Consider the following 72,089-nt stretch of genomic DNA (forward strand, 5'->3'; position numbering starts at 1 on the left):
CTACTGTAATCCTGAAGGTTACTTGCTTAATTTGTGATTTAAGACGTAGTGAAAATGAGACACGGAGACAGGAATTTCATTCAACTCTCTTTGTTGATCAAAAGCATTCCCTCCATTTGAGTCTACACGTCACAACTGGTGTCACCTCCTCAAAGGTCAGACTATATTCCAAAACCACAATATATGTTCCCCTTATCCCTTACAGTGTGAGGTAATGCCCAAATCATTCCCATTATTACCCAAACCTCCAACAAAGATAAATCACGTTACATTACTTCCCCCTCTCCAATAGAAATGTCCTCATTTCAACAAAATTACTACAAGAAAAAACATCAACAACAATTCAAAAGAATGGCAATGGAAATTCAAGAAATGCAATCAAAAATGTTATATCCAAAACCACAATATATGTTCCCCTTATCCCTTACAGTGTGAGGTAATGCCCAAATCATTCCCATTATTACCCAAACCTCCAACAAAGATAAATCCCCTTTGATAAATCCCCCCACCGAGCCTGGTGTAGAATAGCCCCCCTCATCAGTCGGAGAATAAATTCAAAAACGACTATTCGCACATCTGAACAAAGCTGCCATGTTTTTCATTTTCCAATCATGTTGCATTCATTGAAATGCATTCATCTCATCTGTAACAACTGCACGGCCTGTTTTCACGAAGCTGGTTGGTAAAGTTAATGCGACCACTGCAGCCTCCCATTGTGTGTGTGTGTGTGTGTGTGTGTGTGTGTGTGTGTGTGTGTGTGTGTGTGTGTGTGTGTGTGTGTGTGTGTGTGTGTGTGTGTGTGTGTGTGTGTGTGTGGCCAATTTCGGGATGGTGATACATTAAAGGAACTATTGCTTCTGAAGCAATAGTCCAACCACGCAGGATATCAACGTTTAGATGACACGCAGTGGCTGATGAATTAGCTGAATTTACAGCTGCAAGGTGAATGGATTATGTTTTGTACTGTACAGGTACAGTACAAAATGCTGTATCTGTACAGATACTGTATCTGTATTTGTGTACAGTCAGATATAGTACAAAATGCTGTATCTGGAACGATCTGTGTGGGAGCCCCCCGCAAAACCTCAGGTCCAACCCATTAGATGTGTCCTGCATCCGCCTTAGAGCGATGGTTCTCAACCTTTTCAGGCCGCGACCCCCCAAAATAATTGTAGGAGTTGAGGTATTCAATTTGTTTGACTCGGTTCCACAGATAAATATTGTGAAAATAGCAGATCTACAAGCTCACAACGCCTCGCAATGCGAGGTGTTGTGAGCTATTCTTTTTAAATTGCCTCTTTTTTATATACCTATTATTTGATAATTTGGCCAATATTTAACCAGTTTTTATAGTATAGTTTGTTGATTACTTTTGATGCAGTAATGGTCTTTTTTAATTTAATTTCTTGTATTTTTTTCGGTATTAAAAAGGTCTTAAAAGTCCTTAAATTGTCGAATCGCCTCAGAGGGCATTGCCTACTCTCACGGACAGAACGTGCTGGCCGCAGACGGTGACGGTGACCGTGTCGATTTTCATCAGAGCTCTCTTCAGTTTGGCGCGTGTGCTTTTGGGGTCGTCCACCACGGCGTCTCCCAGCAGCTCTCTGATGTGGCAGTCCTCCAACTCCAGGAAGCTCGCGACGCCTTTGACGTGCAGCTGTCCCGTGAACGCTCTCCTCAACGCCCTGGGTTTGTAGGTCATACGAGGAACACAGCTCCCGCAATCATACGCTGCGGCTCCCCTCTTTTTCTCCAGCAGTACGTGGCCCTTATCGCACATGAGCTTTTCAGGGTTCAGGTTGACCCCGTCCATTTCTCCGGTGAACGTTCTTGGTCGCGAGACTTCATCGGGTGGCGCGACAGAGTCCCAGGAACGCGCGACGGGCGCGAGAGCGGAGTCCGCCGTTGTCTGGAGGGCCGACTCGACGAAGGGTACCGGCGTGAGGTTGGAGATGCAGTGACAGGTCTGGTCTGCCAGGGTTTGAGCGTTCCAGACAGTCAGAGAGGAGGACGCGGTGTGGTCAGCGACCAGGTACTCTGTAAACGGACGATATGTCTTATCTCTGTTCAGCCGGTGACCCACTCTCAACCTCCAAAGGACCTCCAGTCGAGGGACTGTCACCTGAAAGTAGAGGGAAAACATTAAAAGGCAAGGCAAGTTTATTTGTATTGTACATGTCAACACAAAGTGCTTCACACAAAACATTAAGCATTAAGACATCAAGGTGGCAAAATAAAACATAAACAAACATAATGAAAGGACATTATGAATAAATATAATAAAAAATAAGACAGACGGACAAAACATTCTGCAATTTATAGATAGGTACTGATAAGGCTTTTGATCTCCACTTCCAATCAGTTTATAGTTACTATGCTGAACTTTTCATTTATTTAAGCCGGCCTGTTTCCTTCTGTATGAATGGTTTGACAGAATATATTAAAGCAAATCAGACAGACTATACACTTGAAAAGGATGTAACATTTAAAAGGGATATTTCATCATAATTCGTCATTTTATCGTCTACTCAGGCTTTTGGGAGCACCCCGGACCGTTTTTAAGTTGCTTGATTCAGTATTTAGACATTTGATATTCATTTTTATCAGACACGCCCCCTTCCTACAAACCCATTGTAACTTCAAACTCCATTTTAAACATGTTAGATTAATCAGAAACACCCGTCCTTGGTTCTGGTGACTGATTTTGTCCTTCTAATTTGATTGTTTGATTTTTATTGTTTATTTATTTCAAACACTGTTAAAAGACAAAAGAAATACATAAAATAAACATAATACACTTAAAAATAAGACATATAAAAATAGGAAAACAAATACAACACCAGAACCAAGGACGGGTGTTTACGATGAATCTATCATGGTTAAAATGGAGTTTGAAGTTACAATGGGTTTGTATAGGAAGGGGGCGTGTCTGATAAAATGAATATCAAATAAATACTGAATCAAGCAACTGTCTGGGGGGCTGACAAAAGCCTGAGTAGATGACAAAATGATCATCTTTTTAAGTGAAAATATCCCTTCAAGTAGAACATGTACCGTATGTTCCACAAACTCACCTTTTTGTTTTGATAGTTCTCTTTGTTCGTCTGCAGTTCAGCCAGGGTGACACGTTTGACCTCGTGACTGGGTTCAAAGGGGAAGGGGAGGTCCTCTTGGAGGATTTGGAGCTTAGATGATTCATTAAAGTTTATGTTCTCTCCCTTTTCAAACGTCTTAACGTTATGTAACGTCACCGGGGACCTGAATGACAAAAACAAACGATACAATGTGGCATAGTATGCATGGTACGGTATGTGCCCCCCCCCCCCCCCCCTCAGAAGAGAAGATTTGTGTTAAAAAAAAAAGTCAAAACTATTCAAAATAATTTACACACTTTCAACATTAAAAAATAGCAATGTAAAAGCAGTCATGAACAGTAATATAGAAAATTGAAATGCGTCGTAGAAACAAATGGAATCAATACAATAACAGGTGAATCATGACTTAATCAAATTGTGAGTTTAAAATTCACACCTCTACTCACATTTTGGTGGAGTGACAATCTGATTAACTCTTTTACCGAGTATATACATCAATAATAATCTCAGTCTCAGTCATATCTTAGTCATCTTAAATGTTTTAGTTTTTGTCTAGTTTTAGTCGACGAAATATCATAAGATTTTAGTCGACTAAATATACAGATGATTTAGTCGACTAAAATGTATGTTGGCGGTGTCGTAATGGCTGATTTTACACTCGGTTGCATGCTGAAAATAGCCGATCTACAAGCTCGAGCTTGTAGATCGGCTATTTTCCGAGTGCAACACTCGAGCGCAACCAAACATAAAATGGCTCGTCTTTTAGTTCTACTGGATCTCTTCTCCACTAGATCCCTCACTAACATTTTAGTCTAGTTTTTATTTGTTGACGAAATTGTCAATATATTGATCGAAATTGTCAATATTAGTTTTAGTCATCGTAGCTTAGTTTTTATTTAGTTTTTGTCAGTGAAAAACGTTTTCGTCATAGTTTTAGTCGACGAAATCAACACTGTGCCACTGCTGCTGTACCCTACTGGCTCACCTGCCAGAGAGGACGCCCCCACAAGACTCCACTAGTGGTGGCGCGCAGGCCGTACTTTACCCCTGCGCCACCCAAGTGCCCACCAGGGTCTTACGAGTATTTTAATTTAACTCACTTGTCCTTCATAGCAGACAGGAAACGATCCCTCTGATTGGTCGGGAAGACGGTCACTAGCCTGGTCTGGTTTCTTTCCTGGAAGTTGACCTGGAAGTACTGCTTATTTTTCTTCCTCAGTGCGGACACGGAGAGGACGTAACCTTCCAAATCCAAACGGGCCTTCTGACCACCATTTTGATCCGGCACAGAAACGCCTTTCAAAAACACATACAGTAGTATTAACCATGAGTCACGTACGCTGCTGCTGCTCGTTAGGGCTGGTAAATTAATATTCAAATTTCGAATATTCCTCGAATATGGGGAAAATATGTATATTCAAATACGAAAATTAATATTCGAATAAAAAATTAAGTTTTAGGGACAGGTCGATTTTTAAAGAAGGGTACCCCTGGAGAAAATGTATGTGCCCTGATCTAAAATGCCATGACCCTCCATTTGACTGGGGAAAAAGATCAATGAACCTCCCCAAGTGATACGAGAAAAAAAGGTATAACCCTCCCTAGGAGTGTCACGATATATTGTCCCACGATATAGCCTATTGTGATATCAAAATGTGACGATAGGTATTGTCTTGATGTCATACTGTATCGTAATATAAAATATATATATATATATATTATTTAAAAATAATAAAGTTATAGGAGTTCTTACTGTATGGTGTATGCTATGAAATGTAAGCTTATCACTGCTAGCACTGTCTTGTCCTGTCTTGCATTGTTGTAAACTGCGCTCCACTGCATCAAACCAAATTCCTAACATGTCTCCATGTCATGGCAATAAAGTCTTCTGATTCTGATTCATAATCACAGTAATTATTAATCATGTCTTCCATATTGGTACAAACTTGTATCATGCCAAACAGGGAGTGAAAATAGCTGATTTACAAGGTTTTTCTGATTGGTCGATATTTGACAGTTCCTATATTTTTGCCATAACTTTTGAACTGTTTGTCTTACAGAGTCATGAGTCGACTCACTGGATGCGGTTGAGTCATTGTCCTTCATTGGTGTTGCTTAGCTCCTTTTCTTATTGGTCGATATTTGATTGTCCCTATTTTGTTGCTATAACTTTTGAACGGTTTGTTGTACAGACTTATTCACATCACTTGATTTGAATTGAGTCATTGTCCTTAATTGGAGCTACTTAGCCCCACCCCCTATTCTGATTGGTCGATATTTCATATTATCTGTCTTTTGCGACATTTTTTTATCTGTCTTTACAAAAAACTAAGGATAACATATCGCAATAAATAAGATGTCTCAAGATAGTAAGTTGAAAGAAAAATGTGTATATATGGAATTATGGATATCTTGTGAAGAGTGGGTCTGTACCTGGAACAGAAAGGCTGTTTGTGATCTTTGGTTCAGGTGGTCCTGTGGAAGAAAGAAGTGAAAGCCTTTATTGCAGTGCCTCACTTTCATTTTCTTAAGGTCTGTGCGTAATGTTGCAAGGTGCAGCTCTGACCAAATAAGATGGCAATTTCATGACTGAGAGACATAATATCTAAACTTTTCATACTTTCAATGAATTATGCAGTCAAACAAAGTAGACATTACACCCACCCGGCACAAAGAATCAGCCTTTTTCCTTTCTTTTTTTTTTACCTGGCAACGCAAAAGAAGAATTCCATTCCTTGAGTTGTGGATACGTGTCGAGAATCTCTGTTTTTTTTAGAAGTTTAAGGAGCTGAGAGGAAGTTCCCTCTCCTCTATTGATCACTGTATCAAGAAGTGTAATACAAGCTTCTTCTGGCTGTACTGTATTCATCAGTTGTTTATAAAGTCTTCCATCAATAATTCCATCAGAACGTGCATGCTGTAGAATGTGGAGATCTGAGCTGAGCCACTCGACAAGCTTCACCTTGTTGGCGACCAATATGTTCACAGACGAGCCCTATAGAAATGAAAAGCAGGTATTTTTTGTTTTCAGTGTGCAACAATTGTAACAATGACACCTTTTGAGTTACTATTTGCCAGTAAACCTACCTGTAGAGTATCTACGTGAGTGGAAGGCATGATCTTCTCTGGATGAGGCACAGCTGACAAGCAAAGAAGAAATTAAATCTTTCATTGAAAAGGGGAGATACTTGTAAGCGCCACTTACAAACTTTCAACATTGAAGCCCCACAATATGGGTTCACCTACATGTATGGAAATTGGTACACACCTGTATCATGTCCAGACTTACAAAAAGGTCTCTTGGAGCCATGACCTAAACCCAGCAGGAAGTCAGCCATTTTGAATTTATTGTGGCGTTTAGCGTTTTTTGGCCATTTTCACGGGTCGTACTTTACTCTAACAAACAAAGATCATTTGAAATAGAGAGGGGTCATTGACCACTGTTCTGCTGTACTAAAAAGGTATATAAAAAACGGACAATTTTATTAATTCGAATTTGCATGACCCTCCATGGATTCAAAGTCAAATTAGCTGACCCTCCCTTGGACTAAAATTAGAAAGGCATGACCCACCCCTATTTTCCTCCAGGGACCCCCTTCTGTAAATCGTGACCAGTCCCTTAAAAGAATATATATATATATATATATATATATTTGACAGGAACCATACAAAAAACAATGTATCAAGTTATAAAAACAAACAAAATATATGTTTTATTGGATCCGAGCACTTGATACATTGTTTTTTTTGTATTGTCCCTGTCAAATAAACATAAAATTAAAGAATAAAAACATTTTCTTTTATAATAATATTCGAATATATTCAAATATCTGCCAATTTTTAAGACCAATATTTGAATATCATTTCTGAGGAAAGTTACCAGGCCTACTGCTTGTCCAAGTTTAATATTGTACAATACATCAATATTGTTGTGCTACAGTCTATCATATGTGGACACACCATCAGAGCGATCTTAGTGGATCGCAGAAAGAATTCTATCAGTAACGATGATAAACTTCAGACATTAATACACAGCTCAAATTTTTTATTTGATTCCGTAATTCTTTTTAGCAGTTTTTGTTAGCAGTATGTACACAGTTCATGAAAACTCATAATAATGAAGGGATCAAAGTGTTCCCTGCATTTCTTTGAGCAGTATAGTTTAATACTCGACATGGATGGATCTAAAAGCCTATCAAACAGCAGGCAGCTGTATTTTTTTTTGGCTTGGTTTACTTTAATAATGATTGATTATACTGTACCTGTGGCACTCAGGCTGCGTCTCACTTCAGACCCTCTTCTAGAACCAGAGGGTGTGACCCACTGGTTCTGGGTCAGTTCTGACAATGCTCCAGAACCAGAGGGTGTGTCCAACTGGTCCCAGTTCAGCTCTTTCAGTCTTTGAAATGTCTCCGTCATGTGTTTGTCGTTTCTGAGCAGAAACACAAAACGCTCACAAGTCTCCTCTCCTTTCTTCAGCAGCAAGTCCAGCACGCCAACTCTCTTCTCGCTATCTATGTTGAGGGATTTCTGCCAAGAGGACACAGAACACAGACCAATCAAATGTTGTTTTGTTTGTTCATTCTTTCACATGAAATGTGAACAAATCAACATCAATGAAATTAACTGAAAAGTACAGACATACTATAGATTCCATCACTCATTAAGGGATAGTTCACCCAAAAGAAAACAAAAAAAAATCTATCGATTATTCAGAGACTTCAATTCATGGATATTATTTCGTTTTTGTCGCATTCCTAAGCCAATAATCTAGATCTACAAGCTCGAAGCTTGTAGATGTGCTACTTTTAATGATTTTGTGTGACACTGTATTATGATCAAGTAGGGTATTAATTTACAAAAAAACCACAAAACAATTAAATATGGAGCTAAGAGGTTTCTGCTTGACAGCAACAATATATTGCTGGTACAGTATTCTTTTCTTTTACAGAATAAAATGTAATGATTTACCAGGTCTTCATATTCACTATCGCTGATCAACTCGTGAACTTTGTTTAAAGTGAGATTGACATTATACATAGCTTCCATCAGTTCAGTTTTGTGGCTTCTAATGAACTCCCGATATTTCTCCAGTGGACGGGAGATCTTGACCAAAGGCTGTCCCTCATTGGATGGAGGAGTGATCCGTTTCATGATGATGATGATGATGATTATTATTGATGGTCAGGTAGAAGTGAACCTATGAGAGAAAGAGGAAGGGTGGGGGGGGAACACATTGATTAACCCATTAAGACCTGAAGCAGATTCTACAATGGACTTCTAAATCCCCCAAAATGATATGTATTTGGCCGCGGACCCCCATCTCAAAAATATTTTGTTCCAGGGACCCCCCAGAAGCAAAGATATGAGTTAAAAATGTTTGCTTTAAAAATATACATATTCAACGTGTAACAGTGGCGTTTCCAGGAATTACGTTTAGGGCAGGCGAGATTCCCCACCCTCGGGGGGACTCAGGGGGAAATCGCGGGGTAAACGAGTTAACAACAACACTACACTGACTACAAAACAGAAAAACGCTAATAAAAACAATATGCTAAGTATAATCAATGTATGTATTACGCTGGTCCTGGTGCCGCCAATGTCTTGGCAGCAGTGGTGGCAACAGGTGATGGCCCAGCCAGGCCCCAGGCCCCAGGCCCCAGACCCCCCCACCCCTGGCACCCCATGAAGACATTTGCATCACTATAGGCTCTGCTGAATGGATAGTGTATTGGCTGTCTGGGCGGGCAAATGGCCCGACGGCCAGTTTATATGCAGATATACAAGCTATGAGCTTGTATATCTGCTATTTTTTGTATAGCCAACCAATGTGTTGATTTTAGCTATATTTAAAGCAAAATAAAATCTCAAGACATAAAAAGGATCCCCCCCCCCCACGGCCCACACTAGCACAATCATGTAGAATTGTGATGTTTAGTAATGAAAGTAACCCATGACTATCTATCAAAACAACCATTAACCACTTCAGCCCTATTTAAACTTCGGTTAGCCGATCTACAAGCTCACAACGCCATGCGACATGTTGTGAGCTTGTAGATCTGCTATATTCTAAATGTTTTTTTTTTTTTTAAATGAATTTTAGACATGTGATAACTTGTGAGACGGGACATTCTGCATAATGAGTACTTTTTACTTTTGGTAAAGGTACATTTTGTTGCCAATACTTTTGTACTTATACTCAAGTACATTTTGATTACCGGAATTTTACTTGTAACAGAGTGTTTCTACATTGCAGTATTGATACTTTTACTTGAGTAAAAATGTTACCACCACTGGATATCACAGATACGAAAACAGATACGAAAACATACATCTATGATGCACATGTGCTAGCCTTGTTTGCCCTGGAATGTCATCAGAAAAGCCCGTATTTCTCCAAACATGTACAAATGCAAGATATAAGCTGCTTACCCGCTTGCCCCAAATGTTATCTCGGTGTCCGGCGTGTTTGTGTAATGTATTAGTCCATATTCTTCAATAAAGAAGTGTTTTAATCCCTTCTGTGGCCGATTCTGTCAGAAGTTCCCAATGGGCAGTAGCAATGGAGCGCATCCGGTGAAAGGCGGAATTACACTCAATGTAAACAGGAAGTAAACGAGGGGGGGGAATGGCGTTCGGTCACAGACTGGATTAAAACACTTATTTATTAGAAAATATGGACTAATACATTGCACAAACTCACCGGACACCGACTTAACAGTTGGGGCAAGCGGGTAAGCACCTAATATTTTGCATTTGTACATGTTTGGAGAAATACGGGCTTTACTGGTGACATTCCAGGGCAAACTGGGAGGGGGAGAGGGGGAGGGGGGTTGCTAAGACTCTCGTAGATAAAAAAAAAAAAAGTCTTGATCTAAGGTAGCTGTAGAATACAACTCTCGTAGACGTATTTATGATTCTGACGTTTAGATTGAAACCGTCAGAATCATAAATACGTCTACGAGGGTTGTATTCTACAGCTAGGACGGTGCCATGCATGTTTAAAACGCCATCTGTGTGAACGGCAATATTCGCGAATTCGATCACTATTTAATAGCAACTCAACTCAACTCACCCGAATCTTTTTCAAGCGAGTATCATCAAATATTCCATTTCATGTCCTTATCTATTCATTCATGATTTTATTTATCTCTCGTCTCTTTGCTTCAGCTCCGCCTTCCCGGGACTTTGTTTAAAAAACTGTCGCTCTGTGATGACTTTCTGCTTCTTCTCAGTGTTGCCATGTTTTTGATAGAGACAAACAAGCAACTAGGTATATGAAAACAAGCCCAAAAGAAGCGACACTTTGAACGTTAAGATATTTGAAAATAGCAGATCTACAAGCTCACAACGCGTCGCATTGCGTAGATCTACTATTTTCAAAGAAAATGTCATGTTTTTGAAACAATTTAAAAAACACAAATCGAGTATGGGGGTCCCTAGCTGGCACAACATATTTTTCAGATATGTGGCCAAATACAAGTTAATTTTGGGGGGTCCCCCTTGACGTGAAAATGTTTGAGAACCACTGGTGTAAACAACATTATGAACAAACTAATCCAAATAAGCAACTACACTTAGGAACAAGGCCAAAAAAACGCAACCTGCCGCAACAAACAATATTTACAAGCAACTTCACAGAAAAATAAGCTCAAAGTCGCTTATAATAAGCAGACATGGCAACACTGGTTCTGCTTCTTCTTCTTGTTTGGTCTTATGGAGGGTTACAACCTCTATGGGGTGTATACCGCCACCTACTGTATAAAGTGTTTCTGCTGTATTATACCAGCATATTGTCTGTGTAAAGTAAACTTAACTATGTACAGTATCCACCCAAAATATTCCATTAATGATACATACTGTGTACTGTCACGGCTGTGATACATTTCATGTATTCCAGATATGTCCTTTTTCTCTGCAAACTTCTAAATAAAGTATTCAATTCAATTCAATAGACACACGGGTAGCAGAGTCGTTTAAAGTTATATGGCGCTGCATGTGTACACACCCAATAATACATTTCTGCGACTTGGAGTCAGATATTGTCCTCTAGTTTCATATCCATTTGAAAGTTCTAGCGGAAAACGTGTGTTTAATAAAATATCTCCACTTTTCCCACAATGCTGCACACAGCATTCTCTGGCCGCGACAGGGCCCGAAATGATTGCTGGACTGAACATACGAAGCGGCACACCATTGCTTCAATCGTCACCAAACATGGCACTAATGCTGCATGACAATAGTCACACCAAAAAAAAAACCTTGTTGACCATGTTTGAAATAGGGCTTAAGTGGTTGATTTATAGTGTACCTTTTCCCTTCCTATAAATGTAGTGGAGTCAAAAGTACAATATTTGACTTTGAAATGTAGTTTCCCAAAAATACAAATACTCAAATAAAGTAGCCTACACATACCAAAACATTGTTACTTAAGTACAGTATACTCAATTAAGTAAATGTAGCCCACTTCATTACTGTCCACCACTGCTGGCATACATTAAAGAAGGTATAATGGCTATTTGTTTGGGATTCTTCTTTCTTGAACAGATTTCTGCTGCTTTTTACATGCCATAACAAGCATTCAAGAGTCAAATTACTGGGTTTCGGTCCCTCGACATTGTAGCAACAGGACTCAAATGTAATAAAATAACAGTAGCACTCTGGAGTGACTCTGCATGAGCATGAGTCAAACCATGTGTTTCTGAGGTGAAACTCTGCATGTCATTATTGTGCCCACTAGGTGGCAGTATTAAACAAATACAAATACAAATAGCAACCTGTTGCATTATGAGTAGATTGGGGTTAAAATACTCATTTGGTGTTCTGCAAGCCTTTGATTTCTAACGTGGTTACGATCCTTCCTAGTAAACTGTGACATTTTTAGTGCAGCCAATTATCTTAATGTAAGGGTGGTGTGGGTTGTATTTTACGTTGTGACTATTATGTAAAAAAAAAAAAATTAAAAGTGTAACTAGATACAAAATGTATCCAATTTAAATAATGTAATTACATTTTGTCCTTTCATGGACAGAAAACATAACATGTGTTTTTGTATATAATTTAGAGTGGAAGGATGATATTAACCCCACTTTCAGATTTTTTTGTAGTAGAGCAGTGGTTCTCAACCTGGCGGTCGGGTCCGGACCACATACATTTGGGGGAGGGGGGGGGGGGGTCTGTAATGCCTACAATTCCACATGCTTGACAGGGGGGGGGGGTCCCCAGTTAAAATATGATTATGGTCCCCAGTTAAAATGATTATTTTTGTCGGGTCGCGGCCTGAAAAGGTTGAGAACCACTGCAGTAGAGTCATATTCAAATTGTACTTAAAGTACCAAATGTAAAAGTCCTAAAATGTTTGAAAATAGCAGATCTACAAGCTCACAACTTGTCGCGATGCGACACATTGTGAGCTTGTAGATCGGCTATTTTCAAATAACCTATGTAAAAACGAAGACCCAAAAGGGTTTCGTAACCAGATCCCCGAAATGATTGCTTTCCTAGACCCTTTTGGGTCTAGGGATGGATTGGTAACATGATATTTGGCTGTTGAGCATAAGAGGTGCAAATAAGGGAGACCACACAAGGTTTTTGAGCAAAAAGGTGCAATGTGCTTTTACTCTTAAAGGGGAATTTTGGACTAAAGTTTTCTTACCTTTTCTATGACGTTATGATATCTTAGGATGAATGGTACAGTAGAAAATTTTCATAACTCCACCCCTGAGCCGCCACAGCTTAAAAGGTGCGCGGATAGGCCTTAGGTTAGATCACATATTTTAATAGCTTTTTTTTTCTTTTTTTTTGGTGAGATCTGACGTTCATAGTGACAGAACACTGTCCCAAAAAAAAAAAAAAAAAAAAAAAAAACCAGAAGTCTCGCTAGACGAGATTGAAATCTCGAGATTTCAATCTCGTCTAGCGAGACTTCTTTTTTTTATTTATTTTTTATTTTTGGTTGCATAGTGTTCTGTCACTATGAACGTCAGATCTCACCAAAAAAATTATTAAAAAAAACTATTAAAATATGTGATCTAACCTAAGGCCTATCCGCGCACCTTTTAAGCTGTGGCGGCTCAGGGGTGGAGTTATGAAAATTTTCTACTGTACCATTCATCCTAAGATATCATAACGTCATAGAAAAGGTAAGAAAACTTTAGTCCAAAATTCTCCTTTAAGCAAGATGTTATTTACAATATTTACATTTCCTCAAAAACAGGTATGCACAGGGCATAAGGTAAACCAAAAGAAAGCAAGCCATTACCAGGGGACACGGGTGTTGCCAAAACAAACAAAGCAGCTAGGGAAACAAAAGACAGACTAACTAACTAACTAAGTCAGGGGTCTTCAATGTAATTTCAGCCCAAGGACCCCCTAGTTGAAAGAGAGATTAAGCAGGGACCCCCTCTATGTAGTAGTATTACATTTAGTTTCAGATTATACTTTTTTTGTTTACTTGGTCTGCTCTTTTTTCCCTCTACACCTACACCTCTTTGCCATAAATAGCAGATCTACAAGCTCAGCGAGCTTGTAGATCAGCTATTTTTGGCTAAAGTTCTCTTCAGAATAGGGATGCTATAGGGTTCAAGTGGTTAATGTAAAAAATATATATATATATATCACAAAGATTTTGGTGGACCCCTGTAGTAACTCTGAGGACCCCCTAGGGGTCCCGGACCCCCTGTTGAAGACCCCTGAACTAAGTAGTATACTGTAGTGAAAACAAAAGCCTGCCTACCTAACTACTCTAACCGAACCAATGTTAAAAAATACATAAGCGGCAACCACCCCTTACCTAGTGTGCTTAACAAAGGTTCTGCCTACGTAGTGTCTATGTATAGAGGCCTCTGTCTTTCCTGTCCCAAAAGGCAGCAGCATATACAAGACAAGAAGAACAGATACCTAAAGTTTGCTCTGGGAACATAAATGAGGGCTACAAAACAAGGCTACACAGACAGGGCTACAAACAGGTGAAATGGTTGAGAAAGACTGAGCTGATGGGCTGAGCCTCTTATAGACAGCAGATGGTGGTGATTGGATGAAGGTGGGGCCAGCTAACAGGTTGGTTGACAGCTGATGAATTGGTGACTTCAGACCTGTAGTGAGTGACACAGGGAAGGAGCGATAGACAAGACAAAACCCCAGTAGCGAACGCAATGGAACGTAACACTGCTGTATTGAACTGATCGGGTGACAAGCAAGCGTCATCATCGTCACGTTTGTTCTGGGAGACAGGCAGGAATGTTGTCACTTGTTGTATAGGTGTCGGGGAACATTAATTAGCATCATAATGATGATGACGATCTCAGTGGAGGTAGGCTACTGTGGTGCTGTTAATTTTGTGGACTATGACGAAAAATGTTCGTCGACTACCCTTTTTCACTGACGAAAACTAAATAAAAACTAAGCTACGATGGCTGAAACTAAGACTAAATTATTTGACAATTTCGTCAACGAATAAAAACTAGACTAAAATGTTAGTAAGGGACTAGAGAAGAGATCCAGTAGAACTAAAAGACAAGGCATTTTATGTTTGGTTGCGCTCGAGTGTTGCGCTCTGAAAATAGCCGATCTACAAGCTCACAACGCGTCGCGCTGCGACGTGTTGTGAGCTTGTAGATCGGCTATTTTCAGCATGCAACCAAGTGTCAAATCAGCCATTACGACAGCATCAAGGCACCGCCAAAATACATTTTAATCGACTAAATAAACTGTAGATTTAGTCGACAAAAATGTTGATATTTAGTCGACTAAAACTGGAAAAAAACTAAAACATTTCAGGTGACTAAAATATGACTATTAACTAAATGGAATTTGATTCAAAAGACTATTGTAGCGGCCCCCACCGAAAGATAGTCAAGACTTGAACTGATGATCATGAATTTATTAAGATCCAAAGAACACCGTAAGAACTGACAAGACAGTACAAAAACACAAACAAAACACTCTGTTAGTTTCACATATTTTGTGCAAGAACAACAGGTGCTACCATAACATTAGCTCACTTAAACTTCAACTGTAAACAATGGCACATTCAAAACTGTGCTGGAAGTGCTTTTTAACATGGCTTTGATCATAGGTCAGCATTACTGTAATTAGTTTTACAATGAATTCAGGCACATGACTTCCACATCATCACTTATTCTAATGAACTTGTTATCCCTTTTTTAGAAGTTGTTTTTAACTCAATATGACATAATGAAATAACCTTTTTAACCCTTTTCAAGTGCTTATAATGACATGAAATGAATGAAAAATTATGATTTTTTTAACCATAATGTATGAAATACAGTCATAACAAATAACTTCCTTTTCGATGCACAATTCAAACCTTTCAATGTCATCACATTTTACAGAAGGAGTAGCAAACTAAACTCTGGTTGAGTTGGTTCTTATTATCCATAGCATCATATGCCTTTGTTGCAGAAATACATTTATTTCATTCAAAGTCCTTCAATATACCTTATGCTGAACAGCATGTAAACAAATCAAGCAATGCATTTTTAGCAAAGTCCTGTCCTTTTATAACCAAAAACCCTGTGTTGTTTTGTATGCAGTAAAGCACAGTCCATGGCTACTAACCTTATGCCTCTTCGGGGGGTGCTAAAACTATAATTGATCAACTCAAAAGATAAACAATATGCGATCTTTTTGCAGCAAAGAACAAACAGCACATGTGTCTCCACACTGCTGTTGTGTCATACTGTCTCTCTGTGTGTTGTGCAGATAGTCACGTCATCCAAAACTCTTTTCAAAATAAAAGCATTTGGCTCAAAACACAAAATAAAAGGATATCAACTTAAAGCATTGTCTGTTCACCCAGGATATATAATATTTTAGTGCAAAACGTATTTGGGTTCTTTACACTATGACTAAAACTAAACCAGAATTTGCTGTCAAAATCAACACTGCTGTGGTGTCGTGTAAATGAAGGACTTGCCTTTCCCGACGATTAAACGAAAATGGCATATCTAGCTCACAACGAGGTGTGACGTGCTGTGAGCTTGTAGATCTAGGCTATTTCTGGAGTGCGACACCATCGTGCAACGAAGTATAAATGTGTTTTTTAAAGTGACAGTACATACACTGAATTGTCGACTACAAGAACTTCTGTTTAGATAGGCCATCATAATGTTTGACATTTGCCAGATTTGCCATCAACAACTATCAATAATAGAAAAGGATCGATAGTGGGATCGATAAGGGAGGATTGATAAGGGGATCAAAATGGATTAAAAATTGCTATCCCTATCCACACTGTGATGTATTTTATTGTGTTTTTGCATGCCATACATGTAAAATGTATGGCATAGGTGATTTGTATTGTTTTTAACCCTTATGGTGACAAAATGTACCCGAAATCTGAATAATTGGTGTCATTGAGTGCTTTTTTTTGTTGGTCTTAAATTCCATTTAAAATGACATTAAGTCTTAAATCAGACTTGCCTAAACCCGCTTAGGGCCCCCAGATGGACAGGGCCCTGGTCTCCATCAAAGTCCTTCAAAAGTGAGACGAAGTTGGAACCACTGATGAAGCCAATTCCTCCCCTTTCTCCCTGCCTCTCTGAATCACTCTCACCGATCAAGCACTCTCCCTCTCCTTCTCATTCTCTCTCTCTCTCTCTCTCTCTCTCTCTCTCTCTCTCTCTCTCTCTCTCTCTCTCTCTCTCTCTCTCTCTCTCTCTCTCTCTCTCTCTCTCTGATCAAGCTAGTAACAGTGCTGACATCAACCTTTGCAGACGACAGTGAGCATCATGTCCATATTTGGAATCCAGGTGCACAAGCAAACACTGCCACTGCCATATTCAAATGTACTGTGGCTCTATCTCCATATAGGGCCAAATAAATGGGTGGATATTGCAAGTGGACCCCAATATAATTAACCAAACAAAAAAATATTTATTTGAACACTTGCGTGTCAAATGGTCAGGCGAGTGGGCCATTAATGCTTTCGAGATTGTCAAGTGGGCCCTGATCCTGAAAAGGTTGGGAACCACTACCATGTACATATATGGTGATTATGTGCCGACCTCACCTGTGATTGGCTGAGAGGCGTAGTCGATGTCACACCTCCGTGGACAAGACCAGGTGTTTAAACTCAGACCGCTCAAACTGTTGTCATTTCTGTTTATTTTCCTATTGGACAGTTAGCGTAGAAAGGTCTTATTGCTAAAGTGGTCACTGTGCTACATTGCTTTGTACATGAGAGATGAGACTCCGAAATGGCACCTTCCTAGTAGTCTTATTCTTGGCTCTTTGTGGACTCATCTCTCTCTCCTGGTACACCGCATTCAGTAGCTCTGAAGATGATGAGGTAGACGCCTACCGGAGGAAGATTCTGGCCCTGAGAGAGCATCTCCGGTCTGCTGAGCAGAAGAGTCTAAAGCGTTCCAAGGAGCTCAACCTGATGCTGTTTGAGATCAAGAGGGCCGTCACAGAGATGCGGGCCCCAGGGAAGACTCAGCAGCTGCAGGCCGACAGTGAGGATCAGCAGCCGCAGGCCCACAGTAAGGATCAGCTGCTGCCCAGTATCATCGCCCACCACTTGCCCCATCTCCTGGCCAAGGAGAACAGCCTGCAGCCCATCGTCCACGCGGGCCAGGGACGTACCGGGGTCTCTCTAGTTCTGGGGGTACCCAGTGTGAAGAGAGCGGTCCGCTCCTACCTGACCGACACGCTCAGCTCCCTGATATCAGAGCTCAGCCCTGCAGAGAAAGACGACTGCGTCATTGTGGTCTTCGTTGCAGAGACGGACCAGCGGTTCGTCAGCGGTGTGGCAGACGACCTGAAGTCCCTCTTCCCAGTGGAGATCGAGTCAGGTCTCTTAGAGGTCGTCTCTCCGTCTGTCCATTTCTACCCAGACTTGTCCAACCTCAAACAGAATTTTGGAGACTCACAGGAGAGGGTCAGATGGCGGACCAAACAGAACCTTGACTACTCTTTCCTAATGATGTACGCCCAATCCAAGGGGACCTACTATGTACAGCTGGAGGACGATATTGTGGCTCGCCCAAACTACTTCTCCACCATGAAGAACTTTGCCCTGCAGCAGCCATCGGATGACTGGATGATTCTGGAGTTCTCGAAGTTGGGCTTTATTGGTAAGATGTTCAAAACTTCAGATTTGTCCCTCTTTGTGGAATTTATGCTTATGTTCCACAAAGACAAGCCATGTGATTGGCTGCTTCGCGACATTATTTCAACGAAGGGGTGCAGTCCAGAAGCAAAACACTGCGACCTACACATTCATTTCAAGCCGTCTCTGTTCCAGCATAAGGGCACACACTCATCTCTGGACGGAAAGACGCAGTTACTCAAGGACTTTTGACCTCTCTACACTAGGCCATCAGCCAGCGGTCATCACCAGCTGGCTGAAAATCAGGCTGATGAACAGGCTGAAGACATACCAGCACATCACCTGAGACGAGAGAAAGCCTGTACATGAGAGGAATTCTACTTTTCAAGATTCAAGATATTCACGGCATGGCTCTGAAAGAGGCCAGCATTCTGTTAGAGGTCTGTGTGTCTGTGCAGGGCTGATCTCATAATCGCTTGACCGATCAGAGCCACATTTTAAGTAATAACTTCTCTAAAGGCACATTTTAAAGAATGAGAAATGATCTGCCATAATCAATGTCAATTAAATGGTTTTAGAATCTGAATAGGGTCTGAAACAAGACCCCAGGACCAGGAGTTTTCTTTTTTCTTTTTTCTTTTTTAAGTACAAGTTGACAAGTGGACAACTCCGGTACTGGCAGGTATGACCTCCATGGTCTGACCAATGGGCAGGGACTCGCTCATAGAGGTAGTTTGTGACGTATAACCTCAGTGATGTGATGAATACCTGGAAGGAGGGTGTCCCTAGGCTAGAGTATTCGATGGGTGCAGTTAGCTTAATATACGTACTATATGTACTCATTCTCTCTCATTGAGAAATGTTTATTTTATTTTATTTATTGGTTTATTTATTTGTGTGTTTGTTTTTGTTTTTGATTTATGTATCTGTTTCGTCCATACATGGGCAGGGGCAATTTGTCCTCCGGCCCCAGCCAAAAAAGTCTGTCCCCCTTTCGTCCATACATGGGTAAAAAAAAAAAAAAAAAGTTTGTGACGTCCCCTTTCGTCACGAACTATTCATGACATCATGAACTTCAGTTATAAAGTGGTTTGTAGGTGTGTTACATACTAGGACTTCATTTTGGGTCTGGCAGAACCAGGTCTCCTTGTCTTGTTTTAAAGGACTGCTATGGGGTAATGGTTATTGTCTCCGCCGGAGGCAGAGAGTATGTTTTCGCTTCGTCCCGCTGTGTGCCCCCCCCCCCCCCCCCCCCTAGCCAAGCTAACATTGGTCAAGCTCCACGTGACACGTGACAATATGTTGACACCAATGCTTTTGATTGGCTAGAGGGACGCATGACGAAATAAAATCCTATAAATAGGTGTGTCACTTCAAAAAGCCATTTATGTTTTTTGAAGTGAGGTAAGACAGCCCAAGTGAAAAAATAATGTATTTTTTTTGTGCTGAAGTATACTTTTAGCACAATAAGTATGATAATTGTCAATTTGAACTTTTGTCAAAGCATACTAACAGTGCATGTTTTGCCAAAATATATTTAGCAAATATAATCAGAGTGCATTCAAAAGTATATTTCTACAATGCACTTAAATGTCAACATGAATTAATTGGTCATTTAGCACATTTGTTAAAAGTGTACTAAACAAAAAAAAAAATTAATTAAATAAAAATGCACTTTTCAAAAGTCTATTCATATAATGTTTAATTTTTGTTTAACTTAAGTACATTTAATGTTAAATATATTTTAAATTATTATATTTTAAGTGCTTTTATAGTATATTCATAGCAAATTATCCTCAATATGCACTTAATTTAAGATATACTATAATATGCTTATTAAAAGTATACTTTTCACAAAAACCATTTAAAACATGTTAAAGTATATATTTTTGTAAGTATGTTAATGCCTATTTTATTGAAGTTTCACTTAAGTACTACTTCGTAAAAGTACAATTTTCATCAGTGTATTTATAGTATAAGGCTAAAAAAATATACTGAAAAAGGCATTATACTTAAAGTTTGCTTTAGTATACTTTATAGGTATACTATTTATGAATGATGCTATTAGTAATATACTTCTTAACATTATACTTGTAATATACTTGTTTTAAAGTGCATTCAATATATATTTATACAAAGCACATTAAATACTAACATAAATTAATTTGTAATTTAGCATTTAAAAAAAAAAGTTTACTAATGTGCTTTGTAAAAAATACATTTTGAATGCACTTTAAAACAAGTATATTACAAGTATAATTTTAAGAAGTACATTACTCCTGGATGCTATTAGTAATATACTTCTTAACATTATACTTGTAATATACTTGTTTTAAAGTGCATTTAATATATATTTCTACAAAGCACATTAGTAAACTTAAAAATAAATGTGCTAAATTACAAATTAATTTATGTTAGTATTTAATGTGCTTTGTAGAAATATATATTGAATGCACTTTAAAACAAGTATATTACAAGTATAATATTAAGAAGTATATTACTAATAGCATCCAGGAACATATTCAAAATAGTATACTTAAAAAGTATACTAAAGCAAACTTTAAGTATAATGCTTTTTCGGTATATTTTTTCAGCCTTATACTCTAAATGCACTGAAGAAAAGTGTACTTTTAGGAAGTAGTACTTAAGTGAAACTTCAATAAAATAGACATTAACATACTTACAAAAATATATACTTGAACATATTTTAAATAGTTTTTGTGAAAAGTATACTTTTAATAAGCATATTATAGTATATCTTAAAATAAATGCATATTGAGGATAATCTACTATAAATATACTGTAAAAGCACATATACTATAATCATTTAAAATATATTTAACATTAAATGTACTTAAGTTAAACAAAAATTAAACATTATATGAATACACTTTTGAAAAGCACATTTTTATTTAATCAAATATACATATATATATACTTTAATTACAATACTTACAGTATCTGAAGTACACTTTTGCTGATGTCATTAAAGTATACTATCATTACATTTATGGTGGCTAGAGGAAGTCCATTTCCCAGCATGCGCCCCAGTGCATGCTGGGAAATGTGTGTTATTGTTCCTATTTGTGTTATTATTTGAATATGGGAATGCGTAGTGGGGTTATGCTATGGGTCATTGAGTTTAGTGTTTTGTTGTGGTGCTATTTGGTGATTTATGGTATTTTATGTAATTTGTCTGTTAGTAAATGAGTGTAAATGTCTGTTTGTTTAGTCAGTCTCTCTCCCCTTTTCCCATCCTTGCATATAACGTGAGTGTGTTGTTGATGGTTGCACCAACCGAGAGTTGTCATGGCTCTTACAGACAACTAAACCTCAAGCCTCCACGTTACATTGCTCTTCCATTCGTGTAGGTTAATTTTGAAAAAATATTAAATTTCATTTCTCAGAAGTATATTGAATATACTCATTTGTACTTTTTATAAAATTCAATTTAAATGATGTTGTTTGGAAACATTTAAGTTGTACTTAATATACTAAAAGTTGCACTAAAGATATGCTAAAACATATCATTAATATACTTTTATGTACTTTTGCCCCCCAAAAAATACAATTTAATTACAAATATACTTATAGTATCTGAAGTACAGTTTTGCTGATGTCATTAAAGTGTACTATCATTCAATTTATAGTGTATTACCAATACATATCAAGTACTAAATAAATAAAAATAGAGTACATAGCAATTATGCTTAAAATATACTTTCAATGTAATAATAGTATATTCTTAATTAACTAACTGTGTACATTTAGTTAAATTAAGTTGTAGTTGAAATACATTATTATTACATTGAAAGTATATTTTAGCACATTTGGATTGTAGTTTAATTACTTTATTATTACATTGATAGTATACTTGAAACTATTAAAAGTATACTTTACATTCATTTATTTTATACTATATACTATATATATATATACTTATATTTGTAATACATTGATTGTATATTTTAAGCATAATTGCTATATACTCTATATATATTTATTTAGTACTTGATATGTATTTGTAATGCACTATAAATGTAATGATAGTATACTTCAGCAATTGTACTTCAGATAAGTACATTTGCAGTTAAATTGTATTTGTTTTGGGGGGGAAGTACATAAAAGTATATTAAAGATATGTTTTAGCATATCTTTAGTTCAACTTTTAATATACTAAGTACTAAGTAATACTTTCCAAAATAAGACAATTTAAATGTAATTTATAAAAAGTACAAAAATAGTATATTAAGTATACTTCTGAAAAATATATTTAGTATATTTCTTTTTCACTTGGGAGGATCAATCAGTCTTGATTGGAACAGTACCTTCCAGTACAAGTCACCCGTCCGTGCGTGTGTGTGTCCCTCTGAGAACACCTAACATTGGTCAGTTTCACGTGACATCACAATATGTAATATAAATATATAAATAGCTTAGACAGGAGAGGCTGAGATCACACAATGCAACTAACTACTAACCAACTACCACCAGTCATGGCAAAACAAGTATTCGATACCCCCTCTGATGCCTATGTCAGAGTACATGGTTCATTGTGGAAAGAAAACGTCCAACTATTTGAACTAACAGAAACGATGCGCCAGAAAGATGACCAACCCTTTGCAGAGCTGCTTATGAGAGTTCGTACAAACACATGCTTTGCAGAAGACATTGCACTGCTACACACCAGAATCGTTGCATGTCTTCTGAACAAATGCAACAGTCGAAACCATCCTGGTCAACTTTGACAGTGATCGTGTAGGAAAAGCAGCCAAAACGGCCAGTCAGTACAAAGAACACTTTCCTGAAGCGGTACCCATACAAAGGCACACTGCGCAATTCTACACCGGTACCAAAAACTTTCCTTTTTTCAGGGGTACATAAATTACTTTAACATTCACCTTTTAACAAAAAACTTTTTGTTTAACTAAAAGATATATCTTTTACCCTACCTTTAAGTTTTAGAAATCATTTTTAGAAATCATTTTTAGATTCAGCCTCAGAAAACATTCCCAGAAAACTATGGTTAAAGATAGGGTAAGTGATTTCATTTGATTAAAATAGCATGGGTCTGCTGGCGATGATTTTCTAGTTTTTAATACATCCAGGGCAGGGTTAAAACAGCAGACATGCAGAAGGAGAAAAATCACATCAAGTCTGAAGTAAGCTGTGCCTTTGAGTTTAGTTTGCTCCCTTATTACTGCCATATTTTAATCATCTGAAATGTTTTACTGTTAGTCTAGTTTTATTAGACTAAATATCGTACAATTATAGTCGACTAAATCTACAGTTTAGTCGACTAAAATTTATTTTGGCGGTGCCTTGATGGCGTCGTAATGGCGGATTTTACATTTGGTTGCGCTCTTGTAGCCAATCTACAAGCTTGTAAATCTCCTATTTTCAGAGCGCAACACCCGAGCGCAACCAAAGATAAAATGACTTGTCTTATAGTTCTACTGGATCTCTTCTCCACTAGTCCCTCACTAACATTTTTGTCTAGTTTTTATTTGTTGACGAAATTGGCAATATATTTAGTCTTAGTTTTAGTCATCATAGCTTAGTTTTTATTTAGTTTTCGTCAGTGAAAAAAGTTAGACGACGAACATTTTTCTCATATTTTTAGTCGACGAAATCAACACTAGTCCAGGGTAGCCCCAAGGGTTCTTGATCAGCCTGTTCAGGTTGCTCGTGTCCTCGACATTAATGTGACTCCCCCAGCAGGCAATTGCAAAGAAGAGGGCACTTACAGACTGATAGAACACCTGCAGCGATATCCTGTTACACACCCCGAAGGCCTACTCAGAAAGAACAATCTACTCCGGCCCTTGCCGAGGGCAACAGAGTTGTCAGTCCAGTCCAATTGCTTGTTCAGGTGGACTCCCAGGAACGTAGTTATCCACGATCTCCACTACCTCTCTGTGAATGACGCAAGGGATCTGTTGAACCCTCTTGCTTGTACCGCAGTCCTGTACTGCAGTTGTAAGACCGGCGTATTTATGTATTTGACCGCGTCTATATGTATTTGACCGTGGCCAAATACATATTTTTTTGGGGGGTTCTTGACATGGAAAAGTTGGAGCACCATTGATGTAGCATCAACATACTGTTAGGATTTAGAAAACATTTTTAGGTATGTATTTGGCCCACGGACCCCCATCTCAAAAGGTTTTGTTCCATGGACCACCCCCAGAAGCAAAGATTTTAGTTTAAAATGTTCGCTTTAAAAAAATATATATTCAAAGATTTGCACACATTTTCAAGATAAAAAAAAAAAAATGCAGATCTACAAGCTCATAACGCGGCACTCTGTGCCACACTATTTTTTAATAGCCAAAGAAATGACTTAAAATGACACAGATGTTCTTAATGGATTTTGAACTGCAAACGTTATGGCTGGTATAAATAAAAGTTTCCCCTCACTTTTACCTGTAACTGTGTTGTGACAATACATGTTGATTGATTGATTGATTGATCGATAGAGAAGGTTGCGCTCTAAACTCAAGGCTTACTAGGGCTGAACTCAGGTGCGAGAGGCCTGTTCCCATGACTGTACTGGCGGGCCAAAAATAATACATTTTAGGAAGGAAGCTGGGGGCCATATTATATGTGCCTTTGGACATGCCTGATGTAGACAATAGTTAAAATAGCCGATCTACAAGCTCACGTGCTCTTGTGAGCTTGTAGATCTGCTATTGTCACTATAGCAAAAAAAATGACATTTGGAAAAAGCCTGAAAAAGTTTGAAATAATGATATAAAATTTGCCGACAAAAGGGCAGGGTTAATGTGGTTAACATACATGTTTAATTACATTTAGTTTAATTGGGATATTATCAAACATAAATATCACACATATCGTCTTATGTCCAAAACTGTAACCTTTCAGTATTCAAATTCAAAAATAGCAAAAGTAGCAGTTTAAATACGGAGATGAGAGATTTCTGCCCGACAGCAACAATATCAGACGCAAATGCATGTACTTAATTCAGTCTGACCACCAGCCATAAAGATCCAACACAGCCTTCAACCAAACAATACCTATCTTACACGTTTTAACCGCATCTGTGACAAAATCCTTCGCCGGATAATCTTCGCAATAGTCCTCCGTATCTCCCTGGTCCTCATCCCGTAGACGATCGGATGCAGCAACGGCGGCAGAAATATGATCTGCGCCGTTTGGAGAACGGCGCAGATCATATCTGGGAATGGTGCTGTACCTGTTATAAACCACAGACAACAGAATGCACAGGGAGAAATTGACGAAGACGATCAGATGCGGGGCGCACGTGCCCAAGGCTTTCCTCCGCGACGCCGCAGAGGCCCTCAGACTCACGCGTAATATCTGAACGTACGACGCGGCGACCAGGCAGAAAGGGCACGCGACGAGGCCGACGACGACGAAGACGCCGTAGAGGTCGGCCAGCGCGCTGCGGACGCACGCCAGCTTAACCACCGACAGGTTGTCGCAGAACAGCTTGTTGATGGCGAAGCGGCACAGGGGCAGCCGCGCGGTCAAGTACAACCCGACGGCCACGAGGGCTACGGGGACGGCGTACGCCACGGCCAACAGCAGTCTGACCTTGCCGGGAGTCATGATGGTGTGGTACTGCAGCGGCTTGCAGATGGACACGTACCTGTCGTAGCCCATCGCCGCCGGGATGGCGTACGTGCACATGACGTAGACGGCGGCGAGCAGCACCTGCAGCAGACAGCCCCCGTAAGAGATGCTCTGCTGCGCGTCGTCCGACAGGAGGTTGCTCATGATCGCCGGGCACACGGCCGTGCATCCGATCACGCCGTTCACCGCCAGGTTCAGCAAGAACACGTACATGGGTTTGTGCAGGCCGGGGTCCACGCAGATCACGGCTATGAGAGCGAGGTTCACCAGCACGGTGACGACGTACATGACAAAGGCCAGAAAGAAGTAGACGTGGTTTGCCGGGCCGCGCGGCCCGAAGGCCTGGAGCAGCACGGCAGTGTTTATGAGGCTCTGATTCATGTTTGCAGATGATTATCAGATTAAGTTGGGTAAAAAATGGTAAATTTGTAATTTAATCATTTAGCAGATGTTCCTATCAAGAGGACCTTAACCCAGTAAGACAAATCGTGTCTGTCGGGTGGAAACCTTCAAAACTATTACTTTTCGGGATTCAAATTCAAAAACAGCAAAAGTAGCAGATAATACGAGCTCAAAACTTCAGCTTTTGTTGCTTTTCTGTGACCGTGTAGTATGTTCAAGTAGGGCGTTAAATTATGAAAAAACACAAACAGTTAGAATATGGAATCAAGAGGTTTCTTCTAAACAAAATGCCTTATAAATCCTGAAAAAGTATGTTGCTGCATATATAGACTGTATATAGCTCCAATCTAAAAGGACAGATGCATTCCCGGTTTGTGTTAAGAGTGCAAAATCAGAGTAAGCATGATCCCCAGTCAACAAACAACAGTCACATACTTAAGAGTGCAGAGAAAACAACCTGGTGCCTCAAAGAAACTCTGTCTAAATAACTGTGATAAAATAACTAACATGTGAACAAGTAACCAACACGTGCTGTATCAGCATGGTAAACTATCATCTGTCAAAAGAGTACTAGGGGTCGAGGTGGAGTCTGAAGAGGAGAGTCTCCAGCAGAGAATGGGGAGTGAGTCAGATGGAGTCTGTCTGACTCAAGACACACTGATGAAGTCAATGTGTTTTTATACACTATACAGCTCTGTCAGCTGCCTGCTGTCTGCACAGTCCCACTGTGAACGCACGCACGCACGCACGCACGCACGCACGCACGCACGCACGCACGCACGCACGCACGCACGCACGCACGCACGCACGCACGCACGCACGCACGCACGCACGCACGCACGCACGCACGCACGCACGCACACACACACACACACACACACACACACACACACACACACACACACACACACACACACACACACTGTGGCGTAAAGTAAGTACTCTAAAAGTAACTATTGCAGGCCTGGAATTTCGTCATTTAAGGGGCAATGCCACTTGTTCTTTGGTGTTGTCCATTTTTTGAGGGCACAAAGGCCAAATGCCAGGGCAGGAAGGCCATCAAATAAAACTTTTTGTCCATTTAAATAATCAATTGAATTTAAGGGTTAAGGATGATTTTAAATGTAATATGTCTAGACTATCTGCAGTGAAATAAATAAATGATGGTATTTACAATCTGAACCATGCTCGATCATCCCTGCACCAATCAAAGTCACTGGATTGGTTTAAAGATGGGTACTCAGGGGAGTTAAGAATTCAGAATCTCAACAAAAGACACTGGTGTCTACGTGACAAGAAAGAGACACTGGTGTCTACATGACAAGAAAGAGACACTGGTGTCTACATGACAAGAAAGAGACACTGGTGTCTACATGACAAGAAAGAGACACTGGTTTCTATAGATCGACAAGAAAGAGACAGAAGAGAAAGTCAGCTGGGGCATTAAGGCCACTGTGGCCTCAGGGCATGACGTTTTTTTGAGGGGCACAAGGCCAAACTGAGGGGCAACGACGGCCATGGCCTTCGTGGCCTCCTTGAAATTCCTGCCCAGTACTGTAGGCCTACTTAACTCTCTCAGTGCCACGCCCCGAGATATCCCGAGTTTTTCCCGAGTACCCTCAGTGCCAGCACGAGAAATCCCGAGTTTTTACTTTTGACTGTGGTCGCGCTATTCTGTTTATTTTTCATGATCACTTTCGCTTCCTGACTCCTTCAGACTCATTGGGTTCCGGTTTCATGACGCAGATTCCGTTTCCGGTTCTCATTTTTTTCCCGCGGTCATTTTCGGCCAGAATAGGGAAAGTCACGGTTTTTCACACGGTATAAAAAACAAACAGAGAGGTCCACGTCTACTCTCTTTGGTCTGGGTGACGATCAGTCATCGTAGTCGTGTATCACATCGTAATTTAGCCCGATCAACGATTGTCAAAAATGTCAACATCCGGTTATGACCGGATGTGACGTGAGCCTGTTTGGGAGGGGGCGAGTGAGCCAGCGAGATCATCAATGTGTCGATTTGTTGCTCTCTACTGGTAGAACTGTATTATGGGTTTAAAAACCCAATCAGATCATTTATTTGAATGAAAAATTACAAAAATTACAAAAAAAAAAAAAAAAACCAAATTGCTGGCACTGGGGGAGTACTTTATGAAAATACTCTTGGCACTGAGAGAGTTAAGTACAATTTTGAGGTATTTTTTACTTTCTTCAGTATTTACAATTGTCAATACTTTAACTTCTACCTCACTACATCTCACTATTCTCTACATTAGACACAGAAATCACGCATCCTAATCAATCAGTTAAGACACACAGTACTGTAGGGCTGGGCGATATGGACACAATGAAACATCACTGTATTTTTCACCAAATACCTCAGTATCAATATTTTTACCGATTTCCTTTTTTTCAATAACAGATCTGATGTCTAGTCTCATATCACAATATCGATATACAGTAATATCAATATATTGCCTATAGCTCTACATTAGGGGTTTTCAACAGATTTTTGACCCAGGGCCCACCATCCTGACTAAGAGCAATCTAGGGACCACCGCTATTGTGCGTGGTGGGTCCACCATAGACCCACCCCACACAATAGTGGTGGGGGGGTTTCATGCACCACTGGGAGCTTTTTGCAAGTTAAAAAATAAATCAGTGCATTGCCAGGGACCACCTGCAATACCTCCAGTGGTCCGCGAACCACCGGCTGAAACCCCCTGTCTTTGCCATTCCACGGCACTAACACCACGCCTATGATCCAACACGGCCATCAGAAGTACAGACACTGAAGTATTTCATTGTAAACTCACACATCTGGCTTAACCCTTTAAGACCTGGAACGCATCTGTTTCATTTTTAGATTTCTTTGGCTGTTCAAAAATAGCAGATATACAAGCTCATAGTGCGGCACCGAGTGCCGCACTATGAGCTTGTAGATCTGCTATTTTTGAAAAATCGTGAAAGTGTGTGCAAATCTTTGAATATATATATTTTTTAAAGCGATTTGTTTTTTACTCAAATCTTTGCGTCTGGGGGTCCCTGGAACAACATATTTTGAGATGGGGGTCCGCGGTCAAATATATAATTGTGGGGTCCTTGACATGAAAAAGTTTGAAAACCACTGATATTATTGCAACACACGTTTTTTTCTTAGGATTTTTGTTAGGATTTAGAAGACATTTGTAGAATTCCCTGAAGCAAAGATTTGAGTTAAAAAAAATTGCTTTCAATTTTTTTTTTAAAACATTCCATGATAAAAAATAAAAAAAATAGCAGATCTACAAGTATTGTAGATCTGCTATTTATCTGCTATTCTAAATAGAGCCTGTCTGCTTGCTCAGGGGATACATTGAATCTTGACCATCAGGTCAAAATTCGTGTCAGATCCTGTGTCTAGGTGAGACATGACCTTTGACCTTTGACGTCAATGGTTCTCAAACTTTTTTCATGTCAAGGACCACCCAAAATGATATGCATTTGGCCAAGGAACCCCCCCCCCCCCCCCCCAGAAGCAAAGATTTGAGTAAAAATGTATACATGCATTCAAAGATTTGCACACATTTTCACGATTTATTTCTTCAAAAATAGCAGATCTACAAGCTCATAGCGTGGCACTCGGTGCCACGCTATGAGCTTGTAGATCTGCTGTACGGTATATAATATCTGCTGTACGCTATATAATAAAGAATTGACTATAAATGCACTTTCACTGTTCTGTCTTGCTGTACAGTATGTCATGCTTGCCATGTTATCTTGTTTTGATAAATGCTGGATGCAACTTTTAATGTATTTATTTATATATATATACACCATATACGCTGCTCAGTTTTAATTCACTGCACTTTAGGATTGTTATTATTTATTTTTTATTTTATTCTATTGATAGTTGTTTTATTGTACACTGCTGGTCCTGAGTATGATTTTCATTGCATGTGCGAAGCATGTAAACGACAAATAAATTAACCTTGACCTTGAATCAAACAAACAAACAAACAAACAACAGTCACTCAGACCCCAGTGACCCCTGGCTATACTGCTTTTAATTGGCCTCTGGGTGGGGCTGTAGAGTCTCCTGTGTGTCCACTTGTCCGACACGCTGCTCTCCGAGGCTCTCAAGTAAACAAACAAAGTGCGTCCACACAGCTCTCTGGGCGCTCATTAACCGATTCAGACCGGGAATACATCTGTGTAACCACTTAAACCATTATGTTTTACTTTGGCCATTATTTTTTTTTGCAGATATGCAAGCTCATAGCGCGTCACTCGCTTGTAGATCTGCTATTTTGAAAAAAAGTGAACATTTTCGCAAATCTTTGAATAGATTTATTCTTCTTTTTTTTTTTAAGCGATTTTTTTTTACTCAAATCTTTGCTTCTGGGGGGTCCCTGGAACAACATATTTTGAGATGGGGGTCCGTGGACAAATACTGGATATCATTTTGGGGGTCCTTGACATGAAAAAGTTTGAGAACCACTGATATTATAGCAACATAAAAAAAAATCTAAAAACTGTTAGTATTTAGAAGACATTTGTAGAATCCCCCAGAAGCAAAGATTTGAGTTACAAATGTTCGCTTTAAAAAATATCTATATATTCAAATATTTGCATTATTTTTCCAAAAAAATAGCAGATCTGCAGGCTCCCAGCGTGGCACTCGGTCCCGCGTTATGAGCTTGTAGATCTGCTATTTTTGAATAGACAAAGTATAAGAAAGTGCCACTGTTAAAGTGGTTAAAACCTAAAGTGACACAGACGCCTTCCCGGTCTTAATGGGTTAAGGTACGGAAACAACACCGTTCCCTGCTGCACGCGCACCGTAGTCTGACAACGTCGTGGCACAATATGATTGACCCCGTAATAATCTGTGTCCCATCACATACCAGTGTCCCTTAATGAGTTTCAATGTTTTGTTTTTCGTTCAACACAGACATGTTTGTATACAGTTATACATTTTTCATCAACATGTTCGGTGCTTCAAAACCAGTGGCTCCAAAACAGTGAGACAGGTGTGACAACCACACATCTTACTACTATCTTATCTTACTATCTTACTATCTTACTATCTCACTACTATATCATTCTTACTATTCTTACTATTCTTATTCTTACTATTCTTACTATTCTTACTATACTATATAATTGACAAAAGCTCCGAAAGTTCGTGCGGGGTAAGCAAGCACAGGATCACTCCATTTGCCCCGAAACTTGCCACAGACTGTTGATCAGAGCTATGGCTATGTTTTAGGCATCTTACCCCACCTCGATCAGTGATCGGACTCTCGGTTTGATTGATTCTCTGATTTGCCTATCAGACCCTCAGCCTGATCTGGCAGGTTGCCATAGCAACCAGATACAGGAAGTCTGACCTCTTTATCACATGACCGAGGTTGGGGAGGATGGGACTAGAGGTTAGGGCCGCAAAGCAAAGCGTGGAGGGAGGAGAGGGGGAGGAGAGTGTGGGAGAAGAGGGGGGAGGAGAGGGGGAGGAGAGGGGGGGAGGAGAGGGGCAGAGAGGAGAGGCCCGAGAGGCCGGACTTCGCATGACGTGTGTGCAGAGCTATAATTAGGCCAGGTCGCCGTCATGGTTCAGAAATATCTCTTACAGAGGAAATTGACTATTTAGAAGGGATAACAGTCGATGTTTAGGAACGATGAGGATGTGAATCTGTTACACACACCGCTAAAGCATGAGGAGGAATTTGACTATTTAGAAGGAGGAAATGTTTGGAGAGTTTGACATCTGATGAGTCTTGGACTCTGTCTGGACCAACCTCGGATCGGGCCTAGATGTGAGGGCCTCGAACATCTAGTTATTATTATTACAATATAAAGAAAAACCTCACATGGAAGCAACTGGGACGTATCATCAGTGTAGCCTGGGGTCGACGGGTGTTTCGGGTCTCGCAACATACACCCTCCTCACCCAAGTGACCCAGCCGGGGTTGTTCAAGCCCCCGACTTACGTCCCAGTACCTACCCACGGTCAGTCCTCTTAGGGAAAGACAGGGCCACTCAGTCCGCTTTTCCGGAACTACTCTGCCAGGACCGGGGGAGAGGAGAGGCTCTGGCACGTGGAGGGACTAGGCTCTGTGGGTGGCCTCCTGGCCGGGCTCCTCCTTGGTCTCATCGGGTCCAGGACCTGAGCGCTGCACCAGACTCCCCCCGTTCCAAACATTTCATTCTGGCGTGATGGTTTCTTGGGCCGTGGTGGTACTGCAGGCTCCACTTGCAGCTTACTTGAATGGCCCTCCTTAAAGGCCTCACCGTGGATTTGTTGGGCTTCTTTCTCATGGAAGACATAGGCTGGGGCTCCAACCCATACTGCTCCCGGATGCCGTCTACATTCCGGCTGTAGTATACTTGTATACAACTATACAAAAAGTGCAGATTATTTGTAAGTAGAATATATCAGTACTGATCATTTCCCGGTACAGACAAAAATTCTAAATCCTAAACTGGCGTCACTATTTTGGGAATATCATTATACAGTAGGTGAAAATAATGGGTTTTATCCCCACATTTTCAAAAAATAACCATAATAATTTCGGTATTTAAAAAACAGAAATGTGTGAAAAATAGCCTCTAGCTACTGAGCTCGACGGCGGGTTCGCTCTACACAAGAGCCACTATAGTGTTCTTAGAATCTACTGTAGGTGTCTTATCGAGTGGCTCCGTCCTCAAACTACTCCTGAATCAAGAACGTGTTTTATTATTTATTATTATGCATTTAGCCGCTCCAGTTATCCTGATGATGCCATAGCGAATCAATCATATCCCTAAGGAGATCATTCTGCATAATGAGTTCTTTATACTTTTGGAAAGTTTTGGTACTTGCGTGCGTGCGTGTGCGTGCTGAGGCCCAGAAAGACAAAGAGGCCAGAGTCCTAGCTCCTTCCCTGAGGCCTCTCTCTCTCTCTCTCTCTCTCTCGCTCTCTCTCTCTCTCTCTCTTCCCCTGTCAAAGTCTTAACCTACCCCCCCCCCTCCTCGAAATGTCTATTGTACATATTTCTTGTTTTTCATACCAGTAACCTGTAAGCTGACTGTATGACGTTCTGCATAGTAGTGTATATATGTCTGTTTTCTTAAATGTCATCATGATTTGACTGTGTGGGGATCTCATTTTAAATAAGCCATTGTGCTTTTATGAGCGCTCCAGTTTAGAGGGCCTTGTATTGTAAATTGTACTTCCATGCACTGTTTCCATGTCTTTTCTAAATAAAGTATTCAATCAATCAAAATCTCTCTCTCTCTCTCTCTCTCTCTCTCTCTCTCTCTCTCTCTCTCTCTCTCTCTCTCTCTCTCTCTCTCTCTCTCTATATATATGACTATTATGACTAAATACTATGACACGTTTTTATAATCTTCTGGTTTTAAATGCCTCATTTTACTTTTCTCCCTCAATCCAAGCCCCTTATGTACATTATCTGTCATTAAGTCTAACTGCCTGATACCACTGCAAGTTTTTCCACCAGACACCTTATATGTATGTAATGCACCGTATGTATATTTATTATGTATGTTTTTTTTCTGTTTCTTCCTTTCCATATCTCTTTACAGCTTTCTTAAAACTGCAATGATGGGGTTTGTGCAACAAGTAATTTCACCCACTTGTAACATCTGTAACCCTGTGATGTGACGATACATAGGGCTACAAATTATAGACCACATAGCCTACAACTTACCATTTTAAACTTTCAGCAATGTAGACATTTATTTTTGTATTCTTTTTTTTTTTACTGAACACGCCAGATTCTAACCCACAACTGGGATCTTTCAGTGAGCTAGGGTTGATGGGTGGATGTACTCAGATTCTCCCTCAGATGTCTCTGCTACAACAGGGAATGACGACACTCTATAGATATTGTTATTGTCACTCACTGATAGTATTGCTGTTCTGATGTGGTTCTAGATATTAAACATGGCAAATATGTATATTCATTATATGATATTAAGTAAAACCTTATTACAATAAACTAAAAATCATTCCCACAATAGGAATGAAGTAGCTGTATACTATTGACCCTGTGCCCGTGGTGTAAAGTAACTAAGTACATGTACTCAAGTACTGTGCTTAAGTACACTTTTTTACTTTACTGGAGTATTTCCCATTTTCAGTACTTTTACTTCTACTCCACTACATCTCAGAGGCAAATATTGTACTTTTACTCCACTACAATTATTTGAAAACTTTAGTTACTAGTTACTTTGCAGATATAAATTATTACATTATAAAACATACATTAACCACTTTAGTACTATTTTATACATACTGTAGGCTATTTGAAAATAGCCGATCTACAAGCTCACAACGCGTCGCATCGTTGTGAGCTTGTAGATCTGCTATTTTCAAATATTTTAGTACTTTTACTTTTGGTACATTAAGTACATTTTGACACCAATACTTTTGTACTTTTACTCAAGTAAATTTTGAATCCCGGACTTTTACTTGTAACTGAGTACTTCTACATTGTAATATACTTTTACTCGAGTAAAATATTTGAGTACTTTTTCCACCACTGCCCTGTGCATATTTGTAACAGCAAGTTTATTCTGTAAAGGAGTCTCTCTATAAAACATACACTCTATACCTTTAAGTAAAGCATTACAACATACACTTTGCTTTGTCTTTGCATGCATCTCTTTATTCATGACGATGTTTACAACATCTTGGATTATGTATTCATTTAAAAGCCCTGACAGGTCACCACTGTAATAATATGTGATACAATACAGATATCTACTGTATGAGTTTAGGATTAAACAGAGTCCCAAAGAGAGGAAAAAAACAAATTAAAACCATGAAAAATAGTAAATATTGCATCATGCCTTTTATACCACGGCTGTGCTTTTCTAAAATACATGCATGCGAACCTAAACATGTTTAAGGAACACGTCTGATCTTCATCGCTACAGCCTTCAGGGAGTAAAAATAACCCTTCCAGTTGTACCAGATTACACCTGAGTGGGCGTGAGGCGTCTTTCCCCAAAGGTAAGCACCGTTGGGATTAGCATGGGTACAGCCCTTGTACCAAAATGCACCGTAACGATCAATTGCACAGTTCCTGGCAACCGTGTCCTGATCTTTGTCAAAGGTTGAGAATTTCCATCCATTGCTATAGGTCAGTGCGTCTCCTGCTCCTCCATCCTGGAAGTCAGCAACCTGCAGCTTGTAGCCATCAGCCTCAGAACCCACAGAGAAAGAGGAGTAAGAGGCAAACGCTGTGTTTCCCTCAAAGTCCTCCATGTCCACCCTCAGCTGATACGTTGTGTTCTTGGTAAGGAGATGCATGTTCTCCAGTCCCAGCCAGTACTCGCCTGATGCGTCTCCAAACCCAGCTTGGTACTGAGCCCAGGGTCTGTAGAAGTTCAGAGTGCCGTCCACTCTTCTCTGGATGACTGTCCACTTCCCTCCATCTGTGTCCATGTCACAGTAGACCTTGACAGGAGCAGTAGTGGGGTAGATGGTGTACACACCACTCGCTGTGGAGACATCGTTGTAGATTTCGTCACAGTCCAGAACCAGGTCGAGATCACAACGAGGAGCAGAGTGGACTGTTACAGCCAGAAACAGAACTGCAACGACAAGTATCATCTTGAAGGCTTTAAGTCGCACCTTGTAGTTCAGATCAAATGACTTCTGAGTGTGTTGAGTGTATGTTCAGCTCCAGTAGAAGGTCAATGCAGTCTGAGGTTGAGAGAACCCTCTTTTATAGTTAAGAATGAGGACGTATTGAAACTAAAGATAATCATCAAGTGTGTGTGTGTGTGTGTGTAAATAATATCGGCAGCCACAATGGTGGCAGATCACTTTTAACTATTATACAACATTATTGTGTAATGCGCGTGTGTGTTATACAATATTATTGTATAATAGTTAAAAGTGATCTGCCACCATTGTGGCCGCCGATAGTATTTACACACACACACACACACACACACACACACACACACACACACACACACACACACACACACACGCACACGCACTCACACACACATGCCACGCACGCACGCACGCACGCACGCACGCACGCACGCACGCACGCACGCACGCACGCACGCACGCACGCACGCACGCACGCACGCACGCACGCACGCACGCACGCACGCACGCACACACACACACACACACACACACACACACACACACACACACACACACACACACACACACACACAATGGTAGAACCTTTTTTAACAAATCAATGAATTATTTTCGTATTATTCTATAAAAATTGATGAATTGAATTGTCCTATTATTCTAGCTTATAAGTCCTAGCTGTACATCTCTGTCATTGACTGTATGGTGAGTCCATCACTGATTTCTGTGTCCAACTGGTTTTTCTCTAGACGGTCAACACCACATTTAAAACCTGTTGAAAATCACTGGTCAAGATTCAAACTAAGAACACTGACCAGTGTATCCCTGCATATCAGTATTACGATGCATAATGAGTGCATGTGATGTGCATGTGTTGTATATGTGTTGTGCACGTGAGTGTTGTATGTCTATCCACCCCAGCTAGACAGGGTTTCTACAACAGCATGAGAGATGCACGACTAACAGCTAATAGCAAAACAACAATTATAAATAATAAATATATACAAATGATGTGCATAGTCATAGTGTATTCAGGTGTGTGTGTGCGTGTGTGTGCGTGCGTGTGTGCGTGCGTGCGTGTATGTGTGTGTGTGCGTTGGTATGTAAATATGATCTAAATATGATCTATAAATAAAGTTTGATTTGATTTGATTTGAACTGCTTCCTCCGGCGGGATGAGAAAAAGGTCACCAAAAAAGAAACAAAAACAAAACAAAGAAACATTGAAGACACCTTCTCTACGTCTACGGCACTGTTTCTCAACCAGTGGGTCGGCACCCAAAAGCAGGCAAAGGGCCGTAATATATTGGGCCTTGACTTCTTGGTCAACACCAAAAATGTGGGTCCATTTAAAACCTGTTGAGAATCACTATTCAAGACTGAAAGAACACGGACCAATGTAACAATGTAAATCAGTGCTGCTATGGTGCTTGTGTGCACATGAGTGTCTAATTAATTATCTATCCTAAACTAGATATTTCCAATTGTAATATGGACGGGCCGGCCACCTCTATGAAAAGGTTATTGAAACGTTGATGGTTTACTTTAGGAGATTGAGTTTATTTCCATCTTTCCATCCAGTAAATAGCAGCTCATATTGTAGCTGATCCTGCAGGTTGACATGGAACATTTCTCTGCTTCATCAGTGTGAATCCATCTGAAATGATTCACCTTGTTTACTTACTACACACACACACACACACACACACACACACACACACACACACACACACACACACACACACACACACACACACACACACACACACACACACACACACACACACACACACACTTCCGATGGTAGAATGCATTTTCTAACAAATCAATTCATTATTTTCCTATTATTTTCATAATTGATCAATTATTTTCCTATTATTCTAGCGTATCAGTCCTAGCTGTAGGCTACATCTCTATCATTGACTGTATGGCGAGTCCATCACTGATTGCTGTGTCAAGATTTAAACTAAGAACACTGACCAGTGTATCCCTCAGTATTGTGCTGCTTATGAGTGCACGTGTTGTGCATGTGATGTGCACGTGTTGTGCACAGGGCCGGATACAGAAATTATTAACTGGGGGGGCATTAATAAATGTTTGGGGGGCGGCTTCCTCAGCGCCGCGCGAAAAAAAAATTGGGGGGGCCCAAAACCATTTGGGGGGTTTTCGGGGGCCCCAAACCCCCCAAATGCGTAGGAAAATATGCATAGGAAAATATGCATTTTGGCACAGTTAGACCTATAAAAAAGAAATATCCTTTTTTTCGGCTGTTTGTGTATTACTGCTTCCTATTGTTCTTTTGGGCTTGTTTTCCTAGGCTTCTTTCTCTCGCAATATCTGGCAACACTGCCCATGGAAAATCAGGGCAGAGGATTATTTGAATTGTGCAATGATACATGATGGAATATGATTAAGGATTATTTTGATTATGGTAAGCTCACATTTCATATCATGACATAAATGTAACTTTCAAAAAAAGGGGGGGCAGTCAGGGCATTTGGGGGGGCATTGCCCCCCCTTGCCCATGCCTAGATCCGGCCCTGGTTGTGCATGTGTTGTGCACGTGAGTGTTGTATGTCTTTCCAACCCAGCTAGACAGGGTTTCTACAACAACGTGGCGTTATCAACCTACAATGAGAGCATGAACGCCCAGACTAGATATTCAGGACGGAGGTTGGGAGATTTTTTTTTTTTGGGGGGGTTTACAATTTCCTTTTGTCAAACCTCCACCAGTGTTGTATATGTATCAGTTTTCTTCCTCATACCTTCAATACTCCTTCAATTATCCTTCCACATGGGTGTAACTTATTTATTGGTGCCAGTTTCCCTGGATTCATTCAAAAACGGATTCATGGACTGCATGGGGTGTGGTCAGACAATGAAACAATTAAAATCAACCGCATGCACAGTGAAAAACTGGGGCAGGAAAATAGAAAAAACAGAAGGCATGTCATCTGTTCAGGAGCTATTTGCGACCAAGGCAAAGGAACTGGACAAGTAAAGCTGGTTGTCGTTAGTTGAGAGACAGTGTTTCAAAGTGTCCACTAATGACAATAACAACTATAATAACATACTCCACAATCATAATCCATGGAAACCCTCCATCCACAGCCTGGGTCCTTCTCCAACCTAAAAGTTATCTCACCTCTGATCAAAGTTAGGTGCCTTCACATTAAACTATTGTGACACTGCATTTATAAAAAAATCCTGGCATGCCCTTCATTAATCACTCATCATGTCTATTGTCTTTTTTGTCTCTCAAGTTTCCTTGTTCCAGTGTTCCATTGGCATTTTATCCTTGACGTTTCTGTGAGAAGCATTTAACATGTAATTATTACGTTTATAAATCAAAACAAATCAAGTATACTGTAGCTTGTAGTGTGTGTCTTTTTTCCATTGTTACATGTGCAAGCCTTGGACCTTCTCATCAACAGAGAATACCTGACAGAACCGGCGCCACGGGGGGGCCTGAGGGGGCCTGGCACCCTCAGTTTCAAATTGTGCCCCCTCAGTTTATTTTAGAGAAAAGAAAAAAAATGCACACAACATAAGCCTAACCTAACCCTAACCCTAAAACCGAAATAAAGTAACAAAAAAACTCCCAAAAACGTCCACAATCCGCTCAAAAAAAATAATATATATATATATATATATATATATATATATATATATATATATTTAGGTGATTAAGTGACTCAGTAGTTAATGCAGACATACTATTGTTTTAAAATGTGCAGCACATTGGAATACATCCTATGACACATTAGGCGTCCGTAGGTATAATTTAGGGCTAGGCCAATGTGTTTTTGGTAAAATTATTATTTTGCATGTCCGTGGCAAAAATGAAATATTGATGAAAATGTCCATCAGGAGCTGCCATGGTGAAGACCCCTGATGTACTGTACATAGAATAGGAAATAGAACAGGAAATACAAAAAAGTATGAACATGATTACATGCAAAAATGAGTGTGCATGCAATCAGAACTTTGGCTAGTTAGCTAACGTATAGAAAACAAGGGTATAGGCTATTATGATCTGAGAATGCATCCGTTATAGGCTAGATCTATAGTGCTTGCCAACGTGTCGTCACCACGGGGGGCGTGGCATAGTAGCTGCGGACATACTGGTGGGGGGGCAATGATAAGTCAACCTGTTTATACCCCACCAAGATGTCCTCCGCTACCAAATGACACTTGTTGACGCCCCCTTCAGGATTGTTGGCACGCACTATAGGCTATAAGCAAGAAAATCTTAACTTATACATAGTGAAGGCTGTGTACTGTGTGTACGCAAATAAGTTGTTTTATTGTAACAGCAAAGTCATTCAGTGTTTTTAATAAAAGCTATGTATTTTGAAAATTCAGTAAACAATAACACTGTGACTGAAACAATAATATTGTGATGCCTATAGATTGCTTACATATTGTTATAAATGTCCTTTAAGCCCCAATGGGCACAAGGAATAATGCATAACACTTTAACCACTTTAACCCCGGTGTCCTGGTGTCCTGGTCATTATTCGGTTCTTAAGTCTGACGTCGTTTTGTAGTCCGACGTCACGTCCGGGTCCAAAAGGCACCAGCGCCGTCCACTCTTCATTGTAAACAAACATGTTGGAACCCGTAAATCTTTTTACAATAACCTCCTTTTTCAGAAATGAACCATTGAGGGTTAATAAGGGTCTTAATGCTAATATCATAGACAGTAAAAAGTAGGCTAATATATATATTTATATTTGTATTTATTTATTATTATTATTAACATTATAATATATATTTATTTATATATATATATTTATATATAGTATATAAAACAACGATTTCATCTTCTTTTTGTGGTTGCCAGGAAAGCGGTAGAATGACACTTTAGTCGTTATTTTAGTCTCAGATCTGTTAAAACAGCGAGGGACACAACACTGCGCATATTGGGAAAATACACACTTGGACCCGGAAATTATTCTAGCGGGGCGCAATGTCACGTCTTAAGAACCGAATTGGTAGAAATGTTCATTTTTTGCTATAATAGAAGATCTACAAGGACACAACAATTGCAATTATACTGTGTGACTTGGATAGGATAGTATACGATTATTATTATTGCCATACTTTAGATAACTAGACATTGTTGCAACACACCAAACAGTTGCAGTTTAACGTTCTTCAGATAGCTAAGCAACCAACTCTTTTGTGATAGAAAGCATGTTTTACTTTGATTGGCAGCCTACATTCGCAACGTGATGCGATCATGCGTCGCTAGTTTGTGCTTGAAAAGTTATCCATGCTTAATGATGTTGAATAAGGCATACAGACTTTCTGTTGTGCTTGCTTACCACATCACCTCCTTCCTTCACATGGTAAACTGTCCTCTCTACAAGTCTGCCACCCCGTTTACTGTACTGTAACTGAAAACTGAATTTCTCCCACGGGATCAAATAGGTCTAATTATTATTGAAGGTGATGGAAGACGGTCTCAGCCAAGTGCAGTCTGTAGCTCAGCATTGGTAAGACAGTGTCGGCGGCTGCCAGGAGGATGAAGAGCGAGAAAGGAGGTGGTTGGTTTGGGGGGTCCCTGAACCTCACATTGAGGACCAGTGCAGTAATACAGTGCTAGAGGGGTGCTGATTTCATGTTTTGATCCTCAGATCAGCCCAAAAGGCCTTCCAACCTAATCACCAATGACTCAGCTCAGATCGGTGAGAGCGGCACAATACACAAACATTCTGGACATAACTGGAACGACTAGAATGAAAAGTGAGGGGGCAAAATATCTCGCCACAACCCCCATTCCGGTGCCAGAGTTGGGATGCCGTCAAACCCCAAAAAGTGGGCCCTTGAGGGGGGTCCCCAGCAAAACGTGTTAATATAGCATCACAGTCAGTTTAACCACTTTAACCCAATATACATCGGCTATTTGAAAATAGCTGATCTACAAGCTCATGACGGTCACGATGCGCGTTTGTGAGCTTGTGGATCTGCTATTAAATTTTTTTTTTAAACTTTTGTAAATATTTTAACATGCATATCTAGCATGGGGGTCCCTGGCACAAAATATTTTCAAATCTGCCAATACTAATTTGGGGGTCCTTGATTTGAAAACGTGTGAGAACCACTGGCATACACAGCACTCAGTTGAGTGGTTTTGGTGTGGCAGCACTTCGGCAAGCAACACTGAATGAGTGATGGTGGTGGATGCAGCTGCAGCACACTTCTATTGACCCAGCCCTATCTATCTAAAGCAGACCGTAGACATTGTCTGCCTTCATATCTACCTCAGGTAAAGCTAATCTGACCCGCTATCTAGGTGTCTTCATCACCCGCCGGCAGTCCTAATTCCTAGACGACACCCTACCGTCCCCAAAAGGGCAGTTACACAAACACAAGACACTTTTATCTTCTCAGCTGCTTTAACACAGGTGTTGTTTGATTATGAAACACACCTGTTGTCAATTAGTCGATCACAGAGTCCACGCTCACCCTCCACCCAATTGAGTCCCCAAACTCCATCCACACACACACACACACACACACACACACACACACACACACACACACACACACACACACACACACACACACACACACACACACACACACAGAGATCACACTGTAGTCTAACTACAAGTCTCTACATAAAATAAAATGAAACCAAGGCTACCGTTCCAGACCTATACAGGCTATATATATATATATATATATATATATATAATATATATATATATATATATATATATATATATATATATATATATATATATATATATATATATATATATATATATATATATATATATATATATATATATATATATATATATATATATATATATATATATATATATATATATATATATATATATACATATATAAAATTTGAAAAAGTAACAGTTGACCGCAAACAGGCTGTCTGCTTAGCCTACTGCTGCACAATGCTTCCGCCTGGTGGACAGAGGAAGTCATTGTCATTGTGCGTTTCTACTATGTCCACAGATACAGTATAAACACTTAAGAATTCTATAAACTGCTGAGTGTTGACCTGCTGGCCACTACTGAGCACCCTGTCCTGATCTCAGGCTAATATGCACATCACATGCACATCACATGCACATCACATGCACGACACAAGCACTCATAAGCTACATACACTGGTCAGTGTTCTGTCAGTCTTGACCATTTTCTACATGTGGTGTTGACCGTCTAGTGAGAAACCAGTTGGACACAGCAATGAGTGATGGACTCACCATCACTGATTTTTATAATCTGCCACTTTTAATTTAGTGTTTTTCCTTAAAACCATGCACCTTACATTATCTGTCTAACTGCCTGATACCACTGCAATTTTTCCACCACACACCTTATATGTATGTAATGCACCGTATATTTATTATGTATGTTTTTCTGTTTCTTCCTTTCCATATCTCTTTATACCTTTCTTAAAACTGCAATGATGGGGTTTGTGCAACAAGTAATTTCACCCACTTGTACCATCGGTAAACCTGTGATGTGACGATATTTGAGTTGAACTGGGCTACACATTAGACCAAATAGACTACGAAATGTTACATATATTTTCCATTTACTGAACACGGGCCAATTATATTCGTACTGGGATCTTTAAGTGAGCTAGGGTTGATTTGTGGATGTACAGATTCTCCCTCAGATGTCTTTAGATATTGTCACTCACTGATAGTATTGCTGTTCTGATGTGGTTCTAGAAATTAAACATGGCAAATATGTATATTCATTATATGACATTAAGTAAAACATTATTACAATAAACTAAAGATCATTCCCACAATAGGAATGAAGTAGCTGTATACTACTGTCCCTGTGCCCGTGGTGTAAAGTAACTAAGTACATGTACTCAAGTACTGTGCTTAAGTACACTTTTGAGGATTTTTTACTTAACTGGAGTATTTCCCACTTTCAGTACTTTTACTTCTACTCCACTACATCTCAGAGGCAAATATTGTACTTACTCCACTACAATTGTTTGAAAAATTTTGTTACTAGTTACTTTGCAGATATAAATGATTACATTATAAAACATACATTAACCACTTTAGCCCTATTTTATACATAGGCTATTTGAAAATAGCAGATCTACAAGCTCACAACGCATCGCATCGCGACACGTTGTCAGCTTGTAGATCTGCTATTTTCAAATATTTGAGTACTTTTACTTAAGATCAAAAGTAAAAGTACTAAAATATTTGAAAATACGGATCTGCAAGCTGACAACGCGTCGCGATAACACGCTTTGTGAGCTTGTAGATCGGCTATTTTCAAATATTTTAGTACTTTTACTTTTTGACACCAATACAAATACACCAATGGTACTTTTACTCAAGTAAACTTTGAATCCCGGACTTTTACTTGTAACTGAGTACTTCCACATTGCAGTATACTTTTACTAAAACATTTGAGTACTTTTTCCACTGCCCTGTGCATATTTGTAACAGCAAGCTTATCTTGTAAAGGATTCTCTCTGCATACAGTAACATAGACTCTAAACACTTAGACCCTCTATATACTTATAAAACAAGCTACAATACAAAAGTATGGTAGTTATAATGTGCTGTTATAATGTGCATAATAATGTAATTTGAGCAAAACTGAAAATACTTCATAATTCATAAACCTTGTTATAAGTTGTTATGTATCGTTATGAACATGTATAACGAGTGTTATGAAGCCTTATAATGCATTGTAAATGTCATTATAATGAATTATAAACCCGACCTTTAAGTAAAGCATTACAACATACACCTTGCTTTGTCTTTGCATGCATCTCTTTATTCATGACGATGTTTACAACATCTTGGATTATGTATTCATTTAAAAGCCCTGACAGGTCACCACTGTAATAATATGTGATACAATACAGATATCTACTGTATGAGTTTAGGATTAAACAGAGTCCCAAAGAGAGGAAAAAAACCAATTAAAACCATGAAAAATAGTAAATATTGCATCATGCCTTTTATACCACGGCTGTGCTTTTCTAAAATACATGCATGCAAACCTAAACATGTTTAAGGAACACGTCTGATCTTCATCGCTACAGCCTTCAGGGAGTATTGAGTACCCTTCCAGTGGTCCCAGATTACACCTTTTGAATAATTATCTAGTTCCGTCTGTCCCCGAAAGTAAACACCATTGGGATTAGCATAGCCACAGCGCCAAATGTACTTGTACCAAAATGCACCAATATAATGACTTGCACAGTTCTTGCTGCTCGTGCCGTCCTGATCTTTGTCAAAGGTTGAGAATTTCATTCCATTGTGATAGGTCAGTGAGTCTCCTGCTCCTCCATTCTTGAAGCCAGCAACCTGCAGCTTGTAGCCATGAGCCTCAGAACCCACAGAGAAAGAGGAGTAAGAGGCAAACGCTGTGTTTCCCTCAAAGTCTTCCATGTCCACCCTCAGCTCATACTTTCTGTCCTTGGTAAGGAGATGCATGTTCTCCAGTCCCAGCCAGTACTCGCCTGATGCGTCTCCAAACCCAGCTCGGTACTGAGCCCAGGGTCTGTAGAAGGTCACAGTGCCGTCCACTCTTCTCTGGATGACTGTCCACTTCCCTCCATCTGTGTCCATGTCACAGTAGACCCTGGCAGGTGGAGTAGTGGGGTTGATGGTGTACACACCACTCGCTGTGGAGACTTCGTCACAGTCCAGAACCAGGTCGAGATCATTGTCACAGTCCAGATCAGTGTCGTACTGCAGGGACCAAAATTTAGCTCTGGGATTTACACATTTGTACATAAATGGCGCTGGAATCTGGATCTGGAATTTTCTGGAATTTTCCCGAATTTCATGATCACCATTGTTGTAGTTTTCCTCACAGTCCAGATCCAGGTTGAGTCCACAACGAGGAGCAGAGTGGACTGTTACAGCCAGAAACAGAACTGCAGCAACAAGTAACATCTTGAAGTCTTTGAGTTGTAGCTTGTTGTTCAGATCAAAGGACGTCTGAGTGACACACACACACACACACACACACACACACACACACACACACACACACACACACACACACACACACACACACACACACACACACACACACACACACACACACACACACACACCAACCAACCAACCACATTATTCAAAGCATGCACTGCTCAAGGTGCGGCCATAGTTGAATGATTATATATGAGCCCCAACTGTTCCCTGAGACACTGCCCCCTATTATTATTATTATTATTATTGTTCTGAATAAACATAAAAATGCATGACAGTCTGTCTAGGATTCTGTTTAATCAGTCTGTCAGTAATAAAGCTATACACGATTATGCCTTATGTGAATTCATATTTTGAATAAGAGCTTGGTGAAAAGAAAAACATCCTTCAACTCGTTAAAACCGGATAAGCATCTGTGTCATTTTAACGATTTTATCGTTGGCTATTACAAAATAGCAGATATACAAGCTCACAGCGCGTCACTTCGTGCCACGCTGTGAGCTTGTATATCTGCTATTATTGAACATTTTTGAAATTTTGATATATATTTTTTAACACAGATCTTCTCTTCTGGTGGTCCCTGGCACAAAACATTTTCAGATCGGGGGTCCACGTCCAAATACATATAATTATGGGGGTCCTTGGCACGAACATGTTTGAGATTGGCACGAACATGTTTGAGAACTATAGGGTTAATAGTTCCTGGCAACACAACAGGTTTACTATATTTAATGAACGTCCTTACTGGAAACTAGCTGCTGTGTTTGGAATTTGAACTGACAGAGGATTCCTGTAGACTGACAGTAAACAGGATAGACAGCTCATCATGTTGTAAATCAACAATTTTTCGGCAAAAATACAAGTACATACCCCTGGGGAACTCCGGTCAACCAAGTATATCCAGTAGGGTTTAAATGGTTATAAAGAAAACATCACATGGATGCACCTGGGACGTATCATCAGTGTTGTAGCCTGGGGTCATCGGGTGTTTCGGGTCTCGCAACAACATCGCCCAGGTGACCCAGCCGGGGTTGATCAAGCCCCGACTTACGTCCCAGTAGCTACCCACGGTCAGTCCTCTTAGGCAGAGACAGGGCCACTCAAAGAACGTATAGATATTTACTTTGAAAAGTGTTTAAATCAAAACACCTTGCCAGAACCGGCTATGAAACCTTTTGTTTTAACCAAAACATATCACTTAACCTACCTTTCACCTTTCACTTAACCTACCTTTCACCTTATACATTGGATATTTTCCAACAAGAAATATGACATTTTCAAGCTTGTGGATCTGGTACTTTTGATGCTTTTGTGTGACACTGTATGATCAGAGTGTAAAAGAGAGAGTTGCGTCACGCTTTGATCTCATCACAAAGCAGGATGTTGCCTCCTGTAGTTCCAAACATAGGAACTTCCTCATTGAGATAGAAACAGAACTTCCGCATTCCATTCTTACGATGGGAGTCAACGCTAGTGTCGTCACTCTCATAGTTATATCACGCTGAGTATGATCAAGTTGGGTGTTGTTAATATACACAAAAACACAAACATTTAGAATATGGAGTTAAGAGTTTTCTGCCCGACAACCAGTGGTGGAAGAAGTACTCAAAAGTTTTACTTAAGTAAAAGTATCAATACTGCAATGTAGAAGTACTTAAAGTAAAAGTCGGGAATAAAACATTTACTTGCATAAAAGTACAAAAGTATTGGTATCAAAATGTACTTAAAGCACCAAAAGTAAAATTACTAAAATGTTGCCTTATATAAAATAGCACTAAAGTGGTTAATGTATGTTTTATAATGTAATAATTTATATCTGCAAAGTCAGTAGTAACTAAAGTTTTCAAATATTTGTAGTGGAATAAAAGCACAATATGTGCCTCTGAGATGTAGTGGAGTAGAAGTAAAAGTATAGACAATTGGAAATACTCCAGTAAAGCCAAAGTACCTCAACATTTTACCTAAGTACAGTACTACAACAGAGATATCATATTTCACTGCCTACCATGACTGTTGAACAATCAATGAGCCTTCCTGTCACCAGGCTGTCCTGAAGACACAGCATTATTCTTCTGTGTATATCACTGTTGACAGGCAGAAAACTCTTATCTGCATGTTCTAACTTTTTTAGTTTTTTTTCATAAATTGACGTCATACTTGATCATACTACAGCGTCACACACATAAGCATCAAAAGTAGCAGATCTACAAGCACGAAACGTTTTGAGCTTAAGGATCTGCTGCTTTTGTTATTTTTTAATTTAAATCCTGAAAAGCAACAGTTTTGGACATAATGAGGTTTCCACCTGACAGAGACAATATATGACTATTATGACTAAATACTATTACATGTTTTTATAATCTGCTACTTTTAAATGCCTCATAAAAAAAAAATCCCCCTTAATCCATGCACCTTATGTACATTATCTGTCATTACGTCTAACTGCTTGATACCACTGCACATTTTTCCACGCACACACCTTATATGTATGTAATGCACCGTAAGTATATTTATTATGTATGTTTTTTCTGTTTCTTCCTTTCCATATCTCTTTACAGCTTTCTTAAAACGGCAATGATGGGGTTTGTGCAACAAGTCATTTCACCCACTTGTACCATCTATTTTTTTTCTTTTTTATTGAACAAACCAATTATGTTCATATACTGTAGAGAGACGCTGGACAAAGCTGGATATACGGCGGTTAGTAGGGGGTACTAACCACCAAAAATGGCCAAATCGTTACGCGGCGGATAAAAGCATGAAATTTGATACAGATGTCCCTTGGGTCATCCTAAGGGCCGTTTCAAACTCGGGTCCCGGGTGCGCACTCCAGACCACATGGCAGATGTTGTGGTAGTGTGAACGTAGCGAACCGTTCCCCGTAACGCATCATCGTACCGTACTCGAAACCACCTGGGGAGGTAGTCTCGGGTCCGATTGCTGCGGAGTCGGGAACGGAACGTGGCAGTGTGAATCCATCCGTACCAAGAGAAGGAAGTGGACAGACTGGACTGCTAAGCATATATCATTTATATATTTGTTATAATGACGCATTATTTTAGCTGGGTTATACCTTCTCATAGTTCTACTTGAATGTTGACAAGAAATAATAATCCCGCTAGTGTTTGAGTAGCGCGAGCCGTAAAAAATAATAAACAAAAAACACATGTGTGGCGAACGTATTTATAAGGATAAATACACCAAGGGTTAGTCCGTGACGTCATACCAAGGATGCGTCCGTGACGCCAGTATCATATTAACAGACAACGTTACATTTCGAGGTTTCAAAGACCAGTGCACACACTGCTTTGGTTGTGTATTGTTGATCTGTTGTTATTATAACTCGAGACAACGTCAGGAACACAGTCAAACTTTATTATTCACTTTAGAGTGACTTTTCTTCTGTGAATGACATTCTCTCTTCCAAAGCCCCATAGTCAACAGCGCCCCCATGAGGCACATATTTACCATTACTGCTAAATTAAATGGTCTCGAGTACGAAAGGATTTTGGCCAGTGTGAATGCTGACCAGCTGGGAGAAGCCAAGCGTACTCGGGACCGGTTTGATTCAAACGAACCCAGTCTGAAACTGCCCTTAAACATCCTAGAAGGGGTGCCCAAAAAAATCTTAAACAGGAAGTGAGTTATGGACAAAATTCAAAATGGCCACCTAAACTGTTGACCATTGACTCAAAAGACACCAAAATAATCTCCAAAAAGCATAACATTTGGCACATATGTCCCTTGGGTCATCCTAAGACATCCTAGAAGGGGTGCCCAAAGGAATCTGAAACAGGAAGTGAGTTATTGACTAAATTGAAAATGGCCGCCTAGTGTTGTCGATTGACTCAAAAGACAACCAAAGAATCTCATAAAAGCATACAATTTGGCACACATGTCCTTTTGGTCATCCTAAGACATCCCAGAAGGGGTGCCCAAAAATATCTTAAACAGGAAGTGAGTCATTGACAAAATTGAAAATGACCGCCTACAGTGTTGTCGATTGACTCAAAAGACAACTAAAGAATCTCATAAAAGCATACAATTTGGCATACATGTCCCTTGGGTCATCCTAAGACATCCTAGAAGGGATGCCTGAAATTATCTGAAACAGGAAGTGAGTTATTGACTAAATTGAAAATGGCCGTGTACAGTGTTGACAGATGATGCAAAAGACACTCATAAAAAATAATCTCATAAAAGCATGAAATTTGGTACAAATGTCCCTTGGGTGATCTGAATGCATCCTAAGAGGTGCCAAAAAAAAAAGTTTTAATAGTCTCTAAATGGAAAACACTCCTCCCACACGGGCTGCACTGCTACAATATTCAAATCGAGCAGCCAATCTGGCATTTGGTCCAGAAGCCTGAAAGCTATGCAATCTCTACCATCTTTTCAATTTAGTCAATAACTCACTTCCTCTTTCAGATTATTTTGGGCACCCCTTCTAGGACGTGTTAGGATGACCCAAGGGACATATGTGCCAAATTGTATGCTTTTTGGAGATTCTATAGGCTTTTTTAGTCAATCGCCAACACTGTAGGCGGCCATTTTCAATTTAGTCAATAACTCACTTTCTGTTGAAGACTTTTTTGGGCACCCCTTCTAGGATGTCTTAGGATGACCCAAGGGACATGTGTGACACATTTTATACTTTTTGGAGATTCTTTAGTTGTCTTTTGAGTCAATCGACAACACTAGGCGGCCATTTTCAATTTGGTCAATAACTCACTTCCTGTTTCAGATCTTTTTGGGCACCCCTTCTAGGATGTCTTAGGATGACCCAAGGGACATGTGTGCCACATTTTATGCTTTTTGGAGATTATTTTGGTGTCTTTTGAGTCAACGGTCAACAGTTTAGGTGGCCATTTTGGATTTTGTCCATAACTCACTTCCTGTTTAAGATGTTTTTGGGCACCCCTTCTAGGATGTTTTAGGATGACCCAAGGGACATCTATATCAAATTTCATGCTTTTATCCGCCACGTAACGATTTTTCACTTAGTGCCCCCTACTACTTGGGTACTAATTGGGGGTGCCACATAACTGTGGATATAACCTGGGCACCAAAACTCTATTAACTGTAGGCCTACTATTAAATATTTGGCCTTAAATTATATTACAAAATTAATATATGTACTCCCCTCCCCAATTATAAACTAAATGTGAATAGGCTATTTATCACATTAAAATGTATAAAAACAGGGGTCTACTGTAACTGTTCCATTTTCCGTATTGTTGCTTAATTAAACTTAAACTTTATTTGAAGCCCCCATGTGGCATGCCATGTTGAACATGGGATTGCTGTCCATGTTCACCTGATAACCTCTTCCTGACAGGTCTCTTGAGGTCAATGGTGCCTGTAAGGCTAAAAAAAGACTGAGCTAAAAGCCCCCATGATGACATTTGTTACTTTGTGCTCTGATGTTAATTCTAATGAAACCTCTCACTGTAAGGACCTCTGTGCCAAGTGTTATAGTATTGTGGAAGATGTGAATGATGCCAATAGACAATTCCTCAACTACTCTGATAAGGTACACAACATCACACCGTGTGTCATGTGTATGTAGCTGGATTTGATTGTATTTGGTTGGCCAGGAAAAACTCCTGACCTTGAGTACAAAACTCACACCATACGCATAAGCCTATGCATTTTTCTATGTTTGAAAATATGAACAAGTTATGAGAACTGCGTATATGGCTAAGAAACTGCTGATTAGCCTTTTCACTGGATTCTAAAAGAAGAAACAATATCAGAACAGAGGCAATACATTGTTGCTATGAGCTAATGGGGTCTATCAAGCTCTAATACAGCTATCTGATTGTGATACTCTAAGTGTCAGCCATTCAAGTGGCTTAGATGTAATTCTTGCCAAGCAGCCAGCCCTTAGGTAGCAGCTCTTCTTTTAATTTACTTTACTGGCCTAATGGCCCAGATATTTTGCCAGATTCTATGTTGTCAGTTACTCTTGTGTCTGTCATCAAGGACAAGGCTGTAACAGTCTTAGTAGATTATTTACATCATTTTATCTGTAAATGGAACAGAGGGCCCCTAGGAACTCTGGGCACTTTTTTTTTTTTTTAAACACACACTTATTTATTTATTTATATTTTACATGTATTTTATATCCACAGCCTCTTTGCCCTCTACACCCACATGAGCTGGAACCCATAAAAATCCCATTCTACTTTATAGTGCTGTTAGGAGTTCACCCTGCAGAATTTTTGGAGCAGCCGCTGGGTCAGAGCAGATGACCACTTGCTGTGGCCTCACTTCTTCCACCCAATTTACTGCCCATATCAACACCACAACCTCCCTAACCCTATATATAATGCTGTCACCATGCGTTAATATTAGGCCTTAGATGTCATCAAAACGTTTTTTATTTGGGGGACTGTCTCGCATTGGGAAACTTGACGCTGGACTTTGTGAATGTGGGACAGAAGAAGCTGTACAGCATGTGATCATGGAATGTGCCATTTTCTGCATTACTAAATACTGGGCTATCCTGCTTCTCTATGACACTGGCCTGTACCATCGTGTGGGGCTATCAAACAAGCAGAATCTCTGTCATCTTTAAAGTCACTTCTAAAAACTCACCTATTCAGGAATGCCTTCCCCTAATTTACCTCATTTTCCCTATGTTGTAAATGCATATAAATGGTCTATATGTTGATGTAGGCACTTGTGTCTACATGAAATTGTATTTGTATTTACAGTTATATTTCTTTTAGACTCTTCTTATTTTTGGGTCGGGCTTACATGAGGCTTTGTATCTGTTTCGTCCATACATGGGCAGCCAAAAAAAAGTTTGTGACGTCCCCTTTCGTCATACATGGGCAGGGGTCATTTGTCCTCCGGCCCCAGCCAAAAAAAAGTTTGTGACGTCCCCTTTCGTCACGAACTATTCATGACATCATGAACTTCAGTTATAAAGTGGTTTGCAGGTGTGTTACATACTAGGACTTCATTTTGGGTCTGGCAGAACCAGGTCTCCTGGTCTCGTTCTATAATGTGTTTTATCTTGTTAGAACTTGTGCTAACTTGATGTGTCCTTATTTGTCATATATACACTTATATATATATATATATATATATATATATATATATATATATATATATATATTATATGTATAAATGTATGTATAAATGTATGTATAAATGTATATATATATACTTAACTTACTTAACTTCTTTAATGAATCACAATGTATATCAGTGCATTGTACTCGGCAGCCTCGCGTGACGTCACTTACGTAATGACGTCACGAACGTCATCTCCCCTTTCCAAAGTGGAAAATCTGCCATTGTTGTTCTTCACCGCACTAAACCCATGCTGCTGGGGAGAGCAGAATACCGTGCCGAAACTGGCAAGTTATTCTTTGGCTTAGAATCATATCTTCTCATTGTGTGTACCTTACTGATTAAATACGTTTAGTGTTTGGTTGTTGTCTCCGCCGGAGGCGGAGAGTATGTTTTCGCTTCGTCCCGCTGTGTCCCCCCCCCCCCACCCCCAGCCAAGCTAACATTGGTCAAGCTCCACGTGACACGTGACAATATGTTGACACCAATGCTTTTGATTGGCTAGAGGGACGTATGACGAAATACAATCCTATAAATAGGTGTGTCACTTCAAAAACCCATTTATGTTTTTTGAAGTGAGGTAAGACAGGATCAATCAGTCTTGATTGGAACAGTACCTTCCAGTACAAATCACCCGTCCGTGCGTGCGTGTGTGTGTCCCTCTGAGAGGACCTAACATTGGTCAGTTTCACGTGACATCACAATATGTAATATAAATATATAAATAGTCTGGCGGAGACTTGTGCTCCGAGGAGCACATTTTCTAGTTTTTCTTTTTTTACTGAACACACCAATTATTATGTTACGTATAGAGAGACTCTGGACAAAACTGGATGTACCGCGGTGGATTCGAACCCACAACTGGGATCTTTAACCCATTGAGACCTGAAGCCGATTCTACATGTCTCCTAAACCTCAACAGTTTTCTGAAAAACATATGTTTCTATATCAGTGGTGTTCAATCTTTTTCATGTCAAGGACCCCCAAAATTATATGTATTTGGCCGCGGACCCCCATCAAAATATTTTGTTCCAGGGACCCCCTAGAAGCAAATATTTGAGTTACAAATGTTCACTTTAAAAATATATATATTCAAAGATTTGCACACATTTTCAAGATTTTTCAAAAATAGCAGATCTACAAGCTCATAGCGCGGCACTCGGTGCCGCGCTATGAGCTTGTAGATCTGCTATTTTTGAATAGCCAAAGAGTAAAATAATGCTTTTTAGCTCAAATCAAAAAATGACACAGATCCAGGTCTTAATGGGTTAAGTGAGCTAGGGTTGATGTGTGGATGTACTCAGATTCTCCCTCAGGTGTCTCTGCTACAACAGGGAATGACGACACTCTTTAGATATTGTCACTCACTGATAGTATTGCTGTTCTGATGTGGTTCTAGAAATTAAACATGGCAAATATGTATATTCATTATATGACATTAAGATAAAACATTATTACAATAAACTAAAAATCATTCCCACAATAGGAATGAAGTAGCTGTATACGATTGACCCTGTGCCTGTGGTGTAAAGTACATGTACTCAAGTACTGTGCTTAAGTACACTTTTGAGGAATGTTTACTTAAATGTTTACTGGAGTATTTACCATTTTCAGTACTTTGACTTATAGGCAAATATTGTACTTTTACTCCACTACAATTATTTGAAAACTTTAGTTACCAGTTACTTTGCAGATATAAATGATTACATTATAAAACATACATTAACCACTTTAGCCCTATTTTATACATATATATGCTATTTTCAAATATTTTAGTACTTTTACTTTTGGTACTTTAAGTACATTTTGACACCAATACTTTTTACTTTTACTCAAGTACATTTTGAGTACTTTTTCCACCACTGCCCTGTGCATATTTGTAACAGCAAGCTTATTCTGTAAAGGAGTCTCTCTGCATAACATACACTCTAAACACTTAGACCCTCTACTTATAAAACAAGCTACAATACAAAAGTATGGTAGTTATAATATGCTGTTCTTCTAAGCATAATAACGTAATTTGACCAACACGGAAAATACTTCATAAACCTTGTTATAAGTATTGTTATGAACATGTATAACGAGTGTTATGAAGCCTTATAATGCATTGTAAATGTGATTATAATGAATTATAGACCCGACCTTTAAGTAAAGCATTACACAATACACCTTGCTTTGTCTTTGCATGCATCTCTTTATTCATGACGATGTTTACAACATCTTGGATTATGTATTCATTTAAAAGCCCTGACAGGTCACCACTGTAATAATATGTGATACAATACAGATATCTACAGTATGAGTTTAGGATTAAACAGAGTCCCAAAGAGAGAAAAAAACCAAATTAAAACCATGAAAAATAGTAAATATTGCATCATGCCTTTTATACCACGGCTGTGCTTTTCTAAAATACATGCATGCAAACCTAAACATGTTTAAGGAACACGTCTGATCTTCATCGCTACAGCCTTCAGGGTGTAAGAATAACCCTTCCAGTGGTACCAGACTACACCTTTTGCATAATGAAACGTCTGTCCCCAAAAGTAAACACCATTGGGATTAGCACGGTGACAGGCCCCGTACCAAAATGCACCTAAATAATAACTTGCACAGTTCAACTCGCTGTCAGTGTCCTGCTCTTTGTCAAAGGTTGAGAATTTCATTCCATTGGAGCGTGTGGTCAGTGAGTCTCCTGCTCCTCCATCCTTGAAGCCAGCAACCTGCAGCTTGTAGCCATCAGCCTCAGAACCCACAGAGAAAGAGGAGTAAGAGGCAAACGCTGTGTTTCCCTCAAAGTCTTCCATGTCCACCCTCAGCTGATACTTTTTGTCCTTGGTAAGGAGATGCATGTTCTCCAGTCCCAGCCAGTACTCGCCTGATGCGTCTCCAAACCCAGCTCGGTACTGAGCCCAGGGTCTGTAGAAGTTCACAGTGCCGTCCACTCTTCTCTGGATGACTGTCCACTTCCCTCCATCTGTGTCCATGTCACAGTAGACCTTGGCAGGTGGAGTAGTGGGGTAGATGGTGTACACACCACTCGCTGTGGAGACTTTTTTGTAGATTTCGTCACAGTCCAGAACCAGCTTGTGATAACCATGATCACCATTGTTGTAGTCTTCCTCACAGCCCAGATCCGGGTTGATTCCACAATGAGGAGCAGAGTGGACTGTTACAGCCAGAAACAGAACTGCAGCAACAAGTATCATCTTGAAGTCTTTGAGTTGTAGCTTGTTGTTCAGATCAAAGGACGTCTGAGTGTGTTGAGTGTATGTTCAGCTCCAGTAGAAGGTTCAATGCAGTCTGTGTGTGAGACCCTTCTCTTATAGTTAAGAATGGTGACGTATTGACACCAAAGAGATCGTATGATAGATAAAAGTACTCTGTCACCAGACCAGTCTGAGCTGCCTATACATTTTAGTTACATAGTACACACACACACACACACACACACACACACACACACACACACACACACACACACACACACACACACACACACACACACACACACACACACACACACACACACACACACACACACACACACACACACACACACACACACACACACACACCAACCAACCACATTATTCAAAGCATTTACTGCTCAAGGTGCGGCCATAGTTGAATGATTATAGAGCCCGCCTTGGAACCCAGAGGTCACAGGTTCAATTCCAGGCCCTGCAGCAATGTGTCAAAGTGTCCCTGAGCAAGATACATGACCCCTAACTGCTCCCCGAGACACTGCCCCCTAGTGCCCACTGCTCCTGTCACTAAGGATGGGTTAAATGCAGATACTGGTGTTTTCCAAAATATCCAGTGACAAAAACCACAAAGGTGTGTAGACTACATTATTATTATTATTATTATTGTTCTGAATAAACATAAAAATGCATGACCGTCTGTCTAGGATTCTGTGTAAACAGTCTGTCAGTAATAAAGCTATACACGATTATGCATTATGTGAATTCATATTTTGAATAGAGCTTGGTGAAAAGAAAAACATCCTTCAACTCGTTAAAACCGGATAAGCATCTGTGTCATTTTAACGATTTTATCGTTGGCTATTACAAAATAGCAGATATACAAGCTCACAGCGCGTCACTTCGTGCCACGCTGTGAGCTTGTATATCTGCTATTATTGAACATTTTTGAAATTTTGATATATATTTTTTAACACAAATCTTCTCTTCTGGTGGTCCCTTGCACAAAACATTTTCAGATGGGGGGTCCACGTCCAAATACATATAATTATGGGGGTCCTTGGCAAGAACATGTTTGAGATTGGCACAAACATGTTTGAGAACTATAGGGTTAATAGTTCCTGGCAACACAACAAGTTTACTATATTTAATGAACGTCCTTACTGGAAACTAGCTGCTGTGTTTGGAATTTGAACTGACAGAGGATTCCTGTAGACTGACAGTAAACAGGATAGACAGCTCATGATGTTGTAAATCAACTATTTTTCGGCAAAAATACAAGTACATACCCCTGGGGAACTCCGGTCAACCAAGTATATACAATAGGGTTTAAATGGTTATAAAGAAAACATCACATGGATGCACCTGGGATCAGTGTCGTAGCCTGGGGTCATCGGGTGTTTCGGGTCTTGCAACAACATCGCCCAGGTGACCCAGCCGGGGTTGATCAAGCCCCGACTTACGTCCCAGTAGCTACCCACGGTCAGTCCTCTTAGGCAGAGACAGGGCCACTCAAAGAACGTATAGATATTTACTTTGAAAAATGTTTAAATCAAAACACCGTGCCAGAACTGGCTATGAAACCTTTTGTTTTAACCAAAACATATCACTTAACCTACCTTTCACCTTTCACCTTTCACTTAACCTACCTTTCACCTTATACATTGGATATTTTCCAACAAGAAATATGACATTTTCAAGCTTGTGGATCTGGTACTTTTCATGCTTTTGTGTGACACTGTATGATCAGAGTGTAGAAGAGAGAGTTGCGTCATGCTTTGATCTCATCACAAAGCAGGATGTTGCCTCCTGTAGTTCCAAACATAGGAACTTCCTCATTGAAATAGAAACAGAACTTCCGCATTCCATTCTTACGATGGGAGTCAACGCTAGTGTCGTCACTCTCATAGTTATATCACACTGAGTATGATCAAGTATAGTTTGTTAATATACACAAAAACACAAACATTTAGAATATGGAGTTCAGAGTTTTCTGCCCGACAACCAGTGGTGGAAAAAGTACTCAAAAGTTCTACTTAAGTAAAAGTATCAATACTGCAATGTAGAAGTACTTAATGACGGGGTGCCGTGATTTTCAGTGATTTCCCCCCCCCCTAAAACATAATCATCCAGTATCATGGTTATACTAGGAGGAAGATTTTTTTTCAAAAAAGTGTACAGAAATTGTTAAAATTATGTTTTTATGTGGACATGCCTCCAGTTCATTAAGTATACCTGGTTCTCACCTTAGCACCTCCTCCACCACCTTAGCACCACCCACCTGTCCTAGTCCCTCCTCCTCCTCATGCCAAATTAAACATGGCAAATATGTATATTCATTGTATGACATTAAGTAAAACATAATTACAATAAACTAAAAATCATTCCCACAATAGGAATGAAGTAGCTGTATACTATATGACCCTGTGCCCGTGGTGTAAAGTAACTAAGTACATGTACTCAAGTACTGTGCTTAAGTACACTTTTGAGGAATGTTTACTTAAATGTTTACTGGAGTATTTACCATTTTCAGTACTTTTACTTCTCAGAGGCAAATATTGTACTTTTACTCCACTACAATTATTTGAAAACTTTAGTTACCAGTTACTTTGCAGATATAAATGATTACATTATAAAACATACATTAACCACTTTAGCCCTATTTCATACATTTTTGGTACTTTAAGTACATTTTGACACCAATACTTCTGTACTTTTACTCAGGTACATTTTGAGTACTTTTCCACCACTGCCCTGTGCATATTTGTAACAGCAAGTTTATTCTGTAAAGGAGTCTCTCTGCATAACATACACTCTAAACACTTAGACCCTCTATATACTTATAAAACAAGCTACAATACAAAAGTATGGTAGTTATAATATGCTGTTCTTCTAAGCATAATAATGTAATTTGACCAACACGGAAAATACTTCATAAACCTTGTTATAAGTTGTTATGTATCATTATGAACATGTATAACGAGTGTTATGAAGCCTTATAATGCATTGTAAATGTCATTATAATGAAGTATAGACCCGACCTTTAAGTAAAGCATTACACAATACACCTTGCTTTGTCTTTGCATGCATCTCTTTATTCATGACAATGTTTACAACATCTTGGATTATGTATTCATTTAAAAGCCCTGACAGGTCACCACTGTAATAATATGTAATACAATACAGATATCTACTGTATGAGTTTAGGATTAAACAGAGTCCCAAAGAGAGCAAAAACCCAAATTAAAACCATGAAAAAGAGTAAATATTGCATCATGCCTATTATACCACGGCTGTGCTTTTCTAAAATACATGCATGCAAACCTAAACATGTTTAAGGAACACGTCTGATCTTCATCGCTACAGCCTTCAGGGAGTATTGAGTACCCTTCCAGCGGTACCAGAATGCACCTGTGTTGGAGTGAGGCGTCTTTCCCCAAAGGTAAGCACCGTTGGGATTAGCATGGTCACAGGCGTTGTACCAAAATGCACCGTAACGATGAATGGCACAGTTCTTGCCCCACCTGTCCTGATCTTTGTCAAAGGTTGTGCATTTCATTCCATTGTGATAGGTCAGTGAGTCTCCTGCTCCTCCATCCTTGAAGCCAGCAACCTGCAGCTTGTAGCCATCAGCCTCAGAACCCACAGAGAAAGAGGAGTAAGAGGCAAACGCTGTGTTTCCCTCAAAGTCTTCCATGTCCACCCTCAGCTGATACTTTTTGTCCTTGGTAAGGAGATGCATGTTCTCCAGTCCCAGCCAGTACTCGCCTGATGCGTCTCCAAACCCAGCTTGGTACTGAGCCCAGGGTCTGTAGAAGTTCACAGTGCCGTCCACTCTTCTCTGGATGACTGTCCACTTCCCTCCATCTGTGTCCATGTCACAGTAGACCTGGACAGGAGTAGCAGTGGGGTAGAAGTTGTACACTCCACTCTGTCTGGAGACATTGTTGTAGATGTCATCACAGTCCAGAGCCAGGTTGAGATCACAACGAGGAGCAGAGTGGACTGTTACAGCCAGAAACAGAACTGCAACAACAAGTATCATCTTGAAGTCTTTAAGTTGCACCAACGTTGTTCAGATCAAAAGACGTCTGAGTGTGTTGAGTGTAAGTTCAGCTCCAGTAAAAGGTTTAATGCAGTCTGAGTTTGAGAATCTTCATTTATAGTGGTTAAGAGGCGGTACAATTTCATTTTGGCAAAACCTCCACCAGTATTAAATATCTTTCATTTTTCCCCCCATGTCTGACTTATTTATTGGTGCCAGTTTCCTTCTCTTTCCCACCAGTTATATAACAACAGTTATATCGTTTTATTCATGGAGGTACACGACAACAGCTAATAGCAAAACAGCAAGAAATAAGAAATACAAAATAAATATATATAAATTATATATACATGATGTATTCAGGTGTGTGTGTTTGTGTGTGTGTGTGTGTGTGTGTGTGTGTGTGTGTGTGTGTGTGTGTGTGTGTGTGTGTGTGTGTGTGTGTGTGTGTGTGTGTGTGTGTGTGTGTGTGTGTGTGTGTGTGTGTGCGCGCGCGTGTGCGTGCGTGCGTGATTGCGTGCGTGCTTGCGTCGGTGTGTAGCTGATTCTTTAGGCCGTTGGTTCTCAAAGTGGGGTCCGGGGACCCCCAGGGGTCCTTGAGGGGGGTTCCAGGGGATCCCCAGCAAAATGTGTTAATATTGCATCACAATAATTTTAACCACTTCAACCTTTTATATTTTGGTTATTCAAATATAGCAGATATATACAAGCTCATAGCGTGGCACTGAGTGCTGCTTGTGGCACCGAGTGCAGCTTGTAGATCTGCACAAATGATCTTGTAGATCTGCACAAATGAGCTTGTAGATTTGCACAAATGTTCACGATTTTGAAAAATCGTGAACATTTGTGCAAATCTTTGAATATAACATTTTTTTAAGCGAACATTTGTATTTCAAATCTTTGCTACTGGGGGTTCCTGGAACAAAATATTTTGACATGAGGGTCCGCGGCCAAATACATATAATTTTATATATATAATATCTGCTTTTTATATATATAATATCTGCTTTAAATGTACTTCTTTAAATGGACATATTTTAGACTACTGGGGGGACGTGGAATAGATGTATGCTTATATACTTATTTATGACCTAGTACTCCAGCTGTTTTGCTACAGCTGTTGTCCTGTACCTCCATAAAACAGCTGTTGTCCTGTACCTCCATAAAACAGCTGTTGTCCTGTACCTCCATAAAATGAAATACAAAATATTTAATTTTAAAATAAATGATGCAACTGGTGGAAAGCAGAATGAAATTGGCACTGATTAATAAGTGAGAGTTTGAGTGGACCGAACAGTGAAGGAATGAGGAAGAAAACCAAACAATGATGTTGCAGGTTGCGACACAAGGAAACAAATACATTTGCAAAAAAAAATAAAAAATCCCTCTCTCTCTATCTTGTTCCATGTGAACATCAAGTTAAATATCTAGTTTTGGCGTTCATGCTCTCATTGCAGGTTGATAAGTTCACGCTGTTGCAGAAACTCTGTCTAGCTGGGTTGGATACACAACACTCACGTGCTCAACACATGCACATCACATGCACATCACATGCACAACACAACACATGCACATCACATGCACAACACAACACATGTACTCATAAGCAGCACAATGCTGATATGCAGGGACACACTGGTCAGTGTTCTTTCAGTCTTGACCAGTGAGTACAGCAACGAGGAGGGAAATGGAAATTGTTGATGCTGACAAAAAGGTGTGTGAGGGTACTGCATTTTGAAGTTGTATATACATGTATAAATATTATTTTTTTAATATATATAAAACTGTTAATGAAGGGGTAGGACATTATAAGCAATAGCTTCTTCCTGCTCCTTTTAAAACCAGCCTGATCTCCAGAGATTACCGTAACATTGCACGGAACGAGTGCACTTAATTCCGTGGATAGCCGCCTCGGAACTCCCGAATTGCGTGCATATGTACGGCGAGTCCCACGGTGGGCGTAACCAGTCGCAACCCGGAAAAACCCGGAAGCAGAGCAGTCCCCACAAAAAAATTTACGATTCTGTGCCTATCGGTACATAACTCAAACGGCGCTGAGTAGGCACAGGCGAACGTCCCACCGTTCAGGACGGCAACTCGGTCGCCTTAGCTCCCTCGGTGGTCCTTCACGGGGTGACAGTTCGCCTGTGACTGCGCGCCTCCGAAATGGTTTTGTCACAAAGGGAGCGCCGTACATATGCACGCAATTCGGGAGTTCCGAGGCGGCTATCCACGGAATGAAGTGCACTCGTTCCGTGCAATGTTACGGTAATCTCTGGAGATCGGGTTGTTTAAAACACATCTATGCTTTATTGTTCATTAAGAATGTTTTTAAATTGATTTTGTATTTTTAACTTCTATTGTTTTATTGTGACTTTTAACTTGTATGACGTTCGCAACAAATAAAAAAAAGAAGAAAGAAAGAAAGAAAGACATTAAAAAAGACTACTATCAGTCCATCTATGTGGGAACAAAATAACGATTGACCGATTGTCATGGAACTTGGTGGGAGTGATAAATAAGACACCCTGAAAGGAAAAATGTCAAGGTCAAAGACATAATTAACCTGCATGATTGGTTATAAGGAATGGAGAGACATTGAACAAGGGACAATCCCAATCACCTGGTCCTATCCCTCTGTTGTGAGTGTGTGTGTGTGTGTGTGTGTGTGTGTGTGTGTGTGTGTGTGTGTGTGTGTGTGTGTGTGTGTGTGTGTGTGTGTGTGTGTGTGTGTGGGTGGGTGGGTGGGTGGGTGGGTGTGTGTGTGTGTGTGTGTGTGTGTGTGTGTGTCTGTGCGTGCATGTGCGTGTGTGTACGTGCGTGCGTGTGTGCGCTCGCACATTAATGTGTGTGTACGTGCGTGCGTGTGTGCGCTCGCACATTAATGTGTGTCTACTATCTTGTAATCATGGTGTGTAATTAAGCACTATGTCGCTTCATAATTCAATAGTGATTGATCTGTCTGAGTGAAACATTCACCATTTTGAATCAGTGCAGAGCTGATGTATTTGGATCTTACAGATAAGAGTTTTCTGCCTGACAACAGTGACATAATATTTCACTGCCTACCATGCCTGTTTTACAAGCACTGAGCATTCCTGTCAACAGGCTGTCCTGAAGACACAGGATTATTCTTCTGTGTATATCGATGTTCTCGGTCAGAAAAACTCTTGTCTCCATTTTCTAACTTTATTCTTTCCATCATAAATTAACACCCTACTTGATCAAACTACAGCTGCACATAAAAACATAAAAAGTAGCAGATGCACAAGCTTGAAACGCGATGCAAAGCGAGTGCATTATGGCGCTTATGAGTGCATGTGTTGTGTGCGTGATGTGGATGTGTTGTGCACGTGAGTGTTATACGTAGGTCTATTCAAAACTAGATATTCAACTTGATGTTCACAGATGGAACAAGATACAGAGAGAGAGAGGGGAAACTTTGGTCAAATGTATTTGTTTCCTTGTCATGCATCCTCCTCCATAATAGCTTGGTTTTCTTCCTCATATCTTCACTGTTTGTTCCCCTCAGAGCTGTGACTTAATTATCGTTGCCAGTTTCCTGCTCTTTTCCACCAGTTAACAACAGACATCATTTTGTTTTATTTGACGGAGGTACAGGCAGAGCCACCGCTAGGGTAGTGGGAACGGTGCGGTCACACAGGGGGGCACTTGGGGGGGCTCGAGCCATTTTATTTTTTGCGAAAAGAAGCGCTCTTGCACTCCGCACTACGACCATGTGGCCGCTGACACTCCAGAAGCGGCCCATTGAAAGAGGGGGAAGAGGGGGAAGAGGAGGGAGGGCCGGGGAGAGCATGCGTGATGGCCCAATCACATAACTTGCTCGACACAGAAGAACAGCCCCCACCCAGTTTTAACATTCTGTGCAAATCTTTGAGTAAAGATGAAAGACACTATTGTTTTTTTTTGTCTTCTTGAGTTTTTGATTGGTTGAGCTGTTTGGAAGGTAGGGCGAGACTCCAGCTGGGGGCGTGGTCTCAGGAGCTGACGGCCATCCTCTCTGCTATGACACTGCCCCACATGGGTTATAGATAGATTAGATAGATAGATGTATTGTCATTAAAACATAAAAAAAATGCATTATTGAACAAAGTCTGTTCCACTGGCTTACTGAAATCTAAAACTACTCCTATAGTTTAAGAAAAATAATACTAAAATACTACTAAAGCACAACACTACATGACATCATACACACCTCATACTAAAGGGCCGCAATGTAAACAAGCTGTAAGCTTTTATAGCGTTATCCTGCTGATTATGGTGGGTCAGATGTTTGTTACAGATTAATGTATGTAATTATGATTTTATTTCATGATCAATAAAGACATCAATCAATCCATCAATAAATAATGAGACAAAATCCAGCGCAAAATATTGCACAGTATATTTCCTAGAGAAATAGAGGCAGGAGGAAGAGCGAGAATTTGAGGAGAAAGGAGGTGGTTGGGGTGGAGAGGGGACGTTCCAGACCACGTAAGCAGTAAGAACAAGTAAGTGACAGATTGATGTGTAGTTATACTATGGTAAGTCGCCCTGGAACTACCTAAAGGACCCCTAGGGGTCCATGAACCTCACAGTGAGGACCAGTGCAGTAATACAGTGCTAGAGGGGTGCTGATTTCACGTTTTGATCCTCAGATCAGCCCAAAAGACCAACCGAATCACCAATGATTCAGCTCAGATCAGTGAGAGTGGCACAATACACAAACATTGTGGGACGACTAGAATGAAAAGTGAGGAGGCAAAATATCTCGTCACAGCCCTAGTTCCGGTGCCAGAGTTGGGATGCCGTCCAACCAAAAGAGATGGGGTCCAGGCAGGGACCCCCAGGGGTCCTTGAGGGGGTTCCCGGGGGTCCCCAGCAAAATGTGTTAATATAGCATCACAATCAGTTTAACCACTTTAATCAAAGCTATTTAAATGTAATTTAAAGCTATTTGAAAATAGCTGATCTACAAGCTCATGACGGTCACGATACAAGGCGTTGTAAGCTTGTGGATCTGTTATAATAAAAAATATATACTTTTGTATATATTTTACCATTTTGCTTGTGGATCTGCTATTAAAAAAATACTTCTGTCAATATTTTAACAATTCACATGGTGGTCCCTGGAACAAGATACTTTCAGATGAGGGTCCTCGGCCAATACTAATTTGGGGGTCCTTGATATGAAAACGTTCTGAGCCACTGGAATACACAGCACTCAGTTGAGTGGTTTTGGTATGTCAGTAGTTCGGCAAGCAATACCGAATGAGTGATGGTGGTGGATACAGCAGACTTCTATTGACCCAGCCCTATCTAAAGGAGACTGTAGACATAGTCACACTTCATATCTACCTCAGGTAAAGCTAATCTGACCCACTGTCTAGCTGTCTTCATTCATGTCTTCACGACTGCGAACGACACCCTCCCATCTCCAAAACTTCAGTTACACAAACACAAGGTGCTCTGTCCCAGTACAAAGTCCAACTGACACTTTTATCTTCTCAGCTTTAACACAGGTGTTGTTTGATATCAAACACACCTGTAGTCAATTAGTCAAATCACAGAGTCCATGCTCATCATCCACCCAAGAATCCCCAAACTCCATCCACACATCATCACACTGTAGTCTAACTAGTCTCTACATAAAAGAAAAATAAACCAAGGGTACCATTCCAGATCTATACAGGACATATACAGAGAATTTGAAAAGGTTACAGTTCATGACTGCAAATAGCTTATCCTACTGCTGCACAATGCTTCCGCCTGGTGGCCAGAGGAAGTCATGGTCATTGTGCGTTTCTACTATGCCCACAGATACAGTATAGAAACATAATAATTCTATAAACTGCTGAGTGCTGACCTGCTGGCCACTACTGAGCACCCTGTCCTGATCTCAGGCTAATATGCACATCACATGCACATCACATGCATATGCACATCACATGCACATCACATGCACATCACATGCACATCACATGCACATCACATGCACATCACATGCACGACACAAGCACTCATAAGCTGCGCATACACTGGTCAGTGTTCTGTCAGTCTTGACCAGTGATTTTCTACATGTGGTGTTGACCGTCTAGTGAGAAACCAGTTGGACAAAGCAATCAGTGATGGACTCACCATCACTGATTTTTATAATCTACCACTTTTAATTTAGTTTTTTTCCTTAAAACCATGCACCTTACATTATCTGTGATTACGTCTAACTGCCTGATACCATTGCAATTTTGCCACCACACACCTTATATGTATGTCATGCACTGTATGTATATTTATTATGTATGTTCTTCTGTTTCTTCCTTTCCATATCTCTTTATACCTTTCTTAAAACTGCAATGATGGGGTTTGTGCAACAAGTAATTTCACCCACTTGTACCATCTGTAAACCTGTGATGTGACGATACATTTGAGTTGAGCTGGGATACAGATTATAGCTTACAACTTACCATTTTAAACTTTGAGCAATGTAGACATTTATTTTTGTATATTTGTTTTTACTGAACAAGGGCCAATTATGTTCGTATAGAAACGCTGGGAACAGGGAATGACGAAAACTTTAGATATTGTCACTCACTGATAGTATTGCTGTTCTGATGTGGTTCTGGTAATTAAACATGGCAAATAAGTATATTAATGATATGACATTATGTAAAACATTATTACAATAAACTAAAAATCATTCCCACAATAGGAATGAAGTAGCTGTATACTATTGACCCTGTGCCTGTGGTGTAAAGTAACTCAGTACATGTACTGTGCTTAAAGGAGGAGTTCACCCAAAAAATTACTTATTTTCTATCAATTACACACCCCATGAAGCCTTGATTTCATGGATTTATTTTTGTTTTTGTGGCATTCCTAAGACAATAATTTGATGACTGTGTGTATATCCGGTAGGAGACACAAATAATCTACTTTGTGTCTCCTACCGGATACATTAGCCGGTAGGAGACGGGAATCAAATTATTAGCTTAGGAATGCGACAAAAACAAAAAAAGAATCCATGGATTCAAGGCTTCATAGGGTGTGCAATTGATAGAAAATAAGTCATTTTTTGGGTGAACTCCTCCTTTAGGGCGCGCCCCCACCAAGAGTTGGCTGGCTGCTGTTTGCAGAATCTGCCAATGCATTGTCAATGCAAATGCGTTGATTCACGCAAGAGCAGATTTTTCCGCCTCTCGCGCAGACCTTGCGTTTATCTGCTCTCCGCGACTAAGCATAAAACTGCTGGAGGCAGGCGCTGATTTTCTCCCTCTGTCCAATCGGGTGAGTCGAAGGCGGACCGTCCCAAGACTCAGGAAGCACAAGGCAGCAAGCGGTAACGCAACGGGGAGGGAGGGGCTTGAAAGCAAGTGACAGATGCTGATGTGCGTCAGTGGTTGCCTGGCAACGTCAAGGAAGAAGGCGTTGCGGGCTACGGGGAGGCTCCTGAAAGTGAGTGACAGGCGCGACACTCCCGTTTTTTAGAATCCGCTGGCTGCAAAAAACTGTGTCCGCGCACAACCTGCGTTTATCAGCGGCCAGCCAACTCTTGGTGGGGGCGCGCCCTTAAGTACACTTTTGAGGAATTTTTACTTTACTGGAGTATTTTCCACTTTCAGTACTTTTACTTCTACGCCACTAAATCTCAGAGGCAAATATTGTACTTTTACTCCACTACAATTGTTTGAGAACTTACTAGTTTACTAGTTACTAGTTACTTTGCAGATATAAATGATTACATTATAAAACATACATTAACCACTTTAGCCCTATTTCATAAATAGGCTATATAGCCGATCTACAAGCTCACAACGCGTCACCTCGTGACGCGTTTTGGGCTTGTAGATCTGCTATTTTCAAATATTTTAGTACTTCTACTTTTGGTACTTTAAGTACATTTTGACACCAATACTTTTGTACTTTTGCTCAAGTAAATTTTGAATCCCGGACTTTTACTTGTAACTGAGTACTTCTACATTGAGTATACTTTTACTTGAGTAAAACATTTGAGTACTTTTTCCACCACTGCCCTGTGCATATTTGTAACAGCAAGCTTATTCTGTAAAGGAGTCTCTCTGCATAACATACACTCTAAACACTTAGACCCTCTATATACTTATAAAACAAGCTACGACACAAAAGTATGGTAATATAATGTGCTTCTAAGCATAATGATGTAATTTGACCAACACTGAAAATACATCTTAAACCTTGCTATAAGTTGTTATGTATCATTATAAACTTTACATTTATAACGAGTGTTATGAAGCCATTCAATGAATTGTAAATGATTATAATGATTGATTATAATGAATTATAGACCCGACCTTTAAGTAAAGCATTACACAATACACCTTGCTTTGTCTTTGCATGCATCTCTTTATTCATGACGATGTTTACAACATCTTGGATTATGTATTCATTTAAAAGCCCTGACAGGTCACCACTGTAATAATATGTGATACAATACAGATATCTACTGTATGAGTTTAGGATTAAACAGAGTCCCAAAGAGAGAAAAACCCCCAAATTAAAACCATGAAAAAGAGTAAATATTGCATCATGCCTTTTATACCACGGCTGTGCTTTTCTAAAATATATGCATGCGAACCTAAACATGTTTAAGGAACACGTCTGATCTTCATCGCTACAGCCTTCAGGGAGTAATTATGACCCTTCCAGTGCTCCCAGACTACACCTTTTGCAAAATGAGCCGTCTGTCCCCAAAGGTAAGCACCATTGGGATTAGCATCGTGACACAACTTGTACCAAAATGCACCGAGATGATGACTTGCACAGTTGTCCTGATATTCTCCCGTGTCCTGATCTTTGTCAAAGGTTGTGAATTTCATTCCATTGTGATAGGTCAGTGAGTCTCCTGCTCCTCCATCCTTGAAGCCAGCAACCTGCAGCTTGTAGCCATCAGCCTCAGAACCCACAGAGAAAGAGGAGTAAGAGGCAAACGCTGTGTTTCCCTCAAAGTCTTCCATGTCCACCCTCAGCTGATACTTTTTGTCCTTGGTAAGGAGATGCATGTTCTCCAGTCCCAGCCAGTACTCGCCTGATGCGTCTCCAAACCCAGCTCGGTACTGAGCCCAGGGTCTGTAGAAGTTCACAGTGCCGTCCACTCTTCTCTGGATGACCGTCCACTTCCCTCCATCTGTGCCCATGTCACAGTAGACCTTGGCAGGTGGAGTAGTGGGGTAGATGGTGTACACACCACTCGCTGTGGAGACTTTTTTGTAGATTTCGTCACAGTCCAGAACCAGTTTGTGATAACCATGATCACCATTGTTGTAGTCTTCCTCACAGTCCTGGTTGATTCCACAACGAGGAGCAGAGTGGACTGTTACAGCCAGAAACAGAACTGCAGCAACAAGTATCATCTTGAAGTCTTTGAGTTGTAGCTTGTTGTTCAGATGAAAGGACGTCTGAGTGTGTTGAGTGTATGTTCAGCTCCAGTAGAAGGTTCAATGCAGTCTGTGTGTGGGACCCTTCTCTTATAGTTAAGAATGGTGACGTTTTGACACCAAAGAGATCGTATGATAGATAAAGGTACTCTGTCACCAGACCAGTCTGAGCTGCCTATACATTTTAGTTACATAGTACACACACACACACACACACACACACACACACACACACACACACACACACACACACACACACACACACACACACACACACACACACACACACACACACACACACACACACACACACACCAACCAACCACATTATTCAAAGCATGCACTGCTCAAGGTGCGGCCATAGTTGAATGATTAGAGAGCCCGCCTTGGAACCCAGAGGTCACAGGTTCAATTCCAGGCCCTGCAGCAATGTGTCAAACGGTGCGTTTTAACAGCGGGCGATCAGGATAGTATTTTCCGGAAGTGCTTTATATGTCTATGAGAGCCGGCAACTACTGGCGACAGGGCGAAGTGGGCGGGGGCAGCGATGAAAAATGGATTTTCTTTATCTTTTGGACGATGTTGCCCGGGGATCGCCCGAGAGTCGCCCGCTGTTAAAACGTACTGTAAGTGTCCCTGAGTAAGATACTTGACCCCCAACTGCTCCCCGAGACACTGCCCCCTAGTGCCCACTGCTCCTGTCACTAAGGATGGGTTAAATGCAGATATTGGTGTTTTCAAAAATATCCAGTGACAAATACCACAAAGGTGTGTAGACTACATTATTATTACTATTATTATTATTATTATTGTTCTGAATAAACATAAAAATGCATGACCGTCTGTCTAGGATTCTGTTTAAACAGTCTGTCAGTAATAAAGCTATGCACGATTATGCATTATGTGAATTCATATTTTGAATAAGAGCTTGGTGAAAAGAAAAACATCCTTCAACTCGTTAAAACCGGATAAGCATCTGTGTCATTTTAACACTTTGGCTATTACAAAATAGCAGATATACAAGCTCACAGCGCGTCACTTCGTGCCACGCTGTGAGCTTGTATATCTGCTATTATTGAACATTTTTGTTTGAAATTTTGATATATTTTTTTTAACACAAATCTTCTCTTCTGGTGGTCCCTGGCACAAAACATTTTCAGATGGGGGGTCCACGTCCAAATACATATAATTATGGGGGTCCTTGGCACGAACATGTTTGAGATTGGCACGAACATGTTTGAGAACTATAGGGTTAATAGTTCCTGGCAACACAACATGTTTACTATATTTAATGAACGTCCTTACTGGAAACTAGCTGCTGTGTTTGGAATGTGAACTGACAGAGGATTCCTGTAGACTGACAGTAAACAGGATAGACAGCTCATCATGTTGTAAATCGACTATTTTTCGGCAAAAATACAAGTACAGACCCCTTCGGAACTCCGGTCAACCAAGTATATACAGTAGGGTTTAAATGGTTATAAAGAAAACATCACATGGATGCACCTGGGACGTATCATTCATCAGTGTTGTAGCCTGGGGTCATCGGGTGTTTCGGGTCTCGCAACAACATCGCCCAGGTGACCCAGCCGGGGTTGATCAAGCCCCGACTTACGTCCCAGTAGCTACCCACGGTCAGTCCTCTTAGGCAGAGACAGGGCCACTCAAAGAACGTATAGATATTTACTTTGACATTTTTCAAATCAAAACACAGTGCCAGAACCGGCTTTGTTTTAACCCAAAAAAAATCATGCTTGTGGATCTGGTACTTTTGATGCTTTTGTGTGATGATCAGAGTGAGTAGAGTTGCGTCACGCTTTGATCTCACCGCAAAGCAGGATGTTGCCTCCTGTAGTTCCAAACATAGGAATTTCCTCATTGAGATAGAAACAGAACTTCCGCATTCCATTCTTACGATGGGAGTCAACGCTAGTGTCGTCACTCTCATAGTTATATCACGCTGAGTATGATCAAGTATAGGTCGTTAATATACACAAAAACACAAAAAGTTAGAATATGGAGTTCAGAGTTTTCTGCCCGACAACCAGTGGTGGGAAAAGTACTCAAATGTTTTATTTAAGTAAAAGTAATGCAATGTAGAAGTATTCTGTTACAAGTAAAAGTCCGGATTTCAAAATGGACTTGAGTAAAAGTACAAAGTATTGGTATCAAAATGTACTTAAAGCACCAAAAGTAAAAGTACAATTTTTTAAAAATAAATAGCCGATCTACAAGCTCACCACGCGTCGCATCCCTAGGTATAAAATAGGGCTAAAGTGGTTAATGTTTTATAATGTAATAATTTATAGCTGCAGAGTAAGTAGTAACTAAAGTTTTCAAAAATTTGTAGTGGAATAAAAGCACAATATGTGCCTCTGAGATGTAATGGAGTAGAAGTAAAAGTATAGACAATTGGAAATACTCCAGTAAAGCCAAAGTACCTCAAAATCCACGATTATGCATTATGTGAATTCATATTTTGAATAAGAGCTTGGTGAAAAGAAAAACATCCTTCAACTCGTTAAAACCGGATAAGCATCTGTGTGTCATTTTAACGATTTTATCGTTGGCTATTACAAAATAGCAGATATACA

General features: G+C 40.0%; 8 protein-coding genes across 8 annotated transcripts in view; 1 reads left to right on the forward strand and 7 right to left on the reverse strand.

Moving 5' to 3' along the window:
• Window positions 1–1,462: 1,462 nt before the first annotated feature.
• LOC308099365 (uncharacterized protein) lies at window positions 1,463–10,276 on the reverse strand (the record flags this gene model as incomplete). Its single annotated transcript, XM_080448109.1, has 6 exons — window positions 10,171–10,276; window positions 8,067–8,295; window positions 7,358–7,625; window positions 4,196–4,391; window positions 3,075–3,258; window positions 1,463–2,122 (listed from the first exon to the last, which is right to left on the reverse strand). Exons 2-6 carry the CDS (start codon window positions 8,247–8,249, stop codon window positions 1,463–1,465), a joined length of 1,491 nt encoding a protein of 496 aa, XP_080304235.1. The 5' UTR covers window positions 8,250–8,295; window positions 10,171–10,276.
• A 7,025-nt stretch (window positions 10,277–17,301) lies between these two features.
• On the forward strand, window positions 17,302–18,420 carry LOC308098553 (alpha-1,3-mannosyl-glycoprotein 4-beta-N-acetylglucosaminyltransferase B-like; the record flags this gene model as incomplete). The annotated part of the gene is made up of 1 exon (XM_080446951.1): window positions 17,302–18,420. The coding sequence occupies one exon, from the start codon at window positions 17,302–17,304 to the stop codon at window positions 18,418–18,420; it is 1,119 nt and encodes a 372-aa protein (XP_080303077.1).
• A 6,732-nt stretch (window positions 18,421–25,152) lies between these two features.
• Window positions 25,153–26,166, reverse strand: LOC308099366 (putative olfactory receptor 10J6; the record flags this gene model as incomplete). Its single annotated transcript, XM_080448110.1, has 1 exon — window positions 25,153–26,166. One exon carries the CDS (start codon window positions 26,164–26,166, stop codon window positions 25,153–25,155), a length of 1,014 nt encoding a protein of 337 aa, XP_080304236.1.
• Window positions 26,167–34,806: 8,640 nt separating this feature from the next.
• Window positions 34,807–57,904, reverse strand: LOC308099367 (microfibril-associated glycoprotein 4-like; the record flags this gene model as incomplete). The annotated part of the gene is made up of 3 exons (XM_080448111.1): window positions 34,807–35,253; window positions 55,457–56,003; window positions 57,832–57,904. 3 exons carry the CDS (start codon window positions 57,902–57,904, stop codon window positions 35,073–35,075), a joined length of 801 nt encoding a protein of 266 aa, XP_080304237.1. The 3' UTR covers window positions 34,807–35,072.
• On the reverse strand, window positions 35,265–35,783 carry LOC308098579 (microfibril-associated glycoprotein 4-like; the record flags this gene model as incomplete). Its single annotated transcript, XM_080446989.1, has 1 exon — window positions 35,265–35,783. A coding segment is annotated over one exon (519 nt), but the record flags the coding sequence as incomplete, so codon positions are not given.
• Window positions 44,570–47,819, reverse strand: LOC308098581 (microfibril-associated glycoprotein 4-like; the record flags this gene model as incomplete). The annotated part of the gene is made up of 2 exons (XM_080446991.1): window positions 44,570–45,508; window positions 47,760–47,819. 2 exons carry the CDS (start codon window positions 47,817–47,819, stop codon window positions 44,825–44,827), a joined length of 744 nt encoding a protein of 247 aa, XP_080303117.1. The 3' UTR covers window positions 44,570–44,824.
• Window positions 57,905–59,069: 1,165 nt separating the features above from the next.
• LOC308098063 (microfibril-associated glycoprotein 4-like) lies at window positions 59,070–60,156 on the reverse strand. Its single transcript, XM_080446282.1, has one exon. It carries the CDS (start codon window positions 60,083–60,085, stop codon window positions 59,375–59,377), a length of 711 nt encoding a protein of 236 aa, XP_080302408.1. The 5' UTR covers window positions 60,086–60,156; the 3' UTR covers window positions 59,070–59,374.
• Window positions 60,157–68,444: 8,288 nt separating this feature from the next.
• The window catches only part of LOC308099368 (microfibril-associated glycoprotein 4-like), a gene marked incomplete at its 5' end in the record, with an annotated part of 7,241 nt that continues 3,596 nt past the window's right edge, over window positions 68,445–72,089 (reverse strand). Inside the window, one exon of the mRNA XM_080448112.1 lies at window positions 68,445–69,399. Coding sequence (XP_080304238.1) covers window positions 68,707–69,399 — 693 coding nt within the window. The 3' untranslated portion in view covers window positions 68,445–68,706. The remainder of the gene's footprint in view (window positions 69,400–72,089) is intronic.

The sequence above is a fragment of the Gymnoscopelus braueri genome (genome assembly GCF_963280865.1).
Source record: "Gymnoscopelus braueri genome assembly, chromosome: 13".
NCBI lineage: Eukaryota > Metazoa > Chordata > Actinopteri > Myctophiformes > Myctophidae > Gymnoscopelus > Gymnoscopelus braueri.

Bases quoted from the DNA above. Each gene is read 5' to 3' on its own strand.
- LOC308098063 (XM_080446282.1), bottom strand. From the start codon at position 60,085: ATGATACTTGTTGTTGCAGTTCTGTTTCTGGCTGTAACAGTCCACTCT.